Source organism: Chanodichthys erythropterus, chromosome 24 (assembly GCF_024489055.1).
Source record: "Chanodichthys erythropterus isolate Z2021 chromosome 24, ASM2448905v1, whole genome shotgun sequence".
NCBI lineage: Eukaryota > Metazoa > Chordata > Actinopteri > Cypriniformes > Xenocyprididae > Chanodichthys > Chanodichthys erythropterus.
In genome coordinates, this window is record NC_090244.1 from 6,344,183 (window position 1) to 6,398,487 (window position 54,305).

Consider the following 54,305-nt stretch of genomic DNA (forward strand, 5'->3'; position numbering starts at 1 on the left):
CACTTATGCCAATAGATTAAAATTGAATCTCAATTCTGTTTTATCTGAAACAGTCTGTTTTTTAAAGGCTGTAATATATCCAACAATATAAGATTGGTCCTATATTTGTTGGATTACGCAGATGCACTTTCAAGGTCTTATTCTCTTTCTTGATTTTTACAAGGCCTTTGACACAATTAAACACCATTTTCGTTTAAAATCACTTAAGTTGTTTGGTTTTGGGGACTCTTTTATCTCCACTATTTCTATGTTTTATAAAGGAATAAATAGTTTTGTTGTTATTCTTTTTGACACTTCTCACAGATTTGATGTACAGCGTGGTGTTTGGCAGGGTTGCCCTATTTCTAATTTTTTTTTTTTTTATTAGTTACTGGGTTGTTATCTGTGAGCATTGTTCATAATCAAGAATTGAAAGGAATTTCTGTTTTCGGGAGGGAGATTAAGATTTCACAGAACGCAGATGACACCAAGATGAAAAATGTGTGTCAAAGGCTTTGGATTTAATTAACCATTTTTCATATGCTTCTGGTTTAAAACTAAATATCTCACAATGCGTGATCATGCCTATCCAGGATTTTAATTATGATTCCATAGAAAATATTCCTGTTAAGTCCACAGTGAAATACCTATTACTAAACATCTTTTGGCAAGACAACACTTAAACTTTTCTGCTAGGATAATTAAATCTAAAAATATTCTTAATATCATGGCTACAGCGGGACATGTCGTTAGATGGCAGAGTCCTCCTATCAAAGGCAGAAGGTCTCTCTCAGTTTGTATCTATCTTTATACTTATTTGTTGAGAACAAAATTGCCAAAGAAGAAGTCAATACGATTTTTTTTAAATTTCATTTGGAAAAAGAAGTCTCATAAATTAAAAAAGAGGTGCTCTCTAACAGTAGAGCAGAAGGAGGTATTGATTTTTTAGATTTTTCTGACATGATAAATATCTTTCAAATAAATTGGCTTAAAAGATGTCTTGCCAATCCAAGATTGGTACTTTATCCCTAACTTATTATTTGAAAAAATTGGTAGCCTTTCCCTGATTTTAAACTGTAATTATTTACCTTCTAAACTACCTATTTGTCCATATTTCATCAGCAATGTCTCCTTGCTTGGAAGCTGTGTTATGTTCATAGTTTTTCACCTTATAAAACAGTGTTATGGAATAACAGTGATATCACTGTCAGAAATAAATCTTTATTTTTCCCCAGGTGGTTCCAAGATAATATTAATGGTATTCTCTCTTTATTTGATGACTTTGGTAACCTTTTTACATATGCGATTTATGACTTTCCACAATTTCGTTAATCTTGTTAAAAGACACTCCCTATATAATCCAAGGAGAATAGTCAGAATACAATCTACTTTGTTCTTGGATGGAATTGATCTTTTGGACAAGAAATGTACCAATGTACACCAGATCTTCCAATTCATGAAAAAATTTCACAGAGAGGAAAATTCTATTGGAGATCTTTGGTAGAAGATATAGACTGGAAAAAGGCATGACTTTTACCAGGAAAATAATGCATATCCAATAAAGCTAAAGAAATGCATTTCAAAATGTTACACAAAGTATATCCTGTTAACTCTAATATTTCTAAATATCTGGACATTGACAGCTCATGTTCTTTTTATAAACTAGCAGAGGAGACATTTGCACATCTGTTTTATGATTGGCCTGTATCCAAACAATTTTGGTCCGACCTTGGCTCCTATATTTTCAATTCTACTAATGTTACTCATTCTTTCAATATAAAAGATATTATTTTTTTATTATATTGATGACAAAAATAGACCCCTTGAGTACATTAATTTCTTTATTTTATATTTTAGTCTTTATTCATAAACAAAAGTTTGCAAATAATATTCCATCCTATCCCCATTTCAAAACTAAATTAATATCACTTCTCAAATCTCTTTGTTATATAAATAACAAAAAATCCCTAATTTTTTTTGGTATAACTCTTGTTTTTTTGTTTTTTTTATCCAATTCCTTGACAATGTTCTTATGAAACTGAGCATAAAAAAAAAAAAAAAACTTGACAAAGTGTTTGTTCATCACATTTATAATAGCAATAGTCTGAGACAGGTTACAATAAAGAGCAAACTTATGACATGACAGGCATATGCAAAATCAATACAAGACATATTTACATATTTCTGATGTCACAACAATAAGAATGTAATAAAAATGTTAATAATGACTGATTCGATATATTTTACCATTATATATTATAGATAGATTATTTAAAATTTTTATAAAAGCATAAGATAAGATTCACTGCCCTTTTACTTTTACTAGTGTCTGATCATCAGTCTTGTATTATGGCATCAGTAATGGTGGCATCTTTCTCCAGGTCCACAGTGATTTTCTTGCCAACCAGTTTGAAGATGTTCTCTGGTCTCATGCCGTGCGGTTCGGCCACTTTTACTGTCAGCATGTCGAGAGTTAATGTCTGACCCTTCTGCAATGGTTTCCGGGCCACCACTGACTTCCCCAACTAAAACAAAGAATATACACATTGATATAATGACTTTTGATCATTTTTTGGTTTTAAAGTCTGCCAGAACAACCGTTATATCTGACCTTGCTGTGACAGGAAGCCTCACAGGGCAGCATCTGTTTGATTGGCGAGCCCATTGCCATCTCAACCGTCCTGATGGCTTTCACCAGCTCTGCCAGCTCCGCCGGCTCCAGTGATGCTGAATGGTCACTGCCTTTCCAGCTCTTATCCAGGGTCACATGACGCTCCAGGACCTTTGCCCCAAGTGCCACAGCAGCCACAGACACATGGATGCCCGTCTCATGTCCAGAGTAGCCTATGGGAATGTCCGGAAACTCCTTCTGGAACTCCTGCATAGGAAAACGGAAAGAAAGATTTCAAACTACTCTGCTACTACTAAAAAAATTAAACATTTTCTTCAGTAATTTATGAATATCATGAAAATGAGATTAAAGCTATTTATGTCTTACAGGGATCAGGCTGAGGTTGACGTGCTCTAGTGGCAGTGGATAAGCGCTGGTGCACTGCAGGAACGTGAAATTGGGATTGTGTTTCTTGACGGTTTGGTAAACACAGCGCATGGTCTCCATAGACTGCATTCCACTAGAAATCACCATGGGACGACCTATAAAAATAGTCAAAACTTCAGCTTCAAGATATGGCTGCTTCTGGGAGAACATAAAGTAATTGTTTCAGTCATTAACACATTAAGAGGAGTTCACACATGTCGATTTCTCTGCAGACTTAAATCCAGCCCAACGTGAAACTCCAGAAAATCCACACCAGGATTTCTAGGTTTCATTCGCTCTGCTCTTTGGCCAATCAGCACTGTCAATACGTAATTGCCCAGGGGCTTCAGAATAACTGACTTCAAATGCACAAGAGAAGCTACTCAGATTCAGTTCTCATTTGTGAGTCACTGTGGATAGTGTCTGAAATGTTAGATAAATAGAGGAACAATGAGACCTTCGGAGTGAAGACGACAGATCTCAGTCAAAGGAGAACAAGTTTACAGCAACAACTCTCTTAAATTTGTTGTAACAGCTTCTGGTTATTTGAAATGGGTTTTACCTTTTTTGGCTGTTTTCTCCAGGTAAGGGATATTGTTGGTGTCAGCTGAGGCAACTTTGAAAAACGGCACATTGATTTCATGAAGAAATTCTACAGCCATCTGATTGAGGTAGGGAGAGGAAAAGTTATGAGATGCATTTCAAACTACGGGGTCTCTAAGGGATATTTGCATGTTAACATGCATATATTCTCTATAATAAACATTGGGACCCTCTTTCATTTGTTCACCTCGTCCATCCCTGATGCAGTAAAGAAGATGCCAACTTCACTGGCGTACTGTTGCAGCTCTCTGTACTGCTGGTGACTGAACTCCAGATGGTGCTTATGAGCCCCGTAGGTCGGGCCCCAGGCGTGAGGGGACGTGTAGGGACGCTCCAGAGCCTGCTTGGTGAATCTGTGTTCGATCTCGCTCTTTTGAAACTTGGCACAGTCGGCTCCACAGTCCTGAATGGAGATAAATGTGGAAGTAGAAGTGGATTTAGTTGACAATAAACAGCATTTTTTGAATGAAAAATTAGTTTCACCATATAAGAAATCTAAAAGTTTATTTGATGTGATACAATGTGTGAGTTATAGCTCAGGAGCTGTTTTAAAGAAACTTCCTCTTTAATTATTGACTTAAGATTTGTGAAAGTTCCTTAAGTGAAAAGAAGTACATTTCTATAATGTACTTAAAGTGCTCTATTTTCGTGCACTCATTTTGTACTTCTTTAGCACTTCTTAAGATAATCTTACGAACATCTAAGTGTACTCAACTGTGCTATTTTGAGACACCATGAAATATGAACTAAAATGTGCTTTTAATATATTATCTCTGTATTTAAAAAATGTATTTAGATACTACTTATAGTACATTTGAACACATAGTGTACTAAAGTAGCACAGTTGAGTACACTTAGATGTTCTTAATATTATCTTAAGAAGTATTAAAGAAGATTTTTTTGTATATTAAGTTCAAAATTAGTGCGCAAAAATAGAGCACTTTAAGTACATTATTGAAATGTTTTTGTTTTTTTCACCTGGGTCTTCCTTTTTTTTTAAGTGAATTTACCATGGTTACTAAACAGGAGGGATAGGCCGTTCTTGTGGTTAAAAACATGAGACAAATGTTAGTCGAACAGAGGGAAAAATTCCAAGGTCTAGAGACGTGTTCTTAAAAATGATCGGCACCTTTTTAGAGCAAAGCAGTTAAAGACTTCAACCTTGCGCATGTTTATGTTGAAAAACAATGGAAAGTAGCTCAGTGAAATGGAAAAACACATTCTGTGTCCTGTTTCAAGGTCATTTCTTCAGTTACGTAGAAAATACAGGTAAAATCATTGATATATATATATATATATATATATATATATATATATATATATATATATATATATATATATATATATATATAATTTAACTTGACTTAAATTAGTCTTTTAAATTGTATTTTTTTATATGCAAACTGGTTTTAGGGTTCCTCTGCTCGAGGAACCGACATCAACACGGTATCAGACTTCACATCTGATAAAGCAGTACTTTACCTTGGCCATTCGGATCATTTTTTTGGCGATTTCTATGTCTCCTTGATGGTTCTGTCCAATCTCAGCGATGATAAAACAGGGGTTGGAGCCCCCGATTTTTCTTCCTGGACAAAGTTCAAACTCAGCAGACATTTTATCAGACTTATCTTTGTTTTGTTTTTTTTTCTAACTGATTTATGATTAAGAGGCTGGAGATGTGATCACAGGTGTGCTGGCATCAAGCAAAGGGGCTGGGAAGAAGGGCACGCTATAATTTAAAGAGTGATAAGTGCTCCACCCTAACCATTGCCAACCTTCTCGCACACACCCACATATGGCATATATCAAATGTATATAGTTAGTAATTGTAAAAAAAAAAAATTAGTAATGTGATCTAGATTACTTATTTTAGGTAATGTATTTCGACTACTTTTTCATTACTTTTTAGATTATTTTTGACCTGACTCGTTTATCACATTGATTTAAATAGGATAATCTTGTACCATATTTACTGTAAAAAAAATCAAAAGTTGAGAAAACTTGAAAGTTTAAGGCAACCCACTTCGGTAACACTTTATAATAACGTTCAGTTATAAGTCATTTATGAATTATTAGATAATGATTAACAAATCATTTACAAAACATGAATATACATTTATAAATGTTTGATAAGTGATATACTAATATACTAATATTTTATGAATGTTTTATAAATTCGGTTATACGTCATTTATAAATTATTTGTTAATTATGAACAAATCATTTACAAAACATGGCTATACGTTCATAAATGATTAATAAGTGATATGTTAACATTTTATAAATGTTTTATTAGTTCAGTTATGAGACACTTATAAGTTACTAATGATGAACGAATCATTTACAAAACATTACAATATACGTTCATAAATGATTAACAAGTGTTATGCTAACTTTCAAATGTGTTGTAAGTTATCTCAAATAAATCAAACAGATCATTAGCAGATGGTTCATAAGTTATTAGTTAAGACATTATTTATCACTTATAATAACTGAAGTATTTATGACAAAATTGGTTTAGTATCATTATCTCAATAAACAATTGTTAATCATGAACAAATGAAGAACAAACCATTAGTAAATGCTCAGTATATGATTTATTGATGAAGTTGTAAGCTGGTCAGTTTTCAAAAGCACAAACATGCAGGTATGCTAAAGCACTATTTTTAAGAAGAGTAATTTATTTGTTTTTAAGTGGATAAACATTTATAAATGCCTTACAGTCAGGTGATTCCAGTGGATTATATTAAATCCTTTCACTCATCAGCACATGCTTGTGTTCTGTGTGGAGTGTGTGGGGTCTAGTGATGAAGTGAACCTCTGAACCGGTTTTATAAAAAGTGTTATAAATGACTTGTATACATATACAAATAATTTGTAATAGGAAAGAAAGGTCTACAAATGACATGTAACACATTTACAAGTGAAGAATAGTTTACACTTTAGAATAGGGTATGCAGAAAGCTTTGTAAATGATTTATTCATGCGTTTACACATCATCTTTAACAGGTGTTGAACACTTTGTAGTGTGTACTGCAGTGTAAGTGCTGACTGGTGAGGGTATAGACAGCTGTTTTCTCTGACACACATGGAGTGTTTAACTCTGTGCACCTGATGTGAGCTTCAGTGGAAGGTAAAACCGGTTCAGAGGTTCACTTCATCACTAGACCCCACACACTCCACACAGAACACAAGTCTGTGCTGATGAGTGAAAGGATTTAAAATAATCCACTGGAATCACCTGACTGTAAGGCATTTATAAATGTTTATCCACTTCAAAACAAATAAATTACTCTTCTTAAAATAGTGCTTTAGCATACCTGCATGTTTGTGCTTTTGCACATTGACCAGCTTACAACTTCATCATTAAATCATATACTGAGCATTTACTAATGATAATTTACTAATACTCATTAACTAATCACTGATCATTAATTAATAAATTATAAATTAACTATAGCCAAATTAATAAAACATTCATAAAATGTTAGTATATCACTTATTAATCATATATGAATGTATATTCATGTTTTGTAAATGATTTGTTGAACATTATCTAATAATTTATAAATGACCTATAACTGAATTTATAAAACATTCATAAAATGTTAACATATCACTTATCAATCATTTATGAACATATAATCATGTTTTGTAAATGATTAGTTCATCATTAACTAATAATTTACAAGTGACTTATAACTGAACATTATTATAAAGTTACCCAAACTTCAGCAGATTTTTGAGTTTTCTCAACTTGTTGTATTCAGTTTATACAACAAAAAGTTGAGAAAACTCAAAAATCTCCTACAAAAACAAGTTGAGAAAACACAAAAATCTGCTTAAGTTTGTTGCCTTAAACCTTTAAGTTTTCTCAACTTTTGATTTTTTACAGTTATGACATTAAAATAAAAAGAGAAAGAATATCCATATTCCATTCTTTGTCATCAACAACGTGAAGTGCATCAAAGGTGCATTCACGCGGCCTCGTAATTCCTGTAGTTACGAGATTCTAGCTTGTAAAAAGCGTTCACGTCCTCGTAGAGCTCGTAATTACAGCTTGTAAACTGGGAGTTTTCTGAAAGCCCCCAGGTGTACCACATGGCCGCTGTACCACCTGACCGCTGTAGATTCAAGGTGTGTTCACGCGGCCTCGTAATTCCTATAGTTACGAGATTCTAGCTTGTAAAAAGCATTCACGTCCTCGTAGAGCTCGTAATTACAGCTTGTAAACTGGGAGTTTTCTGAAAGCCCCCAGGTGTACCACGTGGCCACTGTACCACCTGACTGCTGTAGATTCATTTAGGCGTTGATAGTGATAATAATTCCAAGTTCAAGGACGTGAACCAAAGCCACTGGAAGGCAAGCCTGCAAGCTTTAGCCAATAACGGCTAATGCTAACGCCCTGCCCCTGGCGGTATGCAGAGAAGGAGACCAGAGGCTGTTTTTTGAATGCATGTCAATGGTTGAGAGGCTTCACTACGCTGATTAAACAGCTTTTGTGGGGAAATAGCTAATCATTTAATTAATCGACAGCCTGTTTGCTAATCTTCAGCATGTTTTACACTAAACAATACTGTCATTAGGAACTCTATGTAGATTTTAGCTTGATAAAAATGTATTTTTTTAAGAGAAGGCAGACTAGGGAATGTAGCGACTGATGTCACTGCCATTACACGATAGGCTGAGAGGTGCCTCACGTGATATTTTTTGGGAGAATCTGTACTTTACTTTTTTATATTTCTGTCAACTTTTACTTTTACTCCACTACATTTCCTAAATAAAATGTTTACTTTTACTCCGATACATTTTCCCAAAGCATTTTCATTACTTACTACAAAATAACCCGAAGGACACAGACTGCAAGCAAGCATATGCAAACAAGTGCTCGCACAACCGCATTTGATTTCATTTTCCGGGTTGCATCCGTTGCTGGAGCAGCTGAGAAGAGTGCGCTGTCATTATACAGTACGAGAGCGACCTCTAGAGGTGAAATAAAAACTATCACTGATGCTCGTAGAGTTTGTTTTGACACGTGACGTGAGGCTGCGCACTGCACCAAGCGGCAAAACGGTATGTTATACAGTACAGTTTTCATATCATTATAAAGTAATTAGTTTGTTGACTAGATGCTGCATTAGTGGAGAACAGTAGTATATTTGCCTTAGAGGCTGAGAGGATGCTAACATTAGTAATACCTCAAGCGGTTAAAACATTGTGACAAAAACACCAAATGTTTAATGTCACGATTGTTACCATTCATTTGCATTAGTTTATATCCATTTATTTGCTGTTATGCATTCGTTATCCAGCAAAGTTACATATTCAAACTATATCCTCATCATGCAGCGACAGAAACAAATCAGAAATATATTCGATTTCAGTTCCTTTTTTATCTGCACTGTAACATTTTCATTAGATAATCATCAAGTTTTCTAAAATGGCAAATAATATAAGTATTGTTCATTGTTAATTTCAACATTTACATTTTAAAATTTTAAATAATGCACTACGAATTAACATGAATGATCAATGTATAATTAACAAATTTGTATTTTCTTATATTTAAATATTACAATAAAAATTTTGTCATTTTTTTAAATTCAAAGTAACAATGTAATAAAGAGATAAAACAACACAATCTTGCTGCTCAAACTGTGTATAGAGCAATTTAATAATTTTCCCCCCTCCTTTTTGCATTTTACATTTACTTGTACTTTTACTTTCAATAATTAAGTATGTTTCATTTAAAAAATACTTTTCACACTTAAGTACAAAAAATGTCACATATTAAAACTTTTACTCAAGTAGGCTACTTTATGCACCACTGAGCAAAGAAGAAGAATCAATGAATCATGAATAATTTACTGCCATTGTGAGAATTAATCATGTCATCAAAAAAGGAACTGTGTGATTAAAAGTATTTTAAAATGTAATACAATCTAATTACAAGTACTTAATTTTTGGAATCTAATCTATTGAAGATTACATGTAATCAGATACTACATTGTAAAAGTTTCATGCTTTATCACAACATTTTGATTTTGTCAAAACAAATAATTATATGTGATTCAGATTTTGAGTTTCTGTTGATTAAACCAATTGCCTTCAGTGTATAAACTCAAATTTTTAATTTCAATGAACTCAAAGTTTTAAGACAACCAGGTAACTTATTTTTTTTAAGTTAAACCAACAGTTATTTTTATGGTGTACAGAGCTCTTGTTGAATTTTGAACACGTATGGCCGTTAGCCTTACATTAGATATTATCAGCAAACTTTTGGCAGTGCCACACTTTTACAGGGCATTGTGCCCACAGATGACTTCAGGACAAATATGCCCAACAAAGCGCAGTCAAAGTCCATTTTACTGATTATGCCATAAAAAGATTTATTACAATGTACATTAACTTATATCTGATCAGATTAGACAAGAAGGAATTTATTGATGCACTGAAAAAAATAAACAATTACATTTTGCTTGTTTAAATCATTTTAATTTAGTTTTTGACTTTAATGAAAAAATAAATTAATTGGTTTTATGGGAATTACATGTGTTTTGAACCAAGCTGTGTAAATTAATTAAAGTCAGTTAAAAGTCAATAATTACAGCTTGTAAACTGGGAGTTTTCTGAAAGCCCCCAGGTGTACCACATGGCCGCTGTACCACCTGACCGCTGTAGATTCAAGGTGTGTTCACGCGGCCTCGTAATTCCTATAGTTACGAGATTCTAGCTTGTAAAAAGCGTTCACGTCCTCGTAGAGCTCGTAATTACAGCTTGTAAACTGGGAGTTTTCTGAAAGCCCCCAGGTGTACCACGTGGCCACTGTACCACCTGACTGCTGTAGATTCATTTAGGCGTTGATAGTGATAATAATTCCAAGTTCAAGGACGTAAACCAGAGCCACTGGAAGGCAAGCCTGCAAGCTTTAGCCAATAACGGCTAATGCTAACGCCCTGCCCCTGGCGGTACGCAGAGAAGGAGACCAGAGGCTGTTTTTTGAATGGATGTCAATGGTTGAGAGGCTTCACTACGCTGATTAAACAGCTTTTGTGGGGAAATAGCTAATCATTTAATTAATTGACAGCCTGTTTGCTAATCTTCAGCATGTTTTACACTAAACAATACTGTCATTAGGAACTCTATGTAGATTTTCAACCCGATCTCACGGCAATTCGTACGTATTTTACGAGGTGGCTAAATCGTATGAATTCACACGACCTCACTCGTACTAATTCATACGTTTTTTTTGCTAAATCGTATGTATTTTACGAGTTGACAAATTCGTATGAATTCATATGAATGACCTTCCCCAAACCCCGCCCCTAAACCTAACCGTCACTTGGGTTTAGACAAATCGTACGAATTCGCACGAGTGAGGTCGTATGAATTTATACGAAATAGCCACCTCGTAGAATAGCCTAAGTACGAATTGGTCGTGAGAGAAGGCAGACTAGGGAATGTAGCGACTGATGTCACTGCCATTACACGATAGGCTGAGAGGTGCCTCACGTGATCATGTCATCAAAAAAGGAACTGTGTGATTAAAAGTATTTTAAAATGTAATACAATCTAATTACAAGTACTTAATTTTTGGAATCTAATCTATTTAAGATTACATGTAATCAGATACTACATTGTAAAAGTTTCATGCTTTATCACAACATTTTTATTTTGTCAAAACAAATAATTATATGTGATTCAGATTTTGAGATTCAGAAAAAAAAAATAAGTCGGTTTTCTGCGCATACAGTTGCTTTGGTGCCTTTCCGGTCAGCTTCACGCAGTGAGTTGAAGGGTTTCGATCCAGAGCTGGACTGGGGCTAAAATTCGGCCCTGGACTCATCCCATGCAGACCACAAGTTCCCCTGTGAATGTTTTTGCTGGGGTTAGGGCCTTAACCCTTTCGCACGTAAGTTTAAAATATTCTGTCTGAGCCCCCAGCGTGAGTTTTTTTAAGGCGACCGTTATTTAGAACGTATCACTTTATGGTTTCCATCGTCATTGCTACGTGACACACCTCAGCACTGTATGAATGATGATCTGCTTTCATTTGATTTTTCCTTTTTTATTCAAAATATTCACAAATTTGTTAACTATAGCATGAAATATCTAATATTCTGATTGCCAAATATTTGCAAGTGGATGTGTTTTGCTGTTTAAATACCTTTATAACGATCGCATTAGTTGAGCTATATGAGCGATGGGCGCCGCCAACGCCATGTTAGTTTGCACCGCACAGAGAATCGGATCTGTTGGATTTACAACACGTTAATTTATCTACTTCTTCCGAAATACAAGAATAGAGTAAGCTTTAAAGTTAATTTCACAATGTGTATCTGATATAAAACGTTTCGCCTAATTATAATGGAAGGGTTGTTATTTCCGCTCCTATAGACATCAATGTGTATTTTACAAACTCTAAATATATTGTTTTGTTAGTACTAATATTTAAATGTCTAAAATAACCTAAAAGAAACATTATTTGGTTGAAAACACTGCATATACATAACGTCTCTGTTTTAGCGCCAGTTAAAGCGCGCACGCACATTTGAATTTGGCAGTTGATTACGTGATGCACTGAACGTTCTAATCATACCGGTGTGATCGCACGCTCCTGGCAGCCAAGACTGATCACACCGGGTTAAATTGGAGTAAATGAATGAATAAATAAAACAATGACAGCGACCAAATAATGATGGATATTATTGAATTTATTAGAAATGCCGTTAACAAATTTAATATTGCACTTTTGTCATATACAAATGCACTTTGGCAGTAAAGCACTGATTTTCATGCCGTTAAGTAAATTTAATGCTATTAAATTCTGTCATCATTTACTCAATCTTATGTCGTTCCAAACCCGTATGACTTTCTCTCTTCTGTAAAACACAAAAGAAGATATTCTGAAGAATGTTGTTAACCAAACCATTTTGGTTAGGCTACCCTTTACTCCAATTATTTTATTTTGTTATGTTGCATAGGAAGAAAGTAATTCATGTTTGTAATGACATTGAGTAAATTATAACATTTTGGGTTGAACTACACCTTTAAAACAATACAATTTTTAAAGAGTTAATACTTAATTTATGTAACACACTGATATCTTTCATGATGCTCTCATTGAAATAACATTTTACTTCAATTAAAATTCATAAGAACTATTAAAAATATCATAAACCAGATTTAAAAAAAAGCTTTGTCCTTATTTCATGGGATCCATGCTTTAAAGCTGATTTGTTAAATTATCCTTTAATTGCCATAATGAAATTTACCATGGTTTAACTTTAAGATCATGGTAGACAGAGCACAGGTAAAACCATGCTCCTCATTGGCAGGGTTGGGCAAAAATACATCAAAATGTATTTTAAAATAAATTAAAACTACTAATAATTTAAGTCCACTATTTGACACATTTTATAGTGTATTAAACATAAATCATATCAAAAAACCATATGTCTATTGAGGATAAAGTCCACCCGAAACAAACAAACCGTATTTTATGTTGGGTGGGGTGCAGGGATATGTTTTAGAGAAGCTCAAACATCTGTTTAAATACAAATTGAATTATTGTGGATCAAACTTTCAAAGTCAACATCATTTTATGGGCTCATCTCTTTTCCATATTTATGATTAACATTGGGTTATCTATTCCTACTGCTGTAAATGAAACTGTACTTTACACATGTCTTAGTAGGCAAATAAAGCAGCAACAGTCGCATGCAAATGGACTTGGGGTAACTGCCAGTGATACAGTACTCACAGTACCAATTCAAACAACTGATATTATTATAAGGCTATTTTTTCTGCCCTAAAAATGTCTGTCAAGCCAAGACTAAACTGTAAAAACCACTCAAATTTATTCGATGAAACATTTCGCTCAAATATTACTGAACGCTCATTACACTTAAGGCAAGACACTACAGGCACAAAAAAAAAAAAAACGATTTTATGCATTGGTCAAGTTTGAGGATTTGGGGTATAAGGCTTTTCATAACACTTTATTTATTGCACTTTATCAATTTGTGTCTTGTAGATTTTAATTACAATGGCTTCAACACTTGACACACAAACCTCAAGAACGTGGCAATCAACAAATGTAAAAAGATGAGCTCTTTGCATCACAACACAACAAATAACTAACAATAATGACATTTTTATATGAAGTCAAATAGTAAAACAATAATCCCATAACAGTAAACACATAATTTATTCAAACTGCAATGCATGCTAGGAAATCACAAACTCTTAACATTTCAGCAATATGAGTTGGGACAACATTTGGGGAAATTCTGTTGGGGAAAATTGCATTTCTTAGTCTTTGAGACTCAAAAGGTTTGGTAAACGTGAAAACATGTAGTTGTTTTTTAAAAGCTATTTTCTCAAAAAAAAAATTTCTTCACTGAGTCATAAATCTTCACTTCAGCAGCACTTACATACACCAAACTTTACAGTTTTATTCCAAAATATTTCCTCTAATATACCAATTTTCAGATTTCTGTTCTGGAAATTTATATAAATAATTAGTGCAAATGAATGTCTCATCTGCACATTTAAACATAACATTTCAGAAAAACTATATATATATATATATATATATATATATATATATATATATATATAGCAAAATGATGGAGAAAAAACACACCAGGTTACTTAAATAGCTCTATTTGGAAAGAATTAGTCATAAGTGAGTGAGTGAATACACATAGAAAATAATGAACATCAGATAAAAGTAGAACAATGGAGTTTTAATCTCAGAAACGGGTAGAACGGGAAACAGCAAACACGATAGACATAAACAATACTGGACACTGAACAAAACACAGGCAGGAACTTAAATACTCAATTCAAATGACAAACAGCTGGGAAGGAAATCAGTGTCCATGGGGAATGATGAGTGGCGGGAACAGGGAAGCACATGGCAAACAAAACAGTCGAGACAAGGTGGTGACTGTGACAATTACAAGCATAGACAAATAAAGATACAAATTAAATGAATAGTGCTTTATATTTTTCAGTTAAGTCCAACAGTATTCAGGTCAGTAATTGAATTTAAGCAAAAATATTAGGCTGCTGTCACTTAAGAGCAAATGTGCAGATCCAAAATACTGTTATACATTCAGTTTTCTTTTTCAGTTGTGTAGCTCACCTAACCATAAGCCACAAATAACAAACTTGAATGAATGAAAGGTATGAATCTCAACAACGGTGACAAGCAACATGTTCTGATAAACAGATCAACTCTGAACATTAGAAAACAAGCTACTAAAAAGTCACATAAAAATAGCAAAAAATAAAATAGTGAGAATAAAGGAAATTTCTAAGACAGTTAAACTCAGAATTTATTCATGCAGCAATGCATGATGGGAGGCATGGATGAATTTTGATTGGTGGCACCCAGAATGCACTGCAACATGCTTTATTACTCTCACCACTGTTGAGATTCACAGACTGATTCTTGATGTCTGGGTCTCTAAATGAAATAGTTAATTATTTCTTTTACAAATCAGAACAACTTTTGATAAATCCTTTGGATTATATCCTTTTGAAACAGCTGATCTTCTGTTGTAGAATCACAGTGCTGCTGTAATCAAAAGCGTAAATCTAACTCAGAGATTGAGCTCTAAGTGAGTTCAGTGATTCAGATCAAATAATGATTATGTGAAAACATAACCAACACCATCTGCTCAACTTTTCTCTTTGCTTGTTTGACTGTTATAACTCAGTTATAACAGTCTATTATTTGTTGCTTATGGCTAGGTGAACTACACAAATATTCCTGCTGCTTTCTGTGTCATGAATGTTATCAAATAACAAAATACAAAAAGAAAAATCAATTTTGTAGTTATAACTCAGTTATAACAGCTCAAACAAAATATAATAAAAAAAAAGTCAAGGGTCAAGAGCTCAACTAAAGCGAACCCCGATCTCCATGAGGGTGACTTAAAATTGTGATTTTCTCCTTTGGTGATTCTGCTTGTTATCATCAGGTGGTCAATCATCACTCAATTAATCACTTAATTATCTCATTAACTTTAACACTGCTTCAGCGGAATGAAAATATGGCAAGACTTTTACTTTCTGACCCCTGGACTATACACCTCTGCGTAAAGCAGGAGACATTTTATTATAAAATTGAGTAAAATATTGAATAAACTTAGTTGCGCATGTTTTAATGCTCAGACTTTGTCTTGCTATTTTTAATAACCGTTTGGCTTTTAGTAGGTCACCTACATAGTGGTGTAATAAATTAATTATTAAAGGTACAAATAAATCATATGGAAAATTAATGAAGTCATAAAACCTACATGTCTGATAATTTTTTTTAAACTGGTGTTTGAATTTTTAATTTGAATATTTGAAATTTCATGTCAACTGCTTACATTTTCATATATAAACATTTATTTAGGTAATGTACACAAAATGTGTGCACACAAAAATTGGGACAGAACTAAAAAGTAAATAGTAAGAGCAAATTCAGAGTAATTTTTCTCAAGAGTAATTTAAGTTATGGCCCAGTTTAATATCTATAACCTACAGGAGTCTTTAATATCCCTGAAATAGTAGCTTGTTGAAAATAACAAAAATATACTGTACATATAATAACTTACATATTTTATAACATTTTTATTCATTAAAGATCAGAAAGTTTGATAAACACAATTTATTTGAAATAGATTTTTTTTTTGCATAAACTTAATGCATCCTTGCTGAAAGTATCAGTTTCTTTAAAACAAATCTTAATGACCCCAAACTTCTGAAAAGTAGGATATACATGCATACATAAACTGAATCACACCTTAAACATTAAAGATTAATTTTAGCTGTGTCCTTCCTGATGTCCTCGGACTGGCAAATATGTAACATGTATAGTTAATGGAAAACTCCTGATGCACAACACTGTCCTTGATGACACTGATATGAAGACATCTCCCTTTCATACAGAAGAAGATTAAACAAACCATAAAATGGTGTGCAACAAGTAAATGAGTATTGCATATTAATACATTGTAACTAAACAGAGAGAGACAGATCAAGTGAAGAGATAAACTGGAACGCAGTTGTGTTTTTGTTAACAGACACGCACAGGTGTTTTATTCAAATTAGATCTGATGTCATGTTATCACAGGGACACAAACTGACTGTTTAAAACAGAAACGTTCTAAAAATGAGCCCTGTCAATGCGATTCTGGTGCACCTGTGACGTGCTCTTTTTCTCCAGTGTCAGAATGTACTCGGCAAACTCCCGAATGGCTCCGTGGCCACCGGGTCTCTGGCAGATGTATTTAGCTGCAATGAGATCAGCAACAGGTGCGTCACATGGGACGCCGTTCAGTCCCACCTGAGACAGGACATCTACATCTTCAGCTTCTGAACCTGTGAAGGAAAACATCACAGACTGCTCAATAACCCTTTAATTATTTTGCATGTGGTTCCAGGTTTATTTATACCATTCGTTTGGACCTTCACATCTCTCATATCAACATGACACACTTACCCATGAAGGCCACCTCGTCCCACCGCAGATTTTTCTCTCTCATCAGCCGCTCAACCTCAAGCCCTTTCTGCTGCTCTCCAATCCTGAGGCCACATCTGGCCTGCTGGGCCACTTTTTCCAGGAGACCCCTGGACAGTGGCTCATTCATGCTGGATATGAGGATCACCTAATGAAAGTTATGAAACATGGAAATCAAAATGAATACTTTCTTAATACATGTTCTTCTGATCTTAATGTTGAATGCTATTAATAGTGTATGAATAAATAAAATGGATTGTGAATGTGTGTTCATAGGTGTTCCTCCACAATAGAAAAAAGTGAAATTAACTGCAGCTGTGGTTACCAGAACTTTACTTTATGGGACTTAAAGGCACAATATGTAAATTTTCACCACTAGAGGTCCCTATTTAAAATAAAGGTGTAGCTTGATGATGCCGAGATTGAGCGCTGAATCGTGGGAGATTGTCTTCACCTCACAGCCGGTGGTTTTCCCGTGGAATTGAGCTACTTTAACACTGTTGCTGAGAGTTGTTTTTCATGTCCGCAAGTAGAAGTGACCCCAAATAATATGATATTTAGCCCTTGGAATGTGAATTTTACCAGGGGAACCCCGGTAAAAATGCAGATTTTACTACCAGAACATGAGTTTTACTGGAGGACCCTTCCCTGAAACATGATTGGGCTAGTTTCGGGCTAGTTTTGAGTAGCAATTGGGTGGGTTTTGTTGTGGAAACCTGGCAACCCTGTGCAGGTATGACGTCACCAGGTGATGCACGGACATGGTCCCTGTTGTCACAGACACGTCAGGCTCCAACATCCACCAATCCCAGCGCACCCTATCTCCCCATCTACTGATCACCGCCACCTGCACCTCATCATTGCACCAATCAACAGCACTACAAAGAGCACGCACACACAGAACTCCACGTCCGGTCTCGTTTGCAGATACTCACGTTAATGCTCACCTCAAGGACTCCCCGCTCTATACTTACCTGTCTCCAGCGTGTCTCCTTCCCTCTGTGTGCCTCGTCTCCTGTGTGTGAGTGCTCTACCCTTCTCCAGTGATCTCCAGCTCCAGCGTGTTCACGTATTCCCACATCTGAAAAGAAAAGGACAGTAACTATCTCCATTCATCTCATATATCCATCCACTAATCCATTACTGCTTACCTGATCACTGCTATTTGCTCTACTGGTGTCAATAAAGACCATTACCTGTTTACGTCTGTGTCCGACTCCTGTGTACCGCAACAGAAGACCGGACCAACACCGTAGACCCAGTATGACCCAACCTGTACCCGAGTGACACATCCAAGATTGCGTTCCTCATCTCCCAGTTAAGTGGCAAAGCATTGAAATGGGCAGATTCCATCTGGTCGCAACATGGTGCTGTCACGCAATCATATCCTGCCTTTATTTCCCACTACCGGGAGGTTTTCGGGAAACCGATTACAGATTCATCTGCTGGTGAGAAGCTCTACAATCGTAAACAAGGATCTATGTCTATTTATGATTATGCTTTGCACTTCAGAACGCTTGCTGCTGTCAACCACATACCGTCAAGGACTGGAACCTCGGGTACGGCTGCATCTCGCTGCATACGAGGATTCCATCGGCCTCGAAAAGTTCATCCAGCTTTCCATCCGCTGCACCACTCATATGCAGGCATGCCTCCAAGAGCACCAGGACCAGTCTCTTTCCAACATGCTCCTCTGTCGATCCGAACCCGTCAGCTCCCCAGAACCAGCCAACGATGGATGTAGAGAACTCTTGTTTGCTTATATTGTGGCGCTCCCGGGCATGCGATTGCGGCGTGCCCCACACGACCTCCTCGACCCATGGTGAGTGCCATCATCCCTTCTATTCAGAAAATGAAACCACTCACCACTGTCGTCAATCTTACTGCCGCTGATATCTCCCTTACAGTGGTCGAGCTCCTCGACTCAGGGTCAGCCGGCAATTTTGTCTCCGGCGCCCTCTGCCGGCAACTTCATCTCAAGACCTCTCCGTCTCCGACGATCTACCAGATCAACTCCATAACTGGCAAGCCTCTCAGCCGTAAGCACGTCCGAACTGTCGCAGGACCCCTCAAGCTTCAAGTAGGACTTCTATATCAAGTGGAATTACATCTGCTGGTTCTGGAGGATTCCACCGCTGACGTGGTTCTAGGGCGCCCCTGGTTGGAGCAGCACAATTCCACCATCTCCTGGAAAACGGCGAAATCCTGAAGTGGGGCGAAACCCGTTTCTCTCGATGCCTCACTGAACTTCCTGTACCACGAAGTCCTCCTTCAGATCTTCCCATCTGTGCAACATCCATCGAGAGTCCAGTGGAGAAACGTTCCATCGACATTCCCAAATGTTACGCCCCCTTCAGCGATGTCTTCTGCCCTCAAAGGGCTTCCAAGCTGCCTCCACACCGGCCATGGGACTGTGCCATCGATCTGCTTCTGGGTGAACCAGTGCCAAAGGGTAAGATATACCCACTCTCCATCCCGGAGGAGAAGGCCATGGAGGATTACATCAAGGAGGCCCTCGCTCAAGGATACATCTGGCCGTCTACTTCCCCTGCTGCTTCCAGCTTCTTCTTTGTGGCTAAAAAGGATGGAGGCTTGTGGCCTTGTATCGACTACCTCTTACTCAACAAGATTACCGTAAAATTCAGATATCCCCTTCCTCTCGTCCCAGCGGCCCTGGAACATCTCTGTGGTGCCACTGTGTTCACGAAGCTGGACCTCCGCAGCGCGTACAACCTCATCCAGAGTGGAAGACCGCCTTCATTACACCTACTGGCCACTATGAGTACCTCGTGATGCCGTATGGCCTGGTCAACGCCCCCTCCGTATTCCAGAATTTCATCCATGAGGTGCTCCGGGAGTTTCTCCATCGGTTCGTCCTAGTATACATCGACGATATACTCCTCTACTCCCAGAGCCAGGCCGAACATCGCCAACACGTTGCAGAGGTCCTCACCCGCCTTCGTCAATTACACGTGTTCCTCAAAGCAGAAAAGTGCTCCCTCATCAGTCTACAGTATCTTTCCTGGGATATATCATCGACCACAATGGCATCCGGATGGACGAGAGGAAGGTGGAATCCATCACCACCTGGCCAGAACCCACAACCATCAAAGAACTACAACGCTTCCTTGGATTCGCTAACTTCTACCGCCGGTTTATCAAGAACTACAGCTCCATCACTCGTCCTCTCACCAGTCTCCTCAGAAACAAGCCCAAGTCTCTGTCCTGGACACCAGCAGCCACCAACGCCTTCAACTGCCTCAAGGAAGCCTTCACCACCGCTCCCCTACTCGTCCACCCCGATCCAGAGCTGCCCTTTATCGTGAAGGTGGATGCCTCTACCACCGGAGTGGGAGCGGTGTTGTCACAGCAGCAGGGGACGCCAAGTAGACTCCATCCATGCGCTTTCTTCTCCCGCAAGCTCAGCCCGGCGGAAGTCAACTACGACATCGGTGACAGGGAACTCCTCGCTGGGAAGCTTGCTCTGGAAGAGTGGAGGCATTGGCTGGAGGGAGCCAAGCATGCGTTCCTGGTCCTTACAGATCATAAAAACCTTGAATATCTCTGTGCTGCCAAAAGGTTGAATCCAAGACAAGCTCGTTGGGCCATGTTCTTCTCTTGGTTCAACTACACCATTTCCTATCGACCTGGCTCAAAGAATATAAAAGCGGATGCTCTCTCCCGTCTCCATGCCAGCCTGGGAAACTCCTTCCTCTGCCTGTTCCCAACCGACCTTGGTCAGACCTAGGAGTGGATTTCATAACAGACCTTCCCGCTTCCGATGGAAATACCTGCATCCTAGTCATCATAGATCGTTTTTCCAAATCTTGTCGTCTCATTCCACTGAGAGGGTTACCTACAGCCATGGAAACTGCAGAACTGCTATTTAACCACGTGTTCAGGTATTTCGGAATCCCAGAGGACATCGTATCGGACAGAGGACCCCAGTTCATCTCTCGAGTATGGAAGGCTTTCCACTCACTCCTAGGTGTGCCCGTCAGTCTAACATCGGGGTACCATCCGCAGTCGAACGGGCAGACGGAGAGGAAGGTCCAGGAGATCAGCCGCTTCCTCCGTACCTTCTGTCATTACCACCAGGACTCTTGGAACCAGTATTTGGGTTGGGCCGAGTATGCCCATAACTCTTTCCGGCAGTCGACTACAGGACTCACTCCATTCCAGTGAGTACTCGGCTACCAACCCCCACTGTTCCCCTGGACCGGGGAACCATCTAACTTTCCGGCGGTGGATTACTGGTTCCGAGAGAGCGAGAGGGTCTGGGACTCAGCCCACCACCAGTTGCAACGAGCCCTGCGCAGACGCAGGGTGGCAGTGGACCTGCGGCGCTGACTGTCACAGACAAGTCAGGCTCCAACATCCACCAATCACAGCGCACTCCATCTCCAGAATACTGATCACCGCCACCTGCACCTCATCATTGCACCAATCAACAGCATTACAAAGAGCACGCACACACAGCACTCCACGTCCGGTCTTGTTTGCAGATACTCACGTTAATGCTTACCTCAAGGACTCCCCGCTCCATACTTACCTGTCTCCAGCGTGTCTCCTTCCCTCTGTGTGCCTCGTCTCCTGTGTGTGAGTTCTCTACCCTTCTCCAGCGATCTCCAGCTCCAGCGTGTTCACGGATTCCCACATCTGAAAAGAAAAGGACAGTAACTATCTCCATTCATCTCATATATCCATCCACTAATCCATTACTGCTTACCTGATCACTGCAATTTGCTCTACTGGTGTCAATAAAGACCATTACCTGTTTACGTCTGTGTCCGACTCCTGTGTACCGTAACACCTGTCCTGGTTCAAATTGTTTATTTTCTCTGGATTTCTCCAAATCAGTGGTTCGGAGCATGTATCAAACTGCGAAAGTCACGTGGCTTCAGTAAATGAGGCTTTGTTATGTGATAAGTGTTTCGAAATTTGTATGGTTCACCACTGGGAGGCGTGACTTTGGTAGTTTGATACACACTCTGAACCACTGATTTGAAACAAAAGATTTGTAAAGCTTCGAAGCTTCATGAAGTAGTGTTTTGAAATTGCCCATCACTAGATATTGTTGATTAATGTCATTATTTAGTTTTTTTTTGGCGCACAAAAAGTATTCTCGTCACTTCATAACATTAAGGTTGAACCACTGTAGTCACAAACTGTTTTAACTGTTTTAACTACGTCTTTAGTAGCTTTCTGAGCCTCACTGAGCCATCAGATTTTATGAAAAACATCTTAATTTGTGTTCTGAAGATGAAGGAACAACATGAGTAATTAATGACAGCATTTTCATTTTTGTGTTAACTAACCCTTTAAACAATCTTGGAAACATCTGAGATAATGTAAGTACACAAGTCAACAAAATGTTTAACACTGTTCTAATGGTTTCTGGATATTTTAATCCAAAAATCTTACATATTTTACCGTTAAAATTAGCATTTTTTTTATTTATTTTTTATTACAGTGTATAGGTACTATGCCCCATTATTTGTGCCAGCCTACATGACTGCACCTCTTTATCTTCTCTCTGCAGCATCTGTATGCCTGCCACGTCTCGAGCATTGATGGCCACAAGGTCCTCTCCCGAAACCGATGTGTAAATCTGACAATTCGTCAAACAGCCAGACACATTACACAGAAACAGCCTGATCGCCGCTTTCTCCTCTTGGCCGAAGTAGCCAAACCTGCAGAAAAGAGCTGCATTTATATCTTCATTATTGTGTTTTGTCCAGCAGCCACAGAGTTTGTTGAAATATCCCACCTCAGAACCCTCTGCTCAGCGACAGGCCAGTCGATGTCCACGTCGATATCAACGCTGTGCTCAGGCAGCATCTCATAGTAAGCGAACTTGTCCAACTAAAACAAACAGAACAGATCAAAATATCTGAAGCAGAGCGTTTGAGGTCATGAGCTCTCATGGGTCATGTTGATTTCTTAGTTTGCTAAATGTTTTTGTCCCATAAAAGCTGGTGGGAAGTATTTGTGAACATCTTGACATTTGACTTTTGTACTTTATTTTAGTTTGTTTCACACACATAGAAATAATTTAAATTTGATTATATTAAATTATTCTAATTTCCATGACTGAGAAGTGAAGGAACAGGTTTGTCACCATATTTTGATAATGTTCACCTGTTCAAGGCCGTTTTCCAGGGCTTTTCTCGTATAAAAATAGAAAGAGCCATTTTCATAGAGTTCCCCACACCAGTCTTGGCGTCGAGGTCTGTGCGCCACATCGATGTTCAGAGGAGTCGGATTCTTACTCCCTAATTACAATGAAAAACGTTGGATGTAGTTCCTGCTATTATCATAGCCACAGGGTTAGGTGCCATACAGATCCAAGATATGAGATCAAAGTATATTATTCTGACCTACTTTGTTTGTCATAAACATCAACTGGAAAGTCCTGATATGACAAATTTATACAAAGCAAAAATCTGCAGTTGTTTTCTTTATGGGTTTGTGAGATGTTTGTACCTTTCTCGTTCACCTCCTCCCACCGAAACTGGTGTCTGCGCACCACTGAAAACACGTAGTCACAACCCTGTTCGGTGATCATCTGCAGGGCTTCTCTGATGTGATGAGGGTGCAGGCATGGAGACGTCGCCTGAATATGACAGACGATGTCCACTTCTGAAACACAGAGAAAATAAATGATAAACACAATAAAGCTGCAGGCCTTTCTGGGTCTTAAATGGTTTTTAATAAAGGCTTAAATATTTGACTTCTTTTAATTGTTTGTAATTGCTCTATATTCCAGTTCTCCCTCTTAAAGTTACACAAATTTTCTCTTATAATTCATAATTTGTGCTTCCTAAAATATTTAAAGTTACATATATTTACATAGAATTTCAGTAGTGTTAAATATACTATAAAAGTTAACAGGTTTTTAAGCACTGTGATATTCTTTTTCTGTTCAAATTACAAAAAATATATAGTTTCCATATCAATTCATATATATACACACATAGGATATATACATCACATGAAAAAATACTATAGTAATTTATAGTAAATATAGAGATTTGAACTATATTAAATTCCTTTATTAATTTGTTGTGCTAATTCTATAGTTGTTGTGGTAATATAACAAATAATATAAACAAATTACTTTACCCAATACTGTACTAAGTTTTCAACAACTATAGGGCATATTATACTACAATATACACTACAGTTTACTGCAGTAAAAACTAAAGTAGCCTATACTATTTATTACAGTTGATCAGTTCACTATAGTTAATGCTGTAGCATTCAATAATAAAGTGTTGTAATACTACAATATATACAGTAGCTTATATTTACTATATTTTACTATAGTTTTTTTAACGGAAATACAAAATCTCATCTATATGTTATCAAGTCAGATCATTTTTGTGACCATTCAGATATCATTCATGTTTGTTTGCGAGGCATAAATGATGAAGGTCTGTCTCACCGGGTCTCAGTCGGATGAACTCCTGGATAGTCTCCAGAGAGCTGGAAGAATCTTTGGAAACTTCAGGACTGCGGCGATGAACTTTCGCGCCCCAGACTTTTGCGACCCGCTCAATTTCATCGTGATCCGTGGAAACCCACACGCTGCCACACATAACACAGTCATTAAAGACAAGAATTAAGACTAAAAGGCTATTTTAATCTTAGCTAGAAGATGGAAACTCGCCGCGGAATAAAAAACATAAAAATGCCTATTTGCGACATTGAAAAAATTTGCTTTTTTCCCCCCGACTTATTTTTTTATTTTTTCGCTGAAATAGGCTACAGTTAAAAATGTAAGAATTGTGAGAAATAAACTCGCAATTGCTGGAAGTAGTTAGAATTTTGAGATTAGCCTTATTATTATATTGTTTATTCCGTGGAGGAAACAAGATTCCATATTAAAAAGAATAAATTCAGGATCAAATTCTGACCTTGCTAAAAACAGCCTATATGGTAATTGTAGCCTAATTTTGAGCTTTAAATACGACCACAAACTTATATCCACCACAAACATTTTAGTTTGTTTCATACACATATACTGAACAACAAAAAACATATTAAAGTCATATTAAACAATTAAGAAAATATAAATGTAGTTGCCTGTCAGCGACTCCTGAATCCAAGGCAGCTCTCAGCACCCATCCGATGAGAGGAACTCCGGCCAGATTCTTGATGTTCTTCAAAGGGATTCCTTTACTGCCACCCCGGGCCAGAATCAGAGCCGCCCGGTGAGGGTGTCCAGAGGACGAACAACACGAACCCACCTGTGAGCACCTGTTGCTGTCCATCGCCGCAGTGAGGGAACAGAGAAGAGGGAGCGGATTGGACACACCTTTATGAGAATAATTTCATTTATTCGTTATATTATTAGTTTGATAGATTTAAAAGCATATGTCTAACGATCAGAGGCGTTTTACGGGGCTTCCTCTATAACAAATAGAAAGTCTTTATCTGTCAGATAATCATCATGAGCCGAGTAGCCTACTACTTTTAAGTCTCTCGTATCACTCCGCGATCTCTGACGTCTTTAGGTTATATCAGAGACGTACGTTACAATGTTTCTTCTGTTTTAAAACACTCACAGACAGTGAGCATAAAACTTTTGATAGATGTATAGAAGCTGAAGAGTAGCATATCAAGTTATAACATATCGAGGAAGAACAATAAACCTGTAGTAAGTGACTCAAGGAGTGGAATGAGAACTTAAAAAAATTAAGACATGAAGTAACTTGAATTGTTGTATAATCATAGGTCTACTAATATCGATTTTAATGGTTTAGTTCATTTATAATACTATATACAAACTAATTTTGTAATTGTTGCCGTGTTCATTCTAATAATGGACTATTTTTCTTAGCGGAATCTTTTTGTTACACATCATCATTTATGTTTCACTCACTCACCACATGAGAGCAGTAGAATGTCACAGGCTTTGCTTAATCAAAACTCAACAGTTTATGTGCTTGATGTAAAATTATATAATCAATTAACTTTGCTTTTGCCCTATTCTCTTTAAATTTTGTGTAACATCGGAATTTTAACTTTTCCATGAAACACCTGCAGTTTTTGGTGGGTTATTATAGGGTTAGATTAAGACTTGAATAATGCGTTTTATTGTGTTTTTTCTTTGCATTTTTACAATGTTTACAAAGTCCCTTAATAGATGCATGCTCAAATAACATACAAATGTTTAATTATAAATCTCATAATTTTGAACAATTGTGTTCATCATATAAATCTAAGTAAAAACAGACTTAATGAAAATGTTATATGTTCTGTTAAAAGATGTTATGGTTATTTTCTTTTCTGTCAAGACATTTTGTATAACACTGTACAATTTTTTTTAGCATTTTTACATATTAAAGTTGTTATTTAATATGTAAAAATGCTAAATTTAATTTCCAGTGTTATGCGTCATACACACAGACGCTAAAGCGCCCTCTAGTGCCTTTTCCTCTGGCGTCAATAGAATGACTCGCTAAATGACATTGATTAATTTTCATTCATTAAATTACTATTATTTGTACATTTATATTTTAACCTAAACATTAAATTTCTAAAACTTATAGCCTCTTGTTTAGCGCTCTAACATGATCGAGTTCCCGCTTGTGGTCTCAATTCCGTCATTTTGCTTTTTGTGAATAAAGGCCAAACGATCTAAATTAGGCTACTGACTTTTTTTGTCTGGCTCTGTTATGTGTTTTACATTGAGAAATTGTTTGGGATTAGGAGTCACTTTATAGCTATGCTATGCTGTTCAAATTGAAAATATACCAACATTTGTTATGATGACAAAATTACACCTGAATATGTGATTTCGTGAAGACAAAATTCCCATACCCTTTTCCTCAGTGGAGGTCTGACATGAAATATTTCTCATTTCTCATTTAAAGCAATACGTTACGGTCGTGTCGCTGGACATTACGCTTTAGGCCTACGTGACTTAATCCTACTAAAACAACAACCAGGGAGAAACTACATTTTCTCACACATTCTCTTGTCATCACTAGCATCTGCTATAACTGCAACGTAAACAAAATGGAAGGACAATATAAAGTTATGCGTTTATAACGGTTTTCTACAAGTGGAAAACGCTGAACGTTGAAAGCGCGTTGCCTTCGGCCTGACCTGCTTGTCTGCACATCTTTATTGGTAATTTAATATCAGTGTCTTGCATTAGCGTTTTCTTCATAACTGTGTTTTATTTTCTAGGAAAATGCTTAACGTGATATTAATTGTGTTCATATATATATAAAGTGGGCTGCTTATAAGGTGTAGTGAATTTGCTCCTCCACTATCACCATTGGTATTCACCATAGCATTTCAAAATACAACAACCGTTCGTTTTTTGTTTTTCTTGACGTGGGTAAAAAACGAAAAAGGAATGGACGCAAAAGTACACGGACCATGAAATCTAACTGATTTTATATTTTTCCATTTTTTGTCTTGTAATTTGGTCCGTGTACGTTTTGATAGTTTGTTTTCCAATTTCAAATGAAATACGCAGAAACAAGAAAACGGTCGTTTCCTGTTTTTTCAATTGTTAAAAAAAAACGGAAAAACGAGATTTTGACTCGATTTTCGTTTTTTCGGGTCACGGATAGAAAACGGAAATACGACTTCAAAACTCGTTTTCCACATGTGGGCGGTCATTACACGCCCCTTTCAGCCGATTGGTCAATCAAATCTGAGCCAGTGACGTCATCTTCAGTTCCTTCAACAAAATAATAGTCCCCGCTATATCAGTAAATGCATAAATCCCCAGATAGCAAACTGACTCCGCAACGGATCCGCCCCGGAGGTATCACAAGCTCCGGAACGGATCCGCAAAACGGGTCCGGAACGGAGTCCACTTGCACAGCGCAGCGGATCCGGAACAGATAAGGATTGCGGATCCAGTTCAGATCCGGAACAGACCCGCCCCGTGTCCGCCGATAAAGTAGTTCATCCGCCGCGGATCCGATCTGGACCCGTTTATGAAGCAGCTGATCCGCCGCGGATCCAATACTGACCCGTTTATGAAGCAGCTGATCCGCCGCGGATCCAATACGGACCCGTTTATGAAGCAGCTGATCCGCCGCGGATCCGATCTGGACCCGTTTATGTGGTTCATTTGGTCTGGATACCTTTCAGATCACTCTCGAAATAGTATTCTGGCCAAAACTGGCTACACAGAAATATTTAAAATCTAATGGACCAACATCAGACAGACTGGATTGCTCTATAAAAGCTTGAATATTTAATGTTTACCTTTATTAATATTAATAAAACATGATGAAATCATTCAAAACTTTAGCCAGTTACAATAAAACTATAAAAATAGTTTGTAAATATATTTACAGTATGTAATTACTATTACTATTTTTATAGTTTTATTATTTATGTACATTAATAGGTATTGAATAGAATTACAGAAAATGAAATGCAACCATAAATTGTACCAAAAACATTTTTTATTTAATGAAAAATAACACTTAAGAGTAAATATTCGAGCAACATTTTTGTTATTAATGTTGTAAACAGTTGTACTGCTTCATTTTTTTGTAGAAACTGGATTTTTTTTTTTTTTAGATTCTTTGAATAGAAATAAAAACAATTAAAACATTTATTTAAAAATAAACTTGAACCTTCTTTATTTTATTGTAACTGTTGCGATTTTAAATGAACACTTCAAAACACTGAAGTTAACATTGGCTACGTTTACATGCCCCCAAATAATCCATTTGTAATCGGATTGACGGCTCAATCGGATTGAAAAACGTTCATGTAAACATCTTAATCGATCTGAATGAAATTTCGATCGGATTGGAAGGGGTGGTTTATTCCTTTTCTAATCCGATCAAACAGCAAAAAATAACCATGTAAACACTTGAATCCGACTACTTTCTCAATAGTATTCAGAAGCCTCTGGGGCACAACAGTGCAATGCTGACACGCATTTAAAGTTAACGTTCACGTCTTTAGTTGTAAAGATGTATGTCAACAGGCAGTGGCGTATGTATCCCTTCGTCACAATATTGGAAATCTTCCGTTTTAAGACAAGACGGGGAGCCAGTGGATATCACACAAGAAGCAACGTCCAAACTTTGCGCAAGAGTTATGCTGATGAAAAAGCCTCAAACTCGGTCAGTATTCACCACAAAAGTGAAAGTAAAAAGTGACGGAGCTGTCTGAGGCTGCTTTAACAAAGCATATTCTCAGAGACGAATTTCAACATAAAATGCTGATAACGGTAGCCTATGTAACTGTCTAAATTTATTCCATTATTTCACTTGTGGCCGTACATAATAGGCTAGTGAAACAAATGAGAATAATAGTATTTCGTGTTAAACAGGTGGTTTGTTTTTTAAAGTCAGTGCTTGAAGTAAAGCTGCGCTTAATTTTCATTGACATTCTTAATAACTTTAATTATAGGCCTATAATTCATTATATCAGACCTAAAAAAAGTTTAAATCATTTTCAAAGATAGCTAATAGCCTAATCTTATAAGTTATATTATCCTCAGAGCACGTCAGTTATGCGGCGATGCGCTATGAAATTGTGGGGCAAATTTATTATAATATTAATTTAATAATAAAAGAAAGAAGCCTAACCTAATAGTAATAATAATAGACTAGAAGTATGTAACAGGCCTACATTAATTGGAAATACCAAATCCTCTTAATATTGCCAAGATTTGCTGCATTTGACAATATCTCTGACTCTGTTGACGAAACCCGGGTTACCGCAAGTGTGATTGACATGACGTCAAAGTTTTAATCGGAATGTATATAAAACAAATATAAACGGATATTTGAATCAGATTACAATGTTTATAGTACATGTAAACAGATCTGCAATCAGATTCAATTAATTCAGATGAAAATTGGTGCATGTAAACGTAGCCAATGATACTCTGAAACTCTACTGTTGGGTGCTCACAGTGGGACGGTTCCTGGAGCTTCCCCTATCAGCTGCCAGGCTGAACCATCGTATTGTGCGTTTTGTAATGTCTTCATCAGTGGCGGTACGTGATACATGGCTCTTTCTCACAGCACCTGTAATACACAAGCAGATTTTCATTTAAAAAATAATTCACATTGAAGCTACCAGTTTTTTTTTACACATAACCACTGCTTTAAAAACAAAAGTGTACTATCTGACATTTATAGGTACACTATGTAACTTTTGGTGCTCTAGCGGTTAATAAACAGAACTACATGCATCTTGCGGAAGAACATTATAGCCAGAGCTACTTCTCTCTGTTTATGTCTATGACGAGTCACACAGATACTGTGCTACTCCACAGCGCTGCCGACCAGAACCAGTCTAAAATAGTCCCAATATGAACTTGTTTGTTACATACATTTTGAACAACAACAAAAAAGTTATGTGTTGGCAAAAAAAATAAATGTACTTAAATTTTTTAGCCAGGCAAAACTTATTACATTTACTTACACAGGAGGAACTTCTTGGACTCCATCTGGTTGAATGCGGGAAAGGATGTTCCTTGTGACACATTTTGTGTCATGGCCCCCAACAGTTGCACGGGATAAAATAGAAAATGTAACAAAAATCTTGTCAATTTCTTATAGTTGAAGGGTTAGTTCACCCAAAAATGAAAATAATGTCATTTATTACTTACCCTCATGTCGTTCTACACCCGTAATGCCTTCGTTCATCTTCAGAACACAAATTAAGATATTTTGATTGAATCTCATGGCTCGGTAAGGCCTACATAGGGAGCAATGACATTTCCTCTCTATGATATGAAATAATGATCTGAAACAACATTACATGAGGTGGAGAATTGTCAAATGTAAACAAAAATAGACTCAAACTAGTATACTAGAACTAAAGTTTACTGATACAAGTGGGTTTTTAAACTTTAACCCATCAATTATAGGTATGAATTTTTTCAAATGGCACAAATATTACATGTTAAAAGCTGTAGTTGTGCACCATTATCAGTATTTGACAAAAGAACTAGCTAAATCAAGTTTAAAACAGTTTTTAATCTTACTTACCTCAGACGTTTGGTAAAGATGAAATAGAAAGAAGAACACTCCAAAAACACACTGGTGGCACTTGAATGAGCTGTAAGCTGCAACAGAACACACACACACACACACACACACACACACACAGTATCTTAATATGAATTAATATAGTGTGAAAAAATGATCTGAAACAACATTGAATGAGGTGAAGAACTGTTAAATGTAAACAGAAATAGGCTCAAACTAGTATACTACAACTAAAGTTTACTGATACAAGTGGGTTTTTAAACTTTAACCCATCAATTATAGGTATAAATCTTTTAAAACGGCACATTTATTACATGTTAAAAGCTGTAGTTGTGGACCATTATCAGTATTTGACAAAAGAACTAGCTAAATCAAGTTTAAAACAGTTTTTAATCTTACTTTCCTCAGAAGAAAGATGAAATAGAAAGAAGAAATACTACTCGAAAAAACACTGGTGGCACTTGAATGAGCTGTAAGCTGCAACAGAACACACACACACACACACACACACACACACACACACACACACACACACGGCAATTTATTAATCATGAATTAATAGGATATGAAATAATTATCTGAAACAACTTTACATATATTCTTCACCTCATGTAAACAAAAAAATAGACTCAAACAACTAGAAGTTCAGTGAAAAGAACAGGTAACGTTAGGCCTAACATTAGCTTATCTCGCTTGCTATTTTACTGGAAAGGAGTGAAAATTTGCGTTTAGGATTGGACCGAAACCCGAACAGCTTATTAAAATCAGCCCACCTCCCAGAAAGATAAAGAAATTCTGTCCAAATAGCGTTTTACTAAAAAGGTTATTTGCAAAATTATTTTTTACTCAAATCTAAGTAACGCTAATGACACTAAGCGCTAACTTGGCCACAGTCATTTTTAAAAACATCAAACAAAGCAATGAACGGTAATGTTACTGGATACAGCTGAACAAATAAACCATATTTTAACTTTTCTTACCGTGTTTAGTCTTCACCGACCTGCCGGCTCCAGCTTTTCCACGGTGAGGAGAAGGATTCAGTGACGACGACAGTTGAAAAAAGGCGCGTCCGGTCAGTGAATCCGCCCAGCATCTGTAACGAGTCCGCGAGTTGACAGTGCGCTGTGCGGAGGCGGGGCATATTCTGTGCGCGTTGCCGAATTGAATCTGAGCGTACAGCGGAGCTGGCGACTTGAAGGCGGATCCGCCCTGGAGTCTGTTGCTATCTGGGTCGGCTTTCTTCTGTGCAACCTAACGCGTATTTCACAGAAATATGTTTGCACAGATTAAAAAAAAGTTTAAAAAACCTACAGTAAATTTAATTAAGTCTGTTTTTAAGCTGTCATTGTGTTTTTAAAATGTAAATGCCTCTACATCTGTTACCAAGCGCATGACATCCTTTGGGCTACTACCACCGATCAATAGGCTATAATGATGGACTATTGTCTATTATAGATCAGTGGCATCTGCACTCATTTTTTTCTTATTTTAATGTTTTGTTTACATTTTATACATTTAAATTCAATCATTTAGCAGACGCATTCCTTGCAGTAGACTATATCACTAGGTGGCAACACCTAATAACGGTATCGGGGGGCTTTTTATTTTTCCTTAGGCTACTTATAAATGGCCATGCAGATTTTATCTCTTAAATTAAACACTTTTATGAACACAGTAAACATTATTATATGTCACAGTTTACTTGCTATCCTCACTTTTTCTGTCTTTCCTTCGCTTTTGAATGAATTAAATGGCCCTGAACATTTTACTTTCAAATTCGATTTAACGGCAATTGGCGATTCTGCGTCAATTGCTTTAGTGGACAACAGCAAAACAAAAACTCTCGTATATTAAACATAGAACTTTTATTATCTTTGCAATTATTTTATTATCTTTTATTATCTTTGTAATTATTTTATTTTGTAAATATTCGTGGCTTAAACAGCGGGAAAATTTACTGTATGCAGTTCTGTGAATGTTTTGAAAAACTTAAACTAAACGAAAATTATTGTTGCCTTGTCAATATAATATATGTTTTTTTACACCTGACTTTCAACTGACGTGATCATCGTTTCATTAACGGACAAGATTATATTAAATTAGAATTAAACGAAATTTGATAAATGTCTGTAAATCATTAAAAAAATCCCAGGGGTTTAGTTTTAGCCTACATGAACAAATAGCAGAATAAACAACAGAACATGAGGATTCATCATCATCACGTACCTGCCGCGCTTCTGTGAACTTAAGTAATTAAAATATAACCAAAATGAAAGGGGAAAAAATGCGACAATATGAGTGTCGGTTAATTTTTGAGAAGTTCACAGAAAGGAAACCAAGACAGCAGAAAATTTCGTTTTTACAAGCAATGTTTTGTTTTTATTGTGAGTGTAGAGAAATAATAGGCCTATTTAACCCTTCACAGATTCGAATGGTGTTACATATATTTGACCATAAATGTCTGAGTATTTTAAGTTGTTTCCGCTTTTGTAAGAAAATTCAAGTGAACGTGTCGGCGCCTCACGAAGCACACACAACATCAGTTTTAGTAACTTGACATCACAGCCTGTTAACTGTCAAAATAACATACATTCAACCAAATATAAAATGTGTACAATAAAAGCGTTTAAATAAATATAGTTTAGCCTCCAAATCGTGAATATTGAAACATTTGGATTTGTGTCAAATTAGAGAAGTAATTACATGAAGCCAAAACGAATTCATTTAAAGCTGAACTGAAACAATACCGGCCTTATTAATAAGGCCGGTATTGTTTCAGTTCAGCTTTAAATGAATTCGTTTTGGCTTAACATTTATATATTATTTTTGTCATAACTAAAATAGCTATGTAGCTGTAATTTCGATCTTTAATGTTTGATCTTTACATATTCCCTCAATCTTTTAACGGGTTATTAACATTAGCCTATATTCAGCAGGCAATGTTAGGCTATATAAAATAAATAAAGAGAGATGAGATATTGTTCGTTTTTCAAAATTGCTTACACTACTTATTTATTGTGATTTATTCTATTTATTCAAAATATTGTATATTTTCGCTTGGTAGTATTTTTATCTTTCATATTGACGTGAAGGATCTAGGCTAGCAAGCGCTGCTCGATCTGCTGCCCATCCCTCTGAAAATGAACTGGGATCTCGCGGTTGTATAACCTACCAAGTAAAATACACCCCCTGACCAAGGGTATAATGTATATTAATAAAATAAAGTAATAACGAATAAGTAAATACAAACAAGCTGGACAATGTGTCAAAACAGCCAAGCCACCGGGATTTCACTTTTCCCAGCTGATCGCGATGGCCAGTCCGAGACTGCCTTAAGCACAGTTAATATATTAATAATTAAAAATGATAGCACTTTGGGTGAAAAAGGTCATCCTCTGTGTTCAGGGTCCGTGTACGTTTTGATAGTTTGTTTTCCAATTTGAAATGAAATACGCAGAAACGAGAAAACGGTCGTTTCCCGTTTTTTCGTTTGTTAAAAAAAAACGGGAAAACGAGATTTTGACTCGATTTTCGTTTTTTTCGGGTCACAGATAGAAAACGGAAACAGGACTTCAAAACTCGTTTTCCACATGTGGGCGGTCATTACACGCCCCTTTCAGCCGATTGGTCTATCAAATCTGAGCCAGTGACGTCATCTTCAGTTCGTTCAACAAAATAATAGTCCTCTGCTGCTATATCAGTAGATGTCATAAATCGGCTTTCTTCTGTGCAACCTAACGCGTATTTCACAGAAATATGTTTGCACAGATAAAAAAAGAGAGGTTTTAAAAAACCTACAGTAAACCTACAGTAAATTTAATTAAGTCTGTTTTTAAGCTGTCATTGTGTTTTTAAAATGTAAAATGTAAATGCCTCTACATCTGTTACCAAGCGCATGACATCCTTTGGGCTACTACCGATCAATAGGCTATTCTCTATTATAGATCAGTGGCTACTGCACTCATTTTTTTTTTTCTTATTTTTCTTATTTTAATGTTTTGAAACATTTTATACATTTAAGTTCAATCATTTAGCCGACGCATTCTTTGCAGTAGACTATGCAGTCATATTAGAAAATAGGCTATCCACTAGGTGGCAACACCTAATAACGGTATCACCATCGGGGGCTTTTTAGTTTTCCTTAGCTTATAAATGGCCATACAGATTTTATCTCTTAAATTAAACACTTTTATGAACACAGTGAACATTATTATATGTCACAGTTTACTTGCTATCCTCACTTTTTCTGTCTTTCCTTCGCTTTTGAATGAATTAGCTATAAATGGCCCTGAACATTTTACTTTTAATTTCGATTTAACGGCTATTGGCGATTCTGCGTCAATTGCTTGGACAACAGCAAAACAAAAACTCTCGTATATTAAACAGAACTTTTCTCATCTTTGTAATTATTTTATTTTGTAAATATTCGTGGCTTAAACAGCGGGAAAATTTACTGTATGCAGTTCTGTGGATGTTTTGAAAAACTTAAATTAAACGAAAATTATTGTTGCCTTGTCAATATAATTTCTGTTTTTTCCCCCTGACTTTCAACTGATGCGATCATCGTTTCATTAACCTACAAGATTATATTAAATTAGAATTAAACGAAATTTGATAAATGTCTGTGAATCATTAAAAAAATCCCAGGGGTTTAGTTTTAGCCTACATGAACAAATAGCAGAATAAACAACAGAACATGAGGATTCATCATCATCACGCACCTGCAGCGCTTCTGTGAACGGATTCAATTATATAAAAGGAATAAATAGCCTATGTCTATGCGCGAAATTTATTTCACTTAATTAACATATTACCAAAATGAAAGGGGAAAAAATGCGACAATATGAGTGTCGATTCATTTTTGAGAAGTTCACAGAAAGGAAACCAAGACGGCAGAAAATTTCTTTGTTTATTTTACAAGCAATGTTTTGTTTTTATTGTGAGTGTACAAAAATAATAGGCATATTTAACCCTTCACAGATTCGAATGATGTTACATATATTTGACCATAAATGTCTGAGTATTTTAAGTTGTTTCCGCTTTTATAAGAAAATTCAAGTGAACGCGTCGGCGCCTCACGCGCACAACATCAGTTTTAGTAACTTGACATCACAGCCTGTTAACTGTGAAAATAACATACATTCAACCAAATATATAAAAAGTTATACTGCTCATTTTAAGTAGTCTGTGTAGGCTACAATAAAAGCGTTTAAATAATAAATATAGTTTAGCCTCCAAATCGTGAATATTGAAACATTTGGATTTGTCAAATTAGAGAGGTAGCCTACACTGTAAAACTCAATAAGTTCAGAATACTCAAAACATTTGAGGAAACTTATTACCTCAAAACATTTAAGTTAACTAACTTATTTTTTTTAAGTTAGTAGAACTTAATTTTTTTGTGACAAGTGGGGCGGGGCCGAGAGCCATGGAAGTGGAGCAATGCTAGTGTGGTGCACAGGTGTCTCTCATTAACAATCACATCACTGCCATTCCTTCGCTCCCACAGTTCTCAGCCTCGCCCTACTCAAGTACATATAGTTAATTTACATAAACATCACATTCAAATCTTGGTGAAATGTTAGTTAGCAAAAAACACATGCTATTATAATTATCAAAGAGACTGTCAATATATACTTGCATGTATATAATCAAACAACAGTTTTGCAGCCCATCCTCAACCTAACCACACGGTCTACTCTTCACCAGAATGGTAACCCTACAAAACTAACATAACAGAACCCCCATGTCAATCCCAACATAACACAACATTAAACACTAACTTATGTCTCCCTATGTAAATCTTATGCAAAAACACACAAAATAACACTTTATTTCAACATTTAGACAGTCTGATGCAAAGCATGCTGGGAATTAGAAATCTGCTGCAACTAACAGTTTAGTTTACTTGAAATATGTCAGTGCTGTGAACTCAAAAGTAAAAGAAAGTTTTAAATACTCATAACTGTTAATTTAACTGAACTAATTTGTTTAATTTAAGTTTGTCCTACTCAAACGAATTAAGTATTTTGAGCATTAGGGTTTACAGTGATAACGCCGGTTTCTGTTTCAGTTCAGCTTTAAATGAATTCGTTTTGGCTTAACATTTATATATTATTTTTGTCATAATTAAAATAGCTATGTAGCTGTAATTTTGATCTTTAATGTTTGATCTTTACATATTCCCTCAATCTTTTAACCAAAGGGTTATTAACATTAGCCTATATTCAGCAGGCAATGTTAGGCTAAATAAAATAAATAAATAAAGAGAGATGAGCTATTGTTCGTTTTTCAAAATTGCTTACACTGCTTATTTATTGTGATTTATTCTATTTATTCAAAATAGAATAAAATAAAAACTGTAGGTTTTTTTTTTTTTTTTTTTTAAATCTGTGCTTTTCATCCGCTCCTCTGTGTGGGTAGTGCAGTTTCACTATGCATATTAAACTACAAACAGCATTACAACAGTCTGTGTGCTGATTAACATTTCTGAAATAAGTTAGCGTTAGGTTGCACAGAAGGAAGCCGATTTATGACATCTACTGATATAGCGGCAGAGGACTGTTATTTTGTTGAACGAACTGAAGATGACGTCACTGGCTCAGATTTGATTGACCAATCGGCTGAAAGGGGTGTGTAATGACCGCCCACATGTGGAAAAAGAGTTTTGAAGTCGTGTTTCCATTTTCTATCCGTGACCCGAAAAAACGAAAATCGAGTCTAAATCTCGTTTTTCCGTTTTTTTTAACAAACGAACAAACGGGAAACCACCGTTTTCTTATTTCTGCGTATTTCATTTCAAATTGGAAAACAAACTATCAAAACGTACACGGACCGTTCAGTCTTTTAAACTACTCCTCAACATGCATGCAGTGTAAATAAAGTAGTTACATCAATGAGATGATAGTAGTCCGCGGCCACACCCCCGTGCTAATGGTACAGCCCACGGCGCAAATTACATGACAGAAAATGGAAAAATACAAAATCGGTTAGAATTCATGTATTCAAATGATTGTTTCTAAAGTCATAATTTAGCAAAAATAAAATTGAAAAAAAGGGGGTAAAAATGGCAAATATCCATTGATGATGTAACCGAAAAAAAGGAAAAATGAACGTCTGGTTTCAATTTTTCATTTTTGCATTTGCATTGTATGGTCTGAAAATTGAATTGTGAAGCGTTACACGAAACCATCCTTTAAATGTAACTGAATGTCTGATCTGTAGCAAAAAAGTATTGTCGGTGAATATAACCTATTAAAAACAAATATACACTTTTGGTGAGGAGTACAATTAGTGATGGCGAGATGAAGCATTGAAGCTTTTCAGCCAAGTGGTTCACAAAAGGATTCATTTCTCGAGGGTCCGTGTACGTTTTGATAGTTTGTTTTCCAATTTGAAATGAAATACGCAGAAACGAGAAAACGGTCGTTTCCCGTTTTTTCGTTTGTTAAAAAAAACGAAAAACGAGATTTTGACTCGATTTTCGTTTTTTCGGGTCACCGATAGAAAACGGAAACACGACTTCAAAACTCGTTTTCCACATGTGGGCGGTCATTACACGCCCCTTACAGCCGATTGGTCAATCAAATCTGAGCCAGTGACGTCATCTTCAGTTCGTTCAACAAAATAACAGTCCTCTGCCGCTATATCAGTAGATGTCATAAATCGGCTTTCTTCTGTGCAACCTAACGCGTATTTCACAGAAATATTTATTTCATAAATGTTAATCAGCACACAGACTGTTGTAATGCTGTTTGTAGTGTAATATGCATAGTGAAACTGCGCTACCCACACAGAGGAGCGGATGAGAAGCACAGATTAAAAAAAAAAAAAAAAAAACAACCCTACAGTTTTTATTTTATTCTATTTTGAATAAATAGAATAAATCACAATAAATAAGTAGTGTAAGCAATTTTGAAAAACGAACAATAGCTCTCTCTTTATTTATTTATTTTATATAGCCTAACATTGCCTGCTGAATAATGTTAATAACCCTTTGGTTAAAAGATTGAGGGAATATGTAAAGATCAAACATTAAAGATCAAAATTACAGCTACATAGCTATTTTAGTTATGTCAAAAATAATATATAAATGTTAAGCCAAAACTAATTTAAAGCTGAACTGAAACAGAAACCGGCCTTATAACTACTTCTCTAATTTGACACAAATCCAAATGTTTCAATATTCACGATTTGGAGGCTAAACTATATTTATTATTTAAACACTTTTATTGTAGCCTACACAGACTACTCAAAATGAGCAGTATAACTTTTTATATATTTGGCTGAATGTATGTTATTTTGACAGTTACAGGCTGTGATGTCAAGTTACTAAAACTGATGTTGCGCGTGATGCGCCGACGCATTCACTTGAATTTTCTTATCCTAAAAGCGGAAACAACTTAAAATACTCAGACATTTATGGTCAAATATATGTAACACCATTCGAATCTGTGAAGGGTTAAATATGCCTATTATTTTTGTACACTCACAATAAAAACAAAACATTGCTCGTAAAATAAACAAAGACATTTTCTGCCGTCTCGGTTTCCTTTCTGTGAACTTCTCAAAAATTAACCGACATATTGTCGCATTTTTTCCCCTTTCATTTTGGTAATATTTTAATTACTTAAGTGAAATAAATTTCGCGCATAGACATATAGCTATTTATTTCTTTTATATAATTGAATCCTTTTTTCTCCGTTCACAGAAGCGCGGCAGCTGCGTGATGAGGATGAATCCTCATGTTCTGTGTTTATTCTGCTATTTGTTCATGTAGGCTAAAACTAAACCCCTGGATTTGTTTAATGATTCACAGACATTTATCAAATTTCGTTTAATTCTATGATGATCACGTCATTCTATGAAACGATGATCACGTCAGTTGAAAGTCGGGGAACAGAAAATTATATTGCCAAGGCAACAATAATTTTCGTTTAGTTTAAGTTTTTCCAAAACATTCACAGAACTGCATACAGCAAATTTTCCCGCTGTTTAAGCCACGAATATTTACAAAATAAAATAATTACAAAGATAATAAAAGTTCTATGTTTAATATACGAGAGTTTTTGTTTTGCTGTTGTCCACTGAAGCAATTGACGCAGAATCGCCAATTGCCGTTAAATCGAAATTGAAAGTAAAATGTTCAGGGCCATTTATAGCTAATTCATTCAAAAGCGAAGGAAAGACAGAAAAAGTGAGGATAGCAAGTAAACTGTGACATATAATAATGTTCACTGTGTTCATAAAAGTGTTTAATTTAAGAGATAAAATCTGCATGGCCATTTATAAGTAAGGAAAACTAAAAAGCCCCCCGATGGTGATACCGTTATTAGGTGTTGCCACCTAGTGGATATGACTACATAGTCTACTGCAAGGAATGCGTCTGCTAAATGATTGAATTTAAATGTATAAAATGTAAACAAAACATTAAAATAAGAAAAAAAAAAAAAAAAAAAAAAAAATGAGTGCAGTAGCCACTGATCTATAATAGAGAATAGTCTGTCATTATGTATAGCCTATTAATCGGTGGTAGTAGCCCAAAGGATGTCATGCGCTTAACAGATGTAGAGGCATTTACATTTTAAAAACACAATGACAGCTTAAAAACAGACTTAATTAAATTTACTGTAGGTTTTTTAAACTTTTTTTATCTGTGCAAACATATTTCTGTGAAATACGCGTTAGATTGCACAGAAGAAAGCCGATTTATGACATCTACTGATATAGCAGCAGAGGACTATTATTTTGTTGAACGAACTGAAGATGACGTCACTGGCTCAGATTTGATTGACCAATCGGCTGAAAGGGGCGTGTAATGACCGCCCACATGTGGAAAACGAGTTTTGAAGTCGTGTTTCCGTTTTCTATCCGTGACCCGAAAAAAACGAAAATCGAGTCAAAATCTCATTTTCCCGTTTTTTTTAACAAACGAAAAAACGGGAATCGACCGTTTTCTCGTTTCTGCGTATTTCATTTCAAATTGGAAAACAAACTATCAAAACGTACACGGACCCTCGAGGCTTCATTTGCTCACAATACCACCTGGTGGTCAAAGAGTGTAAAACAAGCAGATTCATTACAGATGACCTGATGCAATCTGTGATACACTTTATTTTGCGCCAGTTAAGGCTTAGAAATAACAGTGAAGAAAAAATCAATTTCCATATAGACTAATACATTTATTATTATATATATTTAATATATAATGATTGTATAACATAACTGTGTAATAAACATATTGGCTTCAAATGAATGGGGCTATCAAATGTGTGTCAATAAATTATTTGGTCATAATAGGCAGGAGGGGCGATATTATTATTCTAAAACCACACATTCTGAGGGGATCATATGGGTTTATGTATCTGTCAAAATGTCACGCCAAGATTCGAACCGCATCCTGAACCAATCAGGCAGAAGCGAGGCTTCGAACGTCATCAATGACATCATTGATCTAAAGCGATACAAACCTCGATATGCGCTTCACTGAAAGCTTCCGGGATTTCTCGACACACGCTCCGAAGCCTCGGCACAGACCGTAACATCACTACAATCAGCAAATGATTATGCTTCATGATGGTGATAACTATATCATTCAATTATTTTGTTTCTGGTTTCTTTGCAAAAAAATATGTGTTTTGGTAAACTCTGTTACAAAGATCACAAACACACGAAAAAGCCAAGAGTCAAACCGCCCAACTAAAGGAAACACTAACCACCCACATGGTGACCAAGCATTTTCAATAAAACATCAACATCTAAAGCTGTTAATTCTCAAAAAGACCTTCTGCTAAGATCTTGAGAGATTTAATGTCTTGTTTTATCTTCAGTTGATTTCAGGCTATGTGGTTTTAAAGGATTAGTTCACTTTCAAATTAAAATTTTCCTTATAATTTACTCACCCCCATGTCATCCAAGATGTTCATGTCTTTCTTTCTTCACAACAATGCTTCTAGTTAGATTTATTTATTGTTAGCTGAGTTCATGTGTTCGTATGATTTCTATAAAATGTCATTAACGGGCAATGAGCTGAGGATAAGATGATCAACGCTTCAAAAACATTGTAAATTATATAAATATATAATTATATAAATTATTGTATATAACATGTATAAAGCCAATTTTATACATTTTATACAAAAATTACATTTGTACCAAGGGGGCGTTTTGCCCCACAGGTGGGGTAAAATGCCCCCTTGGTACAAATGTAATTTTTGTTAAAAATCTAATAACATGAAAACTGTGGACATTTTTTCATTTATGTCATTGTCACTAAAACTATGAGTTCACATCTGTACACATTTAAATTTTGTTTTACAGAAAAAATTACACAGGCCTTTAGGGGGGCATTTTCCCCAAACCTACCCTATTTCATTTTATGAGCTTGCCAACTTCATGGAGGTAGTAGACCGAGCCATTTTACAAAAACCAGCATACTTTCTACATACAAGAACTTTGGTGCTGTCTGTTCCAAATAACCACACACTCAATCAAACTTTCACAATATTTATTGTGTTTAAAACAAATCTAAAGTCACATTTGTGTCTTAGTGAAGTGTTGCCATTGCTGTAATACACAATAAACTTGCATTTACACATTAAATAATAATTCCACATTTCATTGTTCTCTGTGGTTTGAATTGATTCTGAGCCAAAACATCTTGCTGTTGGGGAACACAGCTTGGTCTAATAGAGAGACCAATATGAACACAGACCCAGAGTTGATTTGAAATTAATTGTTCATTCACCACGATTTCAAAGAAAATTATAGTCTGCGAGTTACAACATTGACATCAAGACATAGCAAGCAAAATTAATTCAAGACATTATATTTTTGATTTTATAAAAGTATATGACCCCTTCATTGCCCTATATTTTGGAGTGTCTGATCATCAGTCTTGTATTATGGCATCAGTAATGGTGGCATCTTTCTCCAGGTCCACAGTGATTTTCTTGCCAACCAGTTTGAAGATGTTCTCTGGTCTCATGCCGTGCGGTTCGGCCACTTTTACTGTCAGCATGTCGAGAGTTAATGTCTGACCCTTCTGCAATGGTTTCCGGGCCACCACTGACTTCCCCAACTAAAAGAATATGCACATTGATATAATGACTTTTAATCATTTTTTGGTTTTAAAGTCTGCCAGAACAACCGTTATATCTGACCTTGCTGTGACAGGAAGCCTCACAGGGCAGCATCTGTTTGATTGGCGAGCCCATTGCCATCTCAACCTTCCTGATGGCTTTCACCAGCTCCGCCAGCTCCGCCGGCTCCAGTGATGCTGAATGGTCACTGCCTTTCCAGCTCTTATCCAGGGTCACATGACGCTCCAGGACCTTTGCCCCAAGTGCCACAGCAGCCACAGACACATGGATGCCCGTCTCATGTCCAGAGTAGCCTATGGGAATGTCCGGAAACTCCTTCTGGAACTCCTGCGTAGGAAAAGGGAAAGAAAGATTTCAAACTACTCTGCTACTACTAAAAAAATTAAACATTTTCTTCAGTAATTTATGAATATCATGAAAATGAGATTAAAGCTATTTATGTCTTACAGGGATCAGGCTGAGGTTGACGTGCTCTAGTGGCAGTGGATAAGCGCTGGTGCACTGCAGGAACGTGAAATTGGGATTGTGTTTCTTGACGGTTTGGTAAACACAGCGCATGGTCTCCATAGACTGCATTCCACTAGAAATCACCATGGGACGACCTATAAAAATAGTCAAAACTTCAGCTTCAAGATATGGCTGCTTCTGGGAGAACATAAAGTAATTGTTTCAGTCATTAACCAGAGGTGGAAAGTCCAGGGGTCAGAAAGTAAAAGTCCTGCCATATTTTTATTCCACCCACTGAAGCATTAATAAGATAAATAAGTGATTAATTGAGTGATGATTGAGCATTATTGAAGACACCTGATGATAACAAGCAGAATCACTAAAGGAGAAAATCACAATTTTTAAGACACCATCACAGAGGTCATGGTTTGCTTTAGTTGGGCTCTTGACCCTTCACTCTTTAATATTAGAATTTGTTTGGCTGCTGTAACTGAGTTATAACAGCCAGACAAGCAAAGAGAAAAGATGATCAGGTGGTGTTGGTTATGTTTTCACATAATCGTTATTGGATCTGAATCACTGAACTCATTTAGAGCCCAATCTCTGAGTTAGATTTACATTATTGAGTAGCCTACAGCAGAAGATCAGCTTTATCAATATAATCTGAAGGATATCTTAAAAGTTGTTCTGATAAAAAAAAAAGTCCTTCTTTTAGGCACTCACAGACATCAAGTATCAGTGTATGAATCTCAACAACGGTGACAAGCAACATATTCTGATCAACAGATCAACTCTGAACATTAGAAAACAAGCTTCTGAAAAGTCACAGAAAAACAGAAGAAATAAAATAAAATTGTGAGAATAAAGAAAATGACTAAGACAATTCAGCTCATAATTTATTCATGCAGCAATGCATGATGGGAGCCATGGATGAATTTTGATTGGTGGCACCCAGAATGCACTGCAACATGCTTTATTATCCTCACCACTGTTGAGATTCACGGGCTGATTCTTGATCTATGTGTTTCTAAATAAGCCTTTTTTTCTTTAGAACAAATTTTGATCAACCTTTGGATTATTTTGAAAAAACTCAAACTTCTGCTGTAGAGTCACAGTGCTGCTGTAATCAATAATGTAAATCTAACTGAGATTGGGCTCTAAGGGTGCTTTCACACCTGCCTCATTTAGTTCGGTTGAATCGTACCAGAGTTCGTTTGCCCCTTTGGTGCGGTTCGTTTGGGCAGGTGGGAAAGCAACAATCGCACTCGGGTGCGCACCAAAAGCGGACCAAACAAGCGTACCGAGACCTGCTTGAAGAGGTGGTCTCGGTACGCTTTCAAACAAACTATGGAGCGGTTCACTTGAGATGTGAAAGCAATCGACCCAGTTAACGGACCAACGAACCAAATTATATCATTTTCATAACGGAAAATATGATATAAAAATCATTAATGTCTGATTCTGTGGGTGAGCACATTATTTACAATATCTGAAAGCCAACGATCGCCTCTGGTGTGTAATTACACTTCTCTGTGCGAGAATGCTGTCCCGACGAAGTCTCAATTCCCGCTCTGCTTCATTATAAAATTCAAATGGTCTCTCTCGACAGACACACGGACAACAGGTCGCCTACTACAGTGGTTCTCAAACCTGTCCTGGGGACCCCTTACCGCTGCACATTTTGCATGTTTCCCTCATTTAACACACCTAATTCAACTCATCAACTAATTAGTAGAAACTGGAGTTGAATTGGGTGTGTCTGATGAGGGAGACATACAAAATGTGCAGCAGTAAGGGGTCCCCAGGACAGGTTTGAGAACCCCTGGCCTACTAGACAGCGCTGGGAAATCCAGAGATGGAGAGAGAGAGAAAGAGCGCGGGTTTGAATTTGCCACAGCAAATATGAATTAACTGCGGGAGAGACGGCTACATTTATAAAGTGTTTGTGTGTGTCTCGTCAGTTACAAATAAAGCCACAATAAACTCATGGAGCGAACTTGTCAATCATTATTTTGATGGATGACGCAGAGAAAATTCTGACCAATAAGAGGACAGTTTTACTCCCATGTGACTTACCTTAACGCATTTTGGTACGCTTTGAAATTTTGCCATGTGAAAGCGAACCAAACCAAGAAAAAAAAGCAACATTGTAAAAAATTTAGTCCCTGTTTCGGAACAAAACAAGCGATCCATAGGTGTGAAAACACCCTAAATGAGTTCAGTGATTCAGGTCGAATAATGATTATGTGGAAACATAACCAACACCACCTGATTATCTCTTAACTTTGCTCATCTGGTTGGTTTTAATGCAGTTACAACAGCTCAAACAAACTCTAATATTAAAAATTCAAGGGTCAAGAGCTCAACTAAAACAAACCCTGACCTTGATGATGGTAACTTAAAAACTGTGATTTTCTCCTTTAGTGAATGTCTTCAATAATGGTCAATCATCACTCAATTAATCACTTAATTATCTCATTAATGCTTCAGTGGGTGGAATAAAAATATGGCAGGACTTTTACTTTCTGACCCCTGGACTTTCCACCTCTGTCATTAACACATTAAGATATGTTCACACATGTCGATTTCTCTGCAGACTTAAATCCAGCCCAACGTGAAACTCCAGAAAATCCACACCAGGATTTCTAGGTTTCATTCGCTCTGCTCTCTGGCCAATCAGCACTGTCAATACGTAATTGCCCAGGGGCTTCAGAATAACTGACTTCAAATGCACAAGAGAAGCTACTCAGATTCAGTTCTCATTTGTGAGTCACTGTGGATAGTGTCTGAAATGTTAGATAAATAGAGGAACAATGAGACCTTGAGAGTGAAGATGACAGATCTCAGTCAAAGGAGAACAAGTTTACAGCAACAACTCTCTTAAATTTGTGTTACAACAGCTTCTGGTTATTTGAAATGGGTTTTACCTTTTTTGGCAGTTTTCTCCAGGTAAGGGATATTGTTGGTGTCAGCTGAGGCAACTTTGAAAAACGGCACATTGATTTCATGAAGAAATTCTACAGCCATCTGATTGAGGTAGGGAGAGGAAAAGTTATGAGATGCATTTCAAACTACGGGGTCTCTAAGGGATATTTGCATGTTAACATGCATATATTCTCTATAATAAACATTGGGACCCTCTTTCATTTGTTCACCTCGTCCATCCCTGATGCAGTAAAGAAGATGCCAACTTCACTGGCGTACTGTTGCAGCTCTCTGTACTGCTGGTGACTGAACTCCAGATGGTGCTTATGAGCCCCGTAGGTCGGGCCCCAGGCGTGAGGGGACGTGTAGGGACGCTCCAGAGCCTGCTTGGTGAATCTGTGTTCGATCTCGCTCTTTTGAAACTTGGCACAGTCGGCTCCACAGTCCTGAATGGAGGTAAATGTGGAAGTAGAAGTGGGTTTAGTTGACAATAAACAGCATTTTTTGAATGATAAATGAGTTTCACCATATAAGAAATCTAAAAGTTAATTTGATGTGATATAATGTGTGAGTTATAGCTCAGGAGCTGTTTTAAAGAAACTTCCTCTTTAATTATTGACTTAAGATTTGCAAAAGTTCTTGCTTTTTTTAAAGTGAATTTACCATGGTGGGATAGACAGAAACACGTTCTTGTGGTTAAAAACATGAGACAAATGTTAGTCAAACGGGGAAAAATTTCAAGGTCTTGAAATGAGTTTTTAAAAATTATGCAAATGTTTACGTTGAAAAACAATGGAAAGTAGCTCAGTGAAATGGAAAAACACATTCTGTGTGAACAGCCCTGTTTCTGTATCCTGTTTCCATGTCATTTCTTCTGTTAACTAGAAAATACAGGTAAAATCATTGATATTAATAGTTTCTCACTTAAATTAGTCTTTTAATTGTAATTTTTTATATGAAAATTGTGGTTTTGGCGTTCCCCTGGTCGTGCTAACATTGACATCTACACATCTCACTGCTCCCCCCTCCCCTGTTGTTTCAAAATATGAAAAGAACCGGCATCAACACGGTATCAGACTTCACATCTGATAAAGCAGTACTTTACCTTGGCCATTCGGATCATTTTTTTGGCAATTTCTATGTCTCCTTGATGGTTCTGTCCAATCTCAGCGATGATAAAACAGGGGTTGGAGCCCCCGATTTTTCTTCCTGGACAAAGTTCAAACTCAGCAGACATTTTATCAGACTTATCTTTTTTTTTGATTAAGAGGCTAGAGATGTGACCACAGGTGTGCTCTCATCAAGCAAAGGGGCTGGGAAGAAGGGCACACTGTAATTTAAAGAGTGACAAGTGCTCCACCCTATTGCCAAAATCCTCGCACACACCCACATAGGGCATGTATCAAATATATACAGTTAGTAATTGTAAAAAAGATTGTAGTTAGTAATGTGATCTAGATTACTTAATTTAGGTAATTTCATTACTTTTTAGATTACTTTTGACCTGACTCGTTTATCACATTGATTTAAACATAAATCATATAAAAAAATAAAAAAACAGTCAATATTTTACGTTGTGTGTGGTGACAGGGATATGCAAATCATTTTAGAGAATACAAATTAAATTACTGTGGATCAAATTTTCAAAGTCAACATCTCATGTCACCATTGTTGAGATTCATACGCTGATTCTTGATGTCTGTGTGTAAGTAAATTTTGCAGGTGTTTTAAAGCATTTAATGTACATTGTATTTTATAGATTTAATTTTTTTCATTTGACTTTTGTAACTTTTTTTTGTTATTCTGGAAAAGATCCAGCACAAAATTAATAACATTTTTTTCATATAAAGCTCAGTCATTAGATCAGTGAACAAAGCCACAACATGATGACAATTATATTCTTATCATCAAACAGCTGACAGGTGTTCTAGGTTTCATTCGCTCTGCTCTCTGGCCAGTCAGCACTGTCATTACGTATTTGCCCAGGAGCAGAGGTGTATAGTCTAGGGGTCAGAAAGTAGAAGTCCTGCCATAATTTTCATTCCACCCGCTGAAGCACTGAAGATAATACTATACACCTCTGCCCGGGGCTTCAGAATAACTGACTTCAAATGCACAAGAGAAGCTACTCAGATTCAGTTCTCATTTGTGAGTCACTGTGGATAGTGTCTGAAATGTTAGATAAATAGAGGAACAATGAGACCTTCGGAGTGAAGACGACAGATCTCAGTCAAAGGAGAACAAGTTTACAGCAACAACTCTCTTAAATTTGTTGTAACAGTTTCTGGTTATTTGAAATGGGTTTTACCTTTTTTGGTGGTTTTCTCCAGGTAAGGGATATTGTTGGTGTCGGCCAGAGGTGTATAGTCCAGGGGTCAGAAAGTAGAAGTCCTGCCATATTTTTCATTCTACAAAAAACAGAAAAAAATAAAATAGTGAGAATAAAGGAAATTACTAAGACAATTCAGCTCATAATTTATTCATGCAGCAATGCATGATGGGAGCCATGGATGAATTTTGATTGGTGGCACCCAGAATGCACTGCAACATGCTTTATTATGGTCACCACTGTTGAGATGACAAGTCTTTTGGATTTGGTTCACATTTTGGTTAAATACTTATGGGTTTTTTACTGCAACTCGCCTCCAGTGGATTCCATTACAGGTGATTTCAAGTATGAAATTTAATCGTGAGCTTGGTGAACAGCTTAGAAATAGGAAAAGAAATAGCAGCTGTACTTGCATGACTGAAAAAACTGCCGGAGAAGTGTTTCAAAGATGGGTGGGTGTGTGTGTGTGGAGGGGGAGGCACTGTCCTTTTAGGGGTTATAGGGCAAGGCGTTGTCAATTGCTATTTCTTTGAGATCTTCTTCTCTAGGCGAGTTTTATTGCTTTATTGCAGGATGCTTGATCTCAGTTTTCGTTTAGCAGGAAAATCAAGCCTTACAGAGTAAAGCAGGAGTCAAATTATTATAAAAATGAGTTTATTGAATAAGATTAGTTGCGTGTTTTAATGCTCAGACTTCGTCTTGCTATTTTTAATAACCTTTTGGCTTTTAGTAGGTCACCTACATAGTGGTGTAATAATTGAATTATTAAATGTACGAATAAATCATGCGGAAATTAATGAAGTCATAAAACCTGCATGTGTGTGAGTGTGTGTGTGTGTGTGTGTGTGTGTGTGTGGTGTTTAAAATTTTTAATTTGAATGTTTGAAATTTCATGTCAACTGCTTACATTCTCATATATAAACATTTATTTAGGTACACAACAATTGGGACAGAACTAAAAAGTGAATAGTAAGAGCAAATTCAGAGTATTTTTTCTCAAGAGTAATTAACCCATTTTAGCCCACTGGCAACTATAGTTGCCACAGTGTATGGTTGTCATTTTCCTTTTGTAAGTTTTTTTCTAGATGTTTTATTTCTCAATGACACGCAAGCAAACATCCAAATAAAGGATTTCAAGAACAAAAAAAAAGGTATTCACTTCCTTCCTGTGACATGAGGCTGTCAACTTCCTACCCTTACTTCCGGGAAGCATGGCGAAGGCAAACCCTCCCAAAGAAAAGTAATTTTCATGTTAATATTAGGAATTTTTTGTTGACATATATATATAATCTATGTAATCATGAGGGTCATCCAAACAAAACAAATCTTACAAGAGATCTATAGTTTTTTGTATACTTAGTCAAAAGTCCAAGCGGCAACTATAGTTGCCGGTGGGCAAATGACTTGTGAGTGCATATCATGGGGAAATGGGGTATACTGTGTTTAATGGGTTAATAAATCAAGGTTATTGGTCTTGTTTAGTGCTTGTGGTTGTTTGCTTTCATAATATTTTATATTGTTATATATTATATATTGTTATTTATTAATGAATTTATTTTTTTATTAATTAATTTATTTATTTTTTGTTTGTTTGTTATATGTGACCCTGGACTACAAAACCAGTCATAAAGGTCATTTTTTTAAATTTAAGATTTACATCATCTGAAAGCTGAATATATATAAGCTTTCCATTGATGTATGAATTGTTAGGATAGGACATTTGGTCGAGACTCAACTATTTAAAAATCTGGAATCTGAAAAAAAAAAATTAAAATATTGAGAAAATTGCCTTAAAGTTGATTAAATGTATATATTTTTTTATATATTTACGGTAGAAAATTTACAAAATATCTTAACTGAACATGATCTTTACTTAATATCCTAATGATTTTTGGCATTAAAGAAAAAAAATCAATAATTTTGACCCATACAATGTATTGTTTGCTATTACTACAAATATAACCGTGCAACTTATGACTGGGTTTGTGGTCCAGGGTCACATATAGATGTATTTTTTCTAATGAACAATGTAATTTAACATTTTAATCCACAATGCTCTGTTGGAGCAACTTAATGGCTGCACTTTGTTCTGGATTATGTTCCACCACTTTAAGACTAATGGATTTGTTGTTTGTTGGGTTTTCATATTCAAGAAATTATATGCTAGATGCAACTTTTTTGTGTTCGCATCGAATGTTCTTCAACTTTGATTGATCTGTTGATCTGTTGAAAGCAGTTATTTTGAATTAGATGCATAAATGTTCTCCTCCTATTCAAATTTTACATTGAGAGGTACATACAACATACACTCAAAAAAATATTTAACCCCAAAAGTTAAAACTTATGTAATTCAATTAGATGTCAATTTTCAATCCAATTTAATCACATAAATCCAATGCAAAAGTTAACATTTATTTAAGCTTCACCCTTTCATGTTCAGTTAACGTGAATGAATTAAATACATCTTATGAAAACTGATGAACTGTGATTTAAGCTTTTATAATACATAAACTTTACTCATTTCCAATAACTTATTGTTACTTGCTTTATATAATCACCTTACATTTTCTTAATTCTATTAAATAAATGGACAAAACATGTTACATTTTCAAACATTTATTGTTGTAATTGGTCCATAAGTGGAAAGTAACATCCAATCTGACCCCCCCCCCCCAAAAAAAAACAAAAAAAAAAAAAAGGAGAAGAAGCATACTGCAATGCAGTACATAACAAATAAAAGCAGTTTCATGAATCCTTCTAAACTCAATTTTCCAGTGGTTATGACTTAGTGGTTATCAACAAGAAACCATATTTTTAACATCAAAGATTAATGTCACATTTTCAAGGTAACACTATCATATTATTGCATAGTATGGCAAACAATGTGCTTTCTCCTGATCTATAACACAAAACAGAAATGTAAACGGTCCTTTCTCTTCCGAAATATTTGTTAAAACATGCTCTCTCTTTTTTACTATAACCGTGTTTTCAAAGTGACCTTCAGAATCTGTTAATTTCTCATGATATTTGTTGAAACAATTGAATAACCACGAGCCTTTATACAGTAAAATATAGTACAATAAAAAAATACAATAAATTAAAATAATTAAAATAAAAGGGGAAAAAGAAAAGCAAATATTTGACTTTACATATATCACGTTTTCAAAACTTTTTTTAAACACATATAACAGGTTTTCACATTTCAGCATTTAGGTGATTGAAACGTGTCCAACTCACTGCAGAGGGGTAAGCTGCATACCAAAAGATCTTCTCAGCCATGCCTTCAAGAATGTCAGACCTTTGTTTGGGTGGTGGAATAAGTAGCATTCCACTTCTGTAACTCTGTTTTTGCTCTCTGAAGCTAAGTTTACACAGAACAATGAAAACAAGAAAGTACTACAACGAGGCTAAGAACTGGAACCGTAACCCGAGACATCCTCAACACTACTGGAAAACAAGTTATCTGAAAAGTTGACTTAAGTAGCAATATAAGTAACATCTTCTGTATCAAAAGTTTCAGAGCTACAGGAAGCAGAAAAGTACAGTCTCTTGCATGCTGGAGTTATAGTGTCATGCTTTGTAGAACTGTTTCTTTCAGGGCATTCATGTCTAAAAGTTTTCGATGTTCCTATGTAGGCAACCAGTGAATGTCCTATTCACTGAAACATTTTAATTTTAAGTGCTTGAACCTTTGGGGAAAGCTTGCTGCCATCCAAATTCATAAGTACCTTCTGAAAGAATTCGAATGTGAACCTGAGACTTTGAGGGTAGCTTAAGTTGAGTGCGTAGAGCCCGAAGAGCATTACTAATCCAAAGGAAATACTCTTTAAGTGTTGGATCAGCTTTGCACCCTCTATCACAACTCCAACATCACCCGGGTCATCCTCAACAACAGCAGTAATGTCTAGCACTCATTGAAGTATAAGCGCGAGACATCACTGCTGTTGTCAGAGCGCGATCAGACCTCACTAACCGAACGCTGAATGCAGCTGGACATAGTGGTGTTTTAGAGGTAAAAATGATATAAATACTGTTCAGTTTCTCACACAAACCGATCGTTTTGTGTCTCAGGACATCAATGTGTCGTCACAAGCTGCAGGTAGAGTCCTGCAACGGGTCGGGTATCCGCATAAAAGTGGGTAAAACGGGTGGATTTTGACATTCCTAAAATTCACGGGCGGGGATGCGGGCGGATAATTAACTCCTTGCGGGCGGGTGGTAGCGCGGATGAAAAATATGCGCAATATTTGTATGTCTAAATTACCATTATAGGCAACAATGATAAGACATTTGACCCATCACGTCACCACCACTGCGACAGTGCGACTGTTGATGCTTAGTTGGAGCAAGCGTTGCATCTCCATGTTTTCTGTGCTGATGCGGTCATGATGAGTTCATGTACCGGCTAACATGTAAGGGTTGCGCTGCCAATAAAGCACCTAAAAGCTGCCACAAAGAACCGGCAAAAATTTTATGATTATGTATATAGCAAGGAGACATGTTAATTGTTTGTTAATAAACATTTCTGTGTCAGTGGCTGCAAAGATGAAGTTGAAGATGCTGACTCGCGATCTTCGCAGTAGTGAAATGCACATTTCATTCGGATTACATAAGCAGTCTGTTTTCTTTCATTTTGAATTGCTGTTTAAAAGTAGACATTCCAAGAAAGAGATATTCCTCAGGTCTGTGAGGCAAGTAGGCTACCTTATACGCTGAGTTTTACTTCATTTATGATACGAGCTCCAGTTCTCCCCGGCGCATCCGTGTCGTGATCATCTGTTGTCTGCTATATTTACTTCCTATTTATTAAATACAGGCAATTGGTTGATGAAATATTGATTAAAATTAAGATACAATTAATACAAAACGAAATTAACTTTTAAGAATTTGTTAAAAGTTAAGAATAAAGCACTTTAAATTGGAATGATTTTAGCATGTGTGATTTATCGCGGGCACGGGTCGGGTAATGGGCCAAATACTAACGGGTCTGGGCGGGTGCGGATTTAATTTTGATATTATCACGGGTGACGGGTCGGATCTGGTGCTGAACTTTGCGGGTACGGGCGGGGGCGGGTATCCAAAAATGGACCCGTGCAGGACTCTGGCTGCAGGGTTTAATTTGGATTTCACTTGCATTATTTGACTGACAAATGGCAGTGGTTGGAGTTAAAAATCATAATTTGTGTTCTACTGAAGAAACAAAGTCACCTACATCTTGGATGCGCTGGGGGTAAGCAAACATAATTTTTTTTTTTTTTTTGGAGTGAACTATCCCTTTAAAAAAAGGGTATACGTATACAAACCTGGAATTCCTTGATGACTGTTGTTATATCCTCATTCAGGTACACGCACAGACTCTGGATGACACAAT

The 54,305-nt window shown here is 36.4% G+C and overlaps 3 protein-coding genes across 3 annotated transcripts; all 3 read right to left on the bottom strand.

Annotated features, from left to right (window-relative positions):
• Nucleotides 1-2,053: 2,053 nt before the first annotated feature.
• On the bottom strand, nucleotides 2,054-5,349 carry LOC137015002 (sialic acid synthase-like). The gene is made up of 6 exons (XM_067379620.1): nucleotides 5,102-5,349; nucleotides 3,807-4,022; nucleotides 3,579-3,678; nucleotides 2,978-3,132; nucleotides 2,591-2,857; nucleotides 2,054-2,504 (listed from the first exon to the last, which is right to left on the bottom strand). Exons 1-6 carry the CDS (start codon nucleotides 5,231-5,233, stop codon nucleotides 2,316-2,318), a joined length of 1,059 nt encoding a protein of 352 aa, XP_067235721.1. The 5' UTR covers nucleotides 5,234-5,349; the 3' UTR covers nucleotides 2,054-2,315.
• A 9,000-nt stretch (nucleotides 5,350-14,349) lies between these two features.
• LOC137014770 (N-acylneuraminate cytidylyltransferase B-like) lies at nucleotides 14,350-25,607 on the bottom strand. The gene is made up of 8 exons (XM_067379290.1): nucleotides 25,227-25,607; nucleotides 24,586-24,728; nucleotides 23,625-23,780; nucleotides 23,280-23,413; nucleotides 22,909-23,003; nucleotides 22,660-22,831; nucleotides 17,121-17,286; nucleotides 14,350-16,999 (listed from the first exon to the last, which is right to left on the bottom strand). The coding sequence occupies exons 1-8, from the start codon at nucleotides 25,412-25,414 to the stop codon at nucleotides 16,785-16,787; spliced, it is 1,269 nt and encodes a 422-aa protein (XP_067235391.1). The 5' UTR covers nucleotides 25,415-25,607; the 3' UTR covers nucleotides 14,350-16,784.
• A 17,367-nt stretch (nucleotides 25,608-42,974) lies between these two features.
• Nucleotides 42,975-47,869, bottom strand: LOC137015105 (sialic acid synthase-like). The gene is made up of 6 exons (XM_067379808.1): nucleotides 47,711-47,869; nucleotides 46,836-47,051; nucleotides 46,608-46,707; nucleotides 43,681-43,835; nucleotides 43,294-43,560; nucleotides 42,975-43,211 (listed from the first exon to the last, which is right to left on the bottom strand). Exons 1-6 carry the CDS (start codon nucleotides 47,840-47,842, stop codon nucleotides 43,023-43,025), a joined length of 1,059 nt encoding a protein of 352 aa, XP_067235909.1. The 5' UTR covers nucleotides 47,843-47,869; the 3' UTR covers nucleotides 42,975-43,022.
• Nucleotides 47,870-54,305: the final 6,436 nt, after the last annotated feature.

What these genes read in the sequence shown, in the direction of transcription:
- LOC137015105 (XM_067379808.1), bottom strand. Translation starts at nt 47,842, where the DNA reads ATGTCTGCTGAGTTTGAACTTTGTCCAGGAAGAAAAATCGGGGGCTCC. An exon ending in AAATGATCCGAATGGCCAAG is followed by an intron (nt 47,052 to 47,710) that starts GTAAAGTACTGC and finishes ACCTCCATTCAG; the next exon opens with GACTGTGGAGCCGACTGTGC. An exon ending in TCAACCTCAGCCTGATCCCT is followed by an intron (nt 43,561 to 43,680) that starts GTAAGACATAAA and finishes TTTCCTACGCAG; the next exon opens with GAGTTCCAGAAGGAGTTTCC.
- LOC137015002 (XM_067379620.1), bottom strand. Translation starts at nt 5,233, where the DNA reads ATGTCTGCTGAGTTTGAACTTTGTCCAGGAAGAAAAATCGGGGGCTCC. An exon ending in GGAGAAAACAGCCAAAAAAG is followed by an intron (nt 3,133 to 3,578) that starts GTAAAACCCATT and finishes CTATTTTTATAG; the next exon opens with GTCGTCCCATGGTGATTTCT. An exon ending in AGGCTTCCTGTCACAGCAAG is followed by an intron (nt 2,505 to 2,590) that starts GTCAGATATAAC and finishes TCTTTGTTTTAG; the next exon opens with TTGGGGAAGTCAGTGGTGGC.
- LOC137014770 (XM_067379290.1), bottom strand. Translation starts at nt 25,414, where the DNA reads ATGGACAGCAACAGGTGCTCACAGGTGGGTTCGTGTTGTTCGTCCTCT. An exon ending in GTTCATCCGACTGAGACCCG is followed by an intron (nt 23,781 to 24,585) that starts GTGAGACAGACC and finishes TCTGTGTTTCAG; the next exon opens with AAGTGGACATCGTCTGTCAT. An exon ending in TGGAAAACGGCCTTGAACAG is followed by an intron (nt 23,004 to 23,279) that starts GTGAACATTATC and finishes TGTTTGTTTTAG; the next exon opens with TTGGACAAGTTCGCTTACTA.